General features: G+C 42.5%; 1 protein-coding gene across 1 annotated transcript; it reads right to left on the reverse strand.

The window, feature by feature from the left end:
• Window positions 1-13,239: 13,239 nt before the first annotated feature.
• LOC122681735 (60S ribosomal protein L39-like) lies at window positions 13,240-13,601 on the reverse strand. The gene has a single exon (XM_043884169.1). It carries the CDS (start codon window positions 13,549-13,551, stop codon window positions 13,396-13,398), a length of 156 nt encoding a protein of 51 aa, XP_043740104.1. The 5' UTR covers window positions 13,552-13,601; the 3' UTR covers window positions 13,240-13,395.
• Window positions 13,602-72,089: the final 58,488 nt, after the last annotated feature.

Below are 72,089 nucleotides of genomic sequence, written 5' to 3' on the forward strand. Positions count from 1 at the left end.
TAAGTGCACGTGTGTGTGTGCACATCGGCCTTTCCAAAGGGAGTTTACTCTAGAGAAGAGTCTGGGGCCAGGTACTACTCAGCTTCTGAGTCTGGGGTAAGGGAATGGGTGTGCACTCAGGGCTTCAAATCTGCTCTCTAGAGGGGTGTGTGTCTAAATCAGTGTGTATGTTTCAGGAGGAGCAAGTGGTGTGCACAGCCTTGATTGAGGGGACTTACTCTGTAAGGGAGCACGTGCTTACCTGCTTGCAAAGTGTGTGTGTGTGTGTTTCATGGGCATAAGTGAGGGTGTACGTCAATGCATGTACATGCTGGGCCTTGATGCAGACTGTGTGTGGGGGGGTGCTGCAAGAGGAGACTGTACAGATGCGTGTAAGAAGTGTGTCTGGGAGGGTGTGGATGGGTGCGTGGGGAGAGGCGCGTTTGCATTCAGGGACTGCTGTGTCTGCCAGGTAGAGGCAGAGGCAGCCTGCTGACCACGCGCGGGATTTTCGGTTCAGTGCCGGGCGAGAGCTCCTGGCAGCGGCTGACTGACCTGCAATCACAGAAGGAAGACTATGCCATTGGGCTCTCCCCTGGATCATAAAAGATAATGGTTAGAGCTGGAAGCAGCTTCTCCCGCTGATGTCCACGCCTGATGAGAAACAGAGAGGGAGGTGTGACCTCCCAAGATCACACAGTGAACTCAGGATAAAGCTGGAACTCGGACTTGTACCTGGGTGTGAGATGCCTTCCATAACTCCAATCCACTGCCAGGCCCCTAAGGAGGAGGGAGGGGGTTAACCACAGAGTAATTAATATCAGGCACCAGAGTATTATAAAATTTCATTCCCACTTTAATTAGGGAAAGTTTTTTTTTGAATAGAAGTCTTTGTTGTGTCAATTAGTTGATTGACTATCATTGGTTTCTGGGTTAGGGAAACTTGATCCGAGGTGAATGAATTTGTTTATCAGGGAAAAGGAGCCAGGGGATGGAAAAAGAAATTCAATTAAGTGTCAGCCTGCTGAGTGGCAGGTTGCATTTGATAGGACTTTTAGCTTAATTGCTTGTATTTCATTAAGAGATTTATTTATCAAGAGAATTCTTCATTTTAAAATCTCAGGCGGTGTCTGAGTGGCTTCTGGCTACCTTTTCTGCCTTGATTGAGGATGCTGAAATGTGAAACCTGGCACCTCAGAGAGATTCTTTTTTCTACTAAGATCCTGCCTTCTCCTGACTCCTAGGACTGGCAGTCCCTCTCACCCTTCCTGTCCCAAAGTTATACCCAAAGTTTGGCAAGTGTCTGCATGTCTCTGGGGAGAAAAGTCCATATTTCTCTTTAGATTCCCAAAGAGATCTGAGTCCCATAGAAAGTAATACTCAGCAGGCTGACCACCTTTTGGTTTTTTTTGTTGTTGTTGCTGCTGTTTCCACCCCCAGAAACGGGTTGGATTTCATGCAGATTTGTAAAATTGTATGTGAAGGCAGTGCTAAATATTGCTAATAACTAAATATTCCTCTGCACTAACAAAAGTGACTTTCAAAATAAGTATCCTCGAAAATCATTCCTACAAGATTTAATTAGCTAATTTACTTTTAAAATTTATTTTTCAAATTTTTGACTGTGCTGAGTCTTTGTTGCTTTGTGTGGGCTTTCTCTGGTTGTGGCTAGCGGGGCCTAGCCTTCACTATGGTGCACAGACTTCTCACTGGGGTGACTTCTCATCGTGGAGCATAGGCTCCAGGCACACAGGCTTCAGTAGTTGCAACGTGTGGCCTCAGTAGTTGTGGCGCATGGGTTTAGCTGCTCCGAGGCATCCCTCCCAGACCAGGGATCGAACCTGTGTTCCCCGCATTGGCAGGTGGATTCCTATCCCTTGAGCCACCAGGGAAGTCCCAAGATTTAATTTAATTGGACAAACGGTTGCTACTTTAAAAAAAAAAAAAAAGTCATATAACCTCAAAAATGGATGCATTCTAAATCATATGGGTCTTGATGTCGTAGAATAAACTGTGTGTAATGTGACTTATTTGAGCTATTCTTCTTTGAATGCTTCTTGATCCTTCTCATGAGAATTTCCCAATGTATAATTTATAACAGTTGTAGGGAATGTTCACTTTGTTTTATAAATGAGAAAACTGAAGCTCAGAGAGGGCAAGAGGTTTTTCCAAGGATACACAGCCAACCAGGAGCAGAACTAGGATCAATGCCTGTTCCCCCAGCGTCTTTTCCAACAATCTGGCTCTCTGTGGGGCCTCTGGAATTGCTGACCTTAGGGTCTATAGGGGGCAGTTCAGCTTCTTTTCCTTTTGATAGATAAAGGCAGGCGAGCGGAATGGTTAGGACTGCCATCATCGCCTGTACCTAAATCTTGGATCTGCTATTTACTATGTGAGCTTAAGCAAGTGCCTCTCTGGTGATTTCCCTGGTGGCTCAGTCGGTAAAGAGTCTATCTGCAATGTGGGAAACCTGGGTCTCTGGGTCGGGAAGATCCCCTGGAGAAGGAAATGACAACCCACTCCAGTATTCTTGCCTGGAGAATCCCATGGACAGAGGAGACCGGTGGGCTACAGTCCATGGGGTCGCAAAGAGTCATACATGACTGAGTGACTCACTTTCCCTTTCAAGCAAGTGCCTCAACCTCTCCAGTAGTTGAGGGATAGTCGGATTATCTGTTTTCCTGGGTTGTTGGGAGGACTCCATGCAATGTGCTTAGACTGTACCCAGTACATAGCAAATGCTTAATAAATATCAGTTGTAATTATTATTGTGCTTTTCAAGTAAGATTTTACTGGGAAATAGGTTTCCAATTCTTAAAAATAATTGAGGACCATTGTTTTGCACTGCATTAACTCCACTCCCACCCTCATTCTGGAAGAGGAAATAATTTGCTCCAGGAGATGAGTGTCCTGAGGAATGCTCCTCAGGCATTGCTCTTGCTGGTGTTCCCTGGTACCAGAATATTTTTATTTTCTTCTCTATGGTAAATATTTATTTGTGGTTCTCCCTCTCCCTTCCTTCTTACCTTCTTTCTTTCTTTTTTAAAAAGTCTTTGTTTATATTATTTGCTGCATCAGATCTTAGTAGCGAGGTCTTCTGTTGTGACTCGCGGGCTCTCTAGTTGTGGTGCTCAGGCTTAGTCGTCCCAAACGTGTGGGATCTTTGTTCCCTGACCTACATCCCCTGCATTGCAAGGCAGCTGTGTAACAACTGTACCACCACGGAGTCCCCCTTCCTGCCTTCTTCATTACTTCCTCCCTTATTTCTCTTCCTTCCATCCATCCACTCCAGTACAAGAACTGTCTTCTACAGACTTGTAAATGCCAGTTTTGAACCTCTCTTTCCAACTCTGGATTCAGGGTTGTCATGTTGGTGGCCAAGGTGTCAATATTCACACTATGGAAATTGGGGAACTTGTCAAAGGGCTTTTTTGGAATCTTACTTTTTTTGAATAGCTATTTCCCAACATACCATCACTTCCATCCACCCCTCCTTCAATCATCCATCTCTTTGTACGTGCAAACCTCCACCCACCAAACCATCACCCATTGAACTGTCTACTCATCCAACATTTATTAAACACTTGAGGTGGGCTGGGCCCTATATAAGATCTACAGGGAGGGCAGAATTGGCCAGAGCCTGCTCCCTGCCCTTTAGGAATTGACAATTTAGTGGAACAGACACCTTACATCTGTCTCACATTCAAGGACTGTCTGGACATCATTTGATTTGATGATCATGGTCAGCATTGTTACCTCAGTGAAACAATTGAGGAGATTAAGGCTCAGAGAGGTTAAGTGAATTGCCTGAGGTCACACAGCTGGCTGTACATTCATTTGTTTACCCGTCTGACAAGGCATGATCTTCAGCTTGCTGAGCTGCTCAAATCTAGCGAGAATGTCAAGGTGAAAACAGATTTTCAAATCTGTCCTTCAGAAATAAGCCTTCTTTTAAAAAAAATAAGTAAAAAGAAAAAAAAAGGGGGGAAAGAATAGGGAAAGTTATTTTTCCATCTTGCTTAGAGGGGGACAGTTTTGAATTTATTTTTTCAGATTGAACAATCGTTCCTCAAATGGATAGTGATAGGTGATCTAAAAAATAATCTTTAAAAACGTCGCTGAGTTGGGCATTTCCTCCGGGTGACATAACTCACTGTGACAGAATGCATTTAAATTCGTGGAAAAGAAATTGAAAGGAGTGGAGGGTGTTGGTGCGAACTGCCTGTTTCTTAACCCTCTGCGTTCACCACCCTCGCCCCTCTCTTCCGTCGCCCAGAGGCCTGTGGGCACTGCCGTTCTCCCCTGCTACCTACATGCTAGCCACATGTCTAGGACATATCAAGCACTGACAGCACTTCTGTGGATCGCAGGTTCCAGGATCTAGCCAGGGATGTGCCTCCTGGGGCTGGGAAAGAGGCTGTGGATTTCCTGACGGGCCAAAGAAAGGGGTGCTTGGACGTTTTTGGAAGATGATGCTCTCACACTTTCTGGATTCTTATCTGTTCCCTTTGCATTTCTCTCTCTTTTAACCCCTTTGTTTTTCTAATTCCCCCAAATGGCCACCACAGTAACAAGGAGTGGGCTTTGCCTTGGCAATGTGAGGCCAGACGAGGCTCAGGGACCCGGATCAACTTAATGCACAGTGTCCATGGAATCCACGTCACAAGTCCTCCTGGTTTGGTGGGTGGCCTCCCCCCAGGTGGCAGAGCTCCAGGGCCATGCTAGGGTTCCTGGCAAGAGTTTTGATGGACAGCATGGTGTTCAACACTTTATAGTCTCTTTTGTGCAATATTTTCATTGCACTTCCCAAGGCATTTTTTTTCCTGTTTTTTCTTTTTGCTATCTGCAAGCTGATTTCTGTTTTTCTGCATCCTGTTTGTCGATACAGCTCTGGAAAAAGAAGAAAGCAGGTGCCACCTTGAGAAAGAAGAGGCGGATCTGGTGTAAGGAAGGGTCTTAAATCAGCTTTCTAGAACCAGAGCCTGAGATGGGGTTTCTTATGAGAGTGATTTATTGCAGAGTGCTCTTACAGAGGCACAGGGGAACATGAGAAATAAGCCAGCTTCAGCCTGATCCCACAAGAAGCTCTGAGCGTGAATTGTGTCACCAGGGTTGGTCCCACTAGAGACTCGAGGGCTGGCATTTGTGCCTCCGTGCCATCAGTCAAGGGCCACTCAAATGTCACTGGTTGGCTGGGGAGAGTAACCTCCTAGGGGAGGCAGATCCTGCCGAAGGCAAGAGTCCAGGGAAGGGGATAGTAGTATCCTAGCAGTCAGTTCTCCCAGGATCTGGGGCTTGGGACCACTCATCTGGTAAAAGGGTTCAGCTTGGGAACCAACAGCATCAGTGCAGGCAGAGTCCCAGTGAGACAGGAACAGGAAGTGGAGAGGCAGTTCCACTTCCTGCCCTGATGGATTATGGGGGGGAGACGGGAAACAAGAGGACAAGTAACCAATGAGGTGCTGTGTGTCAGGACCCATCTTCTTTGGCTTAGAGATAGACAGAATGGACCCTGAGCCCTCCTTCAGGAGGTCCCTGCTTGGCTTCCCGTTTGGGCTGCCAGGAGGAGAGAGCTGTGTAGGAGGCCCCCAAAGAGTGAGGCTGGCAGTGAGGTGAGGTCAGGCAGAGAGGAGGCTCCAGCCATGTGGATTCAAGCCAAGAACCTGTCACCAGGACAGCTGTGGTAAGAGGTCAGAGGATCTTACAGTAAAGGCTTGAGGGCAGCATGGCGATGCTGCTATGCTGGTAAGAGTTGAAGGGAGGGGTGGAGATATTCAGAGAAAACCCCCGCCTGATGCCTGCTGGAGAATAGATCACAGACTTAGTGAATCCCGGGGGAATGTCTAGGATTAGGACCTGATGGAGATAGCAAATGGTCCACCTACCAGTCCTTTGTGCTCACTTTCCCATAGTGTGGAATTGTTGCTAGGAGGTGGCTGACCAGACAAGGACTGTATTTCCCAGTTAAGCTTGCATCTATGTTTGGCCACATGACAAGTCCTCAAAACATACGTGAAAATGGTGTGTGTCCTTTCTGGGCAGTAGCTTTTAAGAAGTGGGTGGGACTTCCCTCTGTTATTCTAGGGGCTAGAAAAAGATTCTATGGTCTGAGAGGTTGGCAGAGACAAAGATGAGAGGAGCCTAAGACCTTGAATCACATGGAGGAAAGCTGTCCATAGAGGACAGTGGTGCCTATTTGTGTCTTGTGGAGATGCCTGATTGGGCATCTAATAAATGTCAGGGCAACGTGAGCTTCTATAACAAATAAATCCCCAAATTCCACTGGCTTAACACAACAGATTCTACCCCCCCGCCCCCATTGCTCACATAACAGTTCAGTGAGACAATTCCTAGCCTATGGGCAGCTTTCTTCCATGTGATGATTCAAGGACTTAAGCTTCTCCCATCTTTGGCTCTGCCAAACCCCTATGTCTCTCAATGATCAGGTTAATATATTCGTTGAATAAATGTTTATGAAGTACCTACAACATGTCCTTCACCAGTGAGCAAAAACTCACCCCATGGCTGTTGATCTTCCTTTTTCCCCGGGTCAGCCCCATTGCTCAAGGGCTCATGCCCAAGTGGCCATGGCAAGAGGCATGCACCCAACACTCAGACTTCCTGGGCTGCCCCCATTGCTCCATGCCCAGTGTTCCATCAGGGCTTGTCTATTCAAAGTCATTAATGAGGAACATGACTACATCGAGGGGACCTGATAGTTGATTGGTTAATTGACCTCATTTGCTATGGAGGGGAAGGGTTCTGTTCTTATCACAATAGACACTGGATTTCCATTTCCATCAGGTTCTGGCAGCATCACCATCCACAAATTGTAAACTCTTGTCTTCTAGTGCCCAGCAGCCTCTCCAGATGGTCCTTCTTCACTGTGCCCTGCATACTACCTACCTTCAGCTGGAACTTGAAAGTAGGTAGGGGGAGAGGTGGAGAGACTCACCACCTGGCTACTTTTGTATGAAGGGAAAGGAGTCGTTGATTGTCACAGCAGCTGCTGCCTAGAGCTTCTGTGTGATTGGTCCACAGTTTCTCCCAAGGGTGGTTTCTGTTATTTCTCATGATCTTAGATATTCGGTAACACGCTGAGTGCCGGAGAGGCCGAATCTATCTCCTGTTGAAACAAGAACTTGGGCACAAGGCGAACGCTCTTGAAGGCTGTTTTCTCCTCTGCTGTTGCCAAGGGTTCCTTTCTGAGTTCATCTTCATTTGGGCCACTGAGAGGGAAGAATGAAGTTATAAAAAGACTTGCTTCCAAAGCATATCATTAAGGCACCTTTTTGTTCACTGACTTCTTCTGCTAGGTTTTAAATAGTGGTCTTTGCAACATTTGGGGGACTTGCACCTGAGCTCAGAGAGAGGCCCCAGGCACCCTTGTGGCTCTGAAACACTCTAGGAAACCCTCTCACACACCTTAACAGGTGGGTCAGCTGAGATCCATAGATGTGTGATGGGGTTTTGGATAAAGAGGGAAGCCAACAGTTGGCCACTTGGGGAGTGGGGACAGATGCATTGGGCAGGGTTGTTGGTCACACCCTGGGGGATTTCTCTCAAACTGGAAAGATGTTTGGTTGGTAGGGAGCCAAAAGTCAACAAATCAATTCTGATTGCCCAGACAACAGAAATTCTTCATTTTGCCATGTAAATAAGATAACACTTATTCTGATCATTTATTTTAAATGTGAGTTCTAGTTTGCTAGTGCAGAGCTGTCAGGGAGAGATGACATTGTTTGTCAGGTCACGAAGTCTCAAAGAGCTAGATGGGATTGCAGGAAGGGCTGGATCAAGAGGACATCCTGAGAGAACTGTGTCGTCGAATCTGCGCATCTCCAGGAAGTCACTTTCTAAGCCTCAGTTTGTTCTTTTGTAGATAGAAGTATTGGATTAGAATTTCAGGGGTTCCAAACTGTCAGAGGCATTTCTAGGGAAGCATTTTTCTGTGTATCAGCCCAGACTTGCTGAAGTAGAATCTAATCCTTCTGGCACTGGCATTCTGCAATGCTGGGTTTTATGATTATGTAGCTTCTCTTGGGCTTAGGTGAGAAAAGTAGCCAGATTGTATACAGGCTTTCTTTGGGTTCCTGGACCCAATTCCAACATGTGTGGGAGAGTCACCCCTCACTTCCAACAAGCAATTTTTGGACACCAGCAGTGTCCAAGAATTCAACTCAGTCCTCACACTATCTGGCCAGAGATCACATCAGATTCCACAGCCTAAGGGTCCAGTCCTATAAGACTGCCCCTCCCACCTCCAGCTTACCAATTGCAAGTCCAGGTTGTGATCTGTGCTTCTGACTGACTGGGTATAAATCAGAGGTTCCCACGACCCTTGGGTGTGATTCATTTGCTAGAGCAACTCATAGAACACAGAGAAAACATTTTCCTTACTAGATTACTGGTTTGTTATAAAAGGATGCAACTCAGAAACAGCCAGATGGAAGAGATGCACAGGGCAGGGTGTGGGGAAATGGCCGCAGAGCTCCTGTGCTGTCTCCACATGCACTGTCCCCAAATCTCCACGTGTTCACCAACCCACAGGCTCTCTGAGCCCTATCTTTTTGGTTCTTTATGGCGGCTTCCTTATATAGGCAAGATGGGTTAAATGACTGGCCACTGGCTGTTGGTCTTTATCTCCAGTCCCTCTGAGCTCCTTGGAGGTTGGGAGGTGGAACCGATCACATGGCTGGCTCCAGGTACAACCAGTCCAGGATTCTTACATGCTTTCCAGAAATTACTTCATTAACGTAACAAAACAGACACCTTTATCACTCTCAGTACTTAGGAAATTCCAAGGGTTTGGAGAGCTATGAGTTAGGAACTGTCAACAAAGACCAAATATGGGTGAGAAGTATGGGTCATCTGAATGACCAAGTATGCATTTTTTCTTATAAATCACAGGCCTTTAATGAGCTTTGCTTTTCTCTTAGATGAGAGCCAGTGGAGGGTTTTGAGTGAGGAGTGGTGTGATTTGACTTAGGCTACTATGAAAGTTTCCTTCTGGCTGCTATATTGAGGATAATCTGGAAGATGGTAAAGGTAGAGGCAGGGCAAACAAAGAGGCTGTCACAATGGTCCAGGTAAGGAATGATGGTGGTTTGAACCAGGGAGTATGTGCAGAGATGAAACACTGTAAAACAGTCAGTATAAAATACTGACCAGCTTAAACTGCTTAGCCTCCTTAAGTATCAGTAGGTTGTTGATTAATCAAGCCTTGAGTTATTTTATAGAGACAGCACTATGCATGTGCAAGAAAGAAATCCATGTCTCCACAATGACTCCAGAACCAAGAATCTTCAGTCTATGGAACTCAAAAAATAGAAATGTTGCTGCAGGACCCCTTAAGAAGTGAGAAATCAAAAAAAAAAAAAAAAAAAAAGAAGTGAGAAATCTGTCAATAAGGAAAACCTGGCTTCCAGCAGCTAGAGTAGCTTGTATGGACAGGTTTGAGACTAGCCAGTCAGCTTCCAAGTTTGAAATTTTCCTAACATCTTAAATTTTACCCCAATCCTGGATTGAGGAGTCAGATTCTAGAGCCTTGCCTTCTATCTTTTTTGCTGGTTAGCTTTGCAAATAAAGCACTTTCTTTTCTCAAAAGTCAATGCCAAAGTATTGGTTTCTGTGTATGTCGGGCAGCTAGCCCTTTGCCCCGTAAGAGAGGCAGTGATGAGGGATTGAAAACTGAATCTGTTTTGAAGGTTAATGTCCCCAGATCTGATGTATATAAAAGAAAGATGTCAGGGACATCAAGGTCTTAGGTCTGAGCAACGGGAGGGGTAGAGTTATCTCTTCCTGAGATGGAGGAACAACTTTGGGGCGCAGAGGGGCAGTTTGAATCAGGACTTTGGTTTTGAATGTGGTGCACTTGAAACATCAGTTAGATACCCAAGTAGAGATGGTGGTGGTGGTGGGGATTGTTGAATATCCAACTGGAATTCAGGGGTGAGCGCTAGGTTGGAGGTATAAGCATGAAACTCAGGTGTACATGAACCTTTTTAAGGCTTTTGAAAATAATTGTCAAATTCCTTTTCAGGAAGTTTCATAAATTCATACTCTCTCAAGAGGATATGGAAATTCCCCAAGGCTGGGTATTACCTTAAAAAAATACATACCAATTTGATAAGTGAAAGATGGCATCTAATGTGCAATATGGATTTCCAGAGAGACGAACTTCTTGATGTTTTTTGGCCATTTCTTTTTCATCTCCTATGAACTGCTTGGTCTTGTCCTTTTGTCCATTTAAAAAATTAGAAGGATGTGTCCTTTTCATATTGATTTAGAAGAAATCTTAGATATTATGTTCTTTTATGTGACAAATAGTTTTTCTGAATTTTAATTTTGTAGTGCTTCCTGATATATAAAAGATTGACATTTTAATATAGTCAAGTGTATCAATCTTTTCCTTTTTGAGTCCTAACTTTTGCTTCTTTCTCCTCTTTCTTAGAAAGCCATTTGTCTCCTAACATAAGAAAATATTAATCTGTATTTTATTCTAGTTTTTTATGGTTTAATTAAAATAATAACTCTCTGGTTCATGAAATTTATTTTGACACGTGGTGCGAGGCCTTGAATTTTTTCCTGGCCCCAAATTGATAATGAGTTGTTCTTGCATCATTTATTGAGCATTCCACAACATTTCTCATTAATTTAAATGCCACTTTAATCGATACTAAATTCTTGCATAGAGTAAGGCCTGTTTCTAGCTTTTAATTTTTTCATAGTGATGTCTATTCTATACTGTTTTAATTATTATAATTTTATAACCCATTTAATATCTGGTAGATAAAATCCATTATTTATTTATATTTTTGAAAATTTCTTTATTATTCAACCTCTTTTTATTTTTCTATTCAAACTTTATACTAATATTTTTAAGTTCCAGAAAGTTTCCAGCCAAGTTTTAATTGCAGTTCCATTAAGCTTCTGTATTACTTTGAGCAGAATCAATAGATTTGTAATATTGCTTTCCTATCCTTGAATCTGATGTGCTCCCTAATCATGAATAGATCTTCTTTTATGTCCGTGATACAATTTGATTGCTCTTTTAAATACTAATGCATATATCTTAATGGCTTCCCTGGTGGCTCAGTGGTAAAGAATCTGCCTGCCAATGCAGATCTCCCTGTTTGATCCCTGGGTTGGGAAGATCCCCTGGAGTAGGAAATGGCTACCCACTCCAGTACCCTTGCCTGGGAAATCCCATGGACAGAGGAGCCTGGTGGGCTACACTCCATGGAGTCTCAGAGTCAGATACTACTTAGTGACTAAACAATAGCAACATATATCTTAATAATTTTATTCTTAGGTTAAAAAAAATACAAACCTCAAAAATCACTTCCCATTTCCCCTCCCCAGTCTAATCTATTTTCTGTCACAGTAGTTCTCAACGAAGAGTGATTTTGTTCCCAAGGGGACAGTTGGCAGTCTGGAGATATTTTTAGTTGTCACAGAGGGGAACGGCTTCTAGTGGGGAGAGGCCAGGGATGCTGGTAAACATCCTACAATGTCCGGGACAGCCCCCACTGTAAAGAATCATCTGATCCCAAGTGTCACTAGTGCTGTAGTAGAGAAACTCTGATCTGTCTATAATGTGCAAAGAGTCTTTTCCCAATGGGTCTTTCCTACTGGACTAATGGAATTTCCATCAGTACCAGATGTGAATGAAGTGTCAAAAGGGGTTCCCTGTCCTCTGGGTATCTACTCTGTGTCCTGAGTTGAGCAGCCCCCCATGAGAGGCTGCACCCCTGGCCTGCATGGCGGCCAAGAGCACTGAGGTGTGTGGTCCTCAACCATGGCTCAGACTGCCACATATCTGTTGGAGAGACCGCGTGTTCTAATGCAGGCCAATCGGCCAGTCTTTGGAGGGAGACCAAAGAAGGCTTGCAAGGCAGCCCATGGTTCCTTTTTTCTGGCCGTGCCCCAGGGCACAGGATCTTAATTCCCTGACCAGGATGGAACCTGTGCCCCCTGCATTGGAAGCCCAGCGTCTTAATCACTGCACCTCTGGGGAAGTCCCCTGTGATTCCTTTTAAATAAACTTCAAGAACTGATAAAAGTCACCATTGGTAACAAATCAGGGATGTGGTTGCTGGGGGTGGTAGGGCCACAAGGGAACTTTCTGGGGATTATTTCTGGCACACTGGGTCTGGTTCTCAGATGAAGAGTGTTTCCCCCACTCTTTCCCTTTTTATTCCTTAAAAAAAATGTACACCCATAGCTGAAGTCCCTGGCCTCCACCGTCTCATTTACCTTTCTTTCTCCCCAGAGGCAACTAGCATCCCAAAGTTGGGAGGAATCTTTCACATTCATATTTTTGTATTTTCTAAACAGCATAGTTTGTAGTGTGTTTTTAAACATTAAGGAACCACACTGTGTATATCATCCTGCATTTTCTTTTTCACTTAATATTTTTATATTTACTTATTTCATTTTAACTGCTACATAATATTCTACTGCGTGTGTACACTTCTGTTAATCCCATCTCCTATTATTAGACATTTAGGTGCTTTCCAATTGTTCTTCAGGACAATGCTTCAGTGAACATCATTACTTGTGCCTGTATATTTATTTTGTAGTCCATCTGAATATTGTTTTTCAGTTGGCCCTCTTGAGTTCTTTAGAAAGACAATATTATCATGGACTAAAAATGATACTTATCTTTCTCCTCTATAGTTATGATTCATATCTATTTCTTGTCCTTTTATATTGCTTAGCAATTTCAGAACAATAATAAATAGCCCTGGGAACGGTAGCCATCCTTGTTTAGTTCTCAGCGTTAATGAGATAATTAATTCAGTTTCACTGTTAAGGATGACTTGGGCTTTTGGTTTGAGATAGATTTTTTTGTCATATTGAGGTATCATCTCTTTTTTTTTAATTTATTTTTTTATCATCTCTTTTATCTGAGTTTATTAGGGATTAATATCATGAATAATTGCATTTAATAAGCTAATTTCAATATTATGATTTGCTTTTTCTAATTTGAATTATTGTACAATAGTAATAAACTTCTAATATTGAAACAACCTTGCCATTTTTGTGATGTACTATTCTTCTAATTTATTGTAAGATTACCTATATTTTGTACAGTATTTTTGCATATGCAATATATTAAGTGTCATTAGCCTGCTATTTTCTCGACTGTCTTTTAAGTTACGGTTACTGAGTTTTTTTCCTAAACATGTATTATTGATGTATAATTCACACACAGTAAAATGCACAGTTCTGAAGAATACAACTTTTTTTTTTTTTCCAATGTAACGTATCATATTTATTACTGGTCTCAGACTGATAGTGAGGAAATAAGAAACATCAGGAGCCAAGCATTACAGTAGTGATGTTCTCACTGTGATACGGCTGCTTAAATAAGTGATCTTAACATGTGTGCCACTTTTTATGTGAGGCTTCTTATAGACCCAGCTTGGTTCTTCTCCAATGTCTTCTCTTGGAGTTGTACCTAATTTTATTGCCAGTTTTCATTTGAATCCATTGAGGAATGGGACGATTCTGCTTTTGCTTCTTGGCCAGGAATCGCTTGATCCTGAAAGTCTTGTGAGAAGACATGGTGCGGACAGAACTCAACCGCACATAGGATGGCGGAGAAGAGAAAAGAGTGAAGAATACAACTTAATGAATTTTGGCAAATATACACAGCCCAGTAACCATCACTCAGATCAAGGTAGAGAGTCTTCTCATGGCCCCAGAAAGTTCTGCTGTGGCTCCTCTAGGTATTCCTCCATCCCTGCCCCCAGCAAACACTTCTCTAATTTTTATCACCAGATATTAGTTTTGTTCATCCTTGAACTTCATATAAATGGGGTCATAGTTTATACGCTGTGTCTGGCTGCTTTCATTCAACATAATGTTTTTTCAGATTCATCCAAAACATCATGTCAATAGTCTTGCAAGCTTTGGGAACTATTTTGGAACTAATAAGACTTCCATGTTTTTTCATACACTGAAAGGATTTATCTTACAGGGAAATTATTTGTTCCGTGGAAGGTTGAAGTAATGCACCCACGAAATCGGCTGAAGTTGGAAAGCATTTTTGAAGGCAATTCTTTGACAACTTTATAATTTTTCCTTTGTTATTGCTCTGTTGAGGTAGTCTAATTTTTCTGATAGTCTAACATTTTGCTATAATCCATTATAATACATAATCTATTTCATTGAGGGTTCCCCCCCCCCCCCACTGAGGTTTTGAGAGTATTAGCATATAATTATGCATAGAGTCCTCTAACAATTTTAAATCATTAGTCTCCCTTTTTGCATTTATAATATTTGTTTTTGCTGCCTCTTAATAGAAACAAGGCTATTTCATGAACCAATTCTAATATTTATCTACTAATACTACTGCTTTTCTGACTATTAAGATTATTAATCAATGAAGCTTGCTTTAACTGTATTTTCCAGATTACTTTCAGTTATTTTAAATTTTATAAAAAACCAAATCACTTAAATGAATTTTTATTTTGTCTACTTTTATGCTTTTCTGATTAACCATAAAGACATTTAAGGTTATGAATTTGCCTGTGAATCAGCTTTGTCTCATTCCATAAGATTTTCTATGTGATTTACTCTTTCTTGTTGTTTTTAAATATTTTGTTTGCAGTTTTGATTTCCTCTTTAATGCAAACATTATCCAGGAAAACACTTAAAGATACCTAGGTGATCGAGTTTTTTGGTTTGTGTGCTAGGGAAGAAATATTTATTATTTTGAATTCCTCATTGCCATCTAGGGAGGAGGATGGTTTGGCTTTTCTGGTTTGTGTGCTGGGGAAGAAATATTTATTACTATTTTGGATATTTTACTGCCTTCAAGGGAGGAGGATGGTTCCTGTCTTTTCAGGGTTCTCTGCCTAGTACAGAGATAAAGAAAAGTGATCTTATCAAAAGATAAGAAAACTAGAGAAACAGACTAAGAGTTCCAGTGTCCAAATAATAGGAGTTCAAGAATGAGAAAACACAGAAAGTGAAAGGGAAGGCATCATAAAAGAAATAATTCAAGAAAAACTTCTAGAATTTAAGAATGTAGAATTGTAAATTGATAGGATCCCTCAGATGCTCAATAAAATAGACCTACATCTTTGAAAAGTTAGCTTTTTCAAGGATGGTGCAGCTGAAGTTTCTGGTTGATATGGAAGATAAGTGATTTCATGTTATTGGTTTCATGTTGAGAAATAGATATTATGAAAGAATTTTGTAGATCAGAATGAAGCTCAGAGAGGTTAAATGAACTCTCCAAGTTCATAGAGTTTGCAGGTAGCAGAGTTGGGATTTAAAGAGTTTTCTGATTCTCTTGGTCTGTCTCTTGCAGTCACCTCAAGGTCACAGGTTGACTGAAGAAGGTCACAAGATGGCTGAAGAAAGAGAAAGCATAAAAAACAAAGGACAGAAAAGGTCTTGTGCCAGTCGAGCCTGCCCTGCCTTTAGTGACATTTCATTGAAGTTCAACCAGCAATTTCTTCTTACCTATCATTTGCTAGATGACATTATGTGGCCATTCCTCTTGGCAAAGGAAACTAAAAAATATAACATTTTAATTTGGTACATTGCTCCTCTGAAACCAAAGTTCTGGTAGGAAGAGAGAAGGATATTTGAGTAGGCAACCAGGAGTGAAGAGAGAAAGAGATTTGAGTAGGCAACCCTGGAAGCCAGAGCAGAAGCAGCCATTTATCCCTTCCTTTGGGTACCTAGGGACTTCCCTGGTGGCTCAGACGGTAAAGTGTCTGCCTACAGTGTGGGAGACCCGGGTTCAATCCCTGGGTCAGGAAGATCTCCTGGAGAAGGGAATGGCAACCCACTCCAGTATTCTTGCCTGGAAAATCCCATGGATGAAGGAGCCTGGGAGGCTGCAGTTCATGGGGTCGCAAAGAGTCAGACACGACTGAGCGACTTCACTCACTTTTGTACCTAGAAGTTCCTTACATGAGTGAATGAGGGTTTTTTCCTTCTTGACTTTGGATGATGTGTGATATTTTCATGGACTTGAATTAAATTTTCAATATAGTTCATGTATTTAATATTTAAATACCACAGGTTGGCTGGTTTTTTCCTGTGCTCATGACAAGATTATTATGATGGTCCTAAATCCTGTTCAGATTTAATCTCAGTTGTTCTGCTAATAACACAAAGTGATAGCATTTAATGTTCTAAATACCCTGAAAGTGGTTCTATCTTTCTAGCTTCTAGTGGTTCTTTTTTCTAGGTTCTACTTTTCTACCTTTTCTTTCCTGCTGTCTCCCCCTGGGCTACTTCCTCTTTTCCCTTCCCCCACTTCCCATTCTCCTCCTCCACCAATTCAGCTGCTATCACCTCTTCCTGAAACTTCAGCTCGTAGAATGTCAGGTTGGAATCCCCATCCCCTTTTCCCTAACACTCACAGACAAAGAATGATCTGGCCACAAAAAAATGACCACAAGGCTTCACATCTAAAGTATGGTTGTTGAAGTGACAGGAAACTAACTTTAACAGTAGATGTTAAAGTTGGGTATAGTATGTTCATCTGAAAAAAAATGACATCTATCAAAATTCTCAGTTTATAAACAATTCTAAAATAGTAAGAGCAAAAAAAGTGAAAGATACATATCTTTCTGATCTCCATGGCTAATGCTCAATCCATCTTCTTCCAAAATATCTTGTAACAACTGCAATTTATGTAATGCAAGCATACATGTAATATATCATTTGGTTCCCCAATACCTTTATGATGTGGGGAGTAATTCACATTTATCCAGGACCTGACATTTTCTAACATGCTTAGATTACTTCATTTGATGCTTATATTCCCAGGGCTCAGTTCAGTTCAGTTCAGTTGCTCAGTCGTGTCTGACTCTTTGTGACCCCATGAATCGCAGCACTCCAGGCCTGCCTGTCCATCACCAACTCCCAGAGTTTACCCAGACTCATGTCCATCGAGTCGGTGATGCCATCCAGCCATCTCATCCTCTGTCATCCCCTTCTCCTCCTGTCCCCAATCCCTCCCAGCATCAGGGTCTTTTCCAATGAGTCAACTCTTCGCATCAGGTGGCCGAAGTACTGGAATTTCAGCTTCAGCATCAGTCCTTCCAATGAACACCCAGAACTGATCTCCTTTAGGATGGATTGGTTGGATCTCCTTGCAGTCCAAGGGACTCTCAAGAGTCTTCTCCAACACCACAGTTCAAAAGTATCATTTTTTCGGCGCTCAGCTTTCTTCACAGTCTAACTCTCACATCCATACATGACCACTGGAAAAACTATAGCCTTGGCTAGACGGACCTTTGTTGGCAAAGTAATGTCTCCACTTTTTAATATGCCATCTAGGTTGGTCATAACTTCCCTTCCAAGCCATAAGCGTCTTTTAATTTCATGGCTGCAATCACCATCTGCAGTGATTTTGGAGCCCCCCAAAATAAAATCTGACACTGTTTCCCCATCTATTTCCCATGAAGTGATGGGACCAGATGCCATGATCTTAGTTTTCTGAATACTCCCTTTGCAATTCACGCTTCAATAAAGTTCAAGCTACTTTCGGTTTGAACACAATGTCCTGTTCTCCCTAAGCCTTGTAATTCAGCTTGTGCATGCCTGTTTCTCCTTCAAAATCCAGTTCAGACCCAAGAAAGGCCTTGGTTCCATTGCAGGAAGAGAGAGATGAGTGTAGACACCAAGGTCCCTGAAAGGATCCCAGCTAAAGGACAAAGCACAACCTCAAATATGTCACAGACACAGTGTTATCTGCTGGCCTGGGTTTTTTCAAACTCCCTTGCTTCAGGGAAGAAAAGAAAGTCCTCCTCTAGCCAAATGCATTTCCTTTTCACATTTTCAAGTTGGAAGTGGATACACATTAAATTGCTCATTGCCCATCTTTATTAGTCAATCCTCCATTTGTGGCAGATGTCAAGTCATTTGTCTTGTGATGCAAGAGGCTCATGGGGGTGATGATGGTGGCTGGGTGCTGTCCCCACAGCAATGTCCCAAGGCTCCAGAGTCTGGACAGTCTGAGGCTGTCTTGCTGGCCTAGGGTTTTAGGAAAGATTCAGTGTGCTTGGCTGGACCTGAAACTTTCTGCAGTTAAGTCTGGTTGAGTGGGAGGGGAACTTGGGTGATCTTCAAGCTTTGGAGACCCCCAAACACAAGATGTATACATAGGACCTGTTTCTGGAACCTCTTCTGCACATGCCCGGGGTTGTCCCCTCTGTCAGACCAAGAAATTGTTGGCATATATGGGCCACGTGTACTGCCTCTCATTCCTACAAAGCCTAGTCTGATGCCTGCAGCACGGAGGGCCATTGCAGATGTCGGTGAAATTGAAACCACTGTCAATTCCCCCCTCTTTTCATTGCCTGCTGCCCCAGTTACCAAGCCATTGCTCCATAGCCTGTCATGTGACTGTCTACAAAAACAGATAAAGAATCCCAGGTGACTTTGTGGGTTGAAAAGGTTTCAAAGATCCGGCTTTAGAAGCTCAAGCAAAACTTTTACCCTGTGTTGATGGGATAAAGCATTCTGTCAGCAAGCCTGGGCTTGCTTAGGACTGGGGGCAGGGGAGGAGGGAGGGCAACGTTGTCACTTTAATTGCATTGGCATAAATATTTGATATTCAATAAATTAGATCTGGAGCAAGGAAAACATTCTTGCAAATGGATTTTTTACCTGGAGCCCAGCCCCATTAGCTGAGGAGTGGAGGGCAGCCTGCCCCAGGGTCGGTAATTAACTCAAGTGGAGCAGAACTAAGCATTTTTGACAGCCTTCCTGGTCTGGAATTAACTGTCATCTCGGAGGGAGAAAGAAACTGCACTGTCACATTATAGTTTACAAGAGGCTCAGAGTGCTGCCAACCAACTGAGTTTGGTGTGTCTCTCCCTCATGGCCTGAAATGCTTTTTTTTATCATTAAAGACAAGCTTAAAAGCAACTAATGATGTATTTTATATCCACGTACCTGAATCACAGATTTCACCCAAAAAGAAGACATTAGTATGGTAATTCAATTTTTTTTTTTTTTTTTACCTTTTGTCAGTTGTAATGAAACAAGATACATCAGATGCTGTTCGAAGTCACAACACTCTGATATTTGAAGATAGTACAAACTGGATTTTTTTTCTCCTTTCCGTATCAGGACTTGCCTATAATGAGCAATAGCTTAGCCACTGTCTCTCTATGCTATCTCCCTCAGCCCCCACCCAGTGCAGATGAAAATAGCAATTGCTTCTTAGAAAAGGCAAAACCATTGGAGCCTGAAGCTCCTCCTAGAAGTCACTGCTTGTCTTCCTGTTCAGTGGAAACCGATATAGTGGAAATTGGTGTTGTGCTGGGCCTTGACTTGGCAGTGTTGTGTGCAAGCATTTTTTTTTTTTTAAATAAGGTTGGGGAACTTTTAGCCAGACTGAGTGTGCAGGTGTATGTAAGCAGTGCACTGTGATGGGCAGCTGGCTTCAGAGAGGAGAGGCTGAGAGAAGTGTTTGTGTGTGTACATTTGTGTATGTCAGAAGTGGTGGGTTGTGTTGAGTATGCACAGATTATATATATCTGCTCAGATTTTCTGCCTTCTTCAAAGCAGTGTTACCACAAGTCACTGTCCTTATCACTGAACCCAACACTGTTGCCCTTCTGTCCTACATTCAGTGGGAGCCTGGACCTCTTCATCTTCTGTCTTTCTGCCATCGTATTTACTCTCTGCTTCCATCTGGCCTCATTCCCTGCAGAGTTAGATTTGATGATGGGATCATGTCTCTCCCTTGCTTGAAAATCTCTCCAACTTTCTTCTTAATGCCCCAGCAGGGGTCCTCAACCTTGACTTCTCATTAAAAGCCGAGGGACCCAGACAGGCCGGACCAGAGTTCGCAAAGTTGGAGAACAGGCAATTAGGATGCTCTATTGGGTTGACAGCCGCTGGCTTACAGCATCAAGCCCTACAATCTTAACCTAATACCTTAGCCTCCCTTATTAGTTTCTAGCAGATTTTTTGGTTGTTGTTGAGTCTTCAGTGTTTTCCATGTATATGATTATGCCATCTGCAAGAAGATACCATTTTACTTGTTCCTTTCCAATTTGGATATCTTCCCCCCCATTTACTTACTTATTGTTTTCATTTTTTAAAACTGAATTATAGTTAATTTACAATGTTGTGTTAATTTCTGCTGTACTGCAAAGTCACTCAATTATACCTATATATACATTTTTTAATATTATTTTCCATTATGGTTTATCCTAGGATATTGAATATAGCTCCCTGTGCTATACAGTAGGATATTGTTGTTTATCCATTCTATATGTAAACGTTTGCATCTACTGACCCCAAACTCCCAGGCCATCTCTCTCCCATTGCCTTCCCTTTGGCAACCACAAGTCTGTTCTCTATGTTATGAGTCTGTTTCATAGAGAGGTTTGTTTGTGCCATATTTTAGATTACATATAAATGATATCATATGGTATTTGTCTTTCTCACTTCACTTACCATGATAATCTCTAGTTGCATCCATGTTACTGCAAATGGCATTATTTCTTTCTTTTTTATGGCTTAGTAATCAATTTGGGTATCTTTTATTTCTTTTTCTTTCCTAATTGCTCTGGCTAGGACTTCTAGTACAGGCACGCCTCAGAGATGTTGCAGGTTTGGTTCCAGACCCACTGTAATAAACTGAATATTGCAATAAAAATCACACAAACTTTTTGGTTCCCAGTGCATATAAAAGTTATATTTACACTATACTGTAATCTATTAAGTGTGCATTATGTCTAAAAAGACACTGTATGCCTTAATTAAAAAATACTTTATTGCTAAAAAATTCTAACCATCATCTGAGCCTTCAGTGACTTGTAATCTTTTTGCAATGGTAAGAACAAAGATCAGTGATCACAGATCACCATAAAAAATATAAAACTAATGAAAAAGTTGTGAGAATTGCCAAAATGTGACACAGAGACATAAGTAAGCAATTGCCAAAATGTGATGCAGAGACATTTTTCCATTGGAAAAATGGTGCTTATACCCTTGCTTGATGCAGGGTTGCCACAAACCTTTAATTTTTAAAAATTTGTAACATATGCAAAGCACAATAAAGTGAAGCACAAAAAAACAAAGTGTGCTTATATTATGTTAACCAGAAGTGGGTATTCTTGTCTTTTTCCTGATTTTAAGAGGAAGAGTTTTCAGTTTCTCATCACTAACTGATTTTAGCTTTCTGCCCCCTTTTCCTCTGCACCTTCTGGGATTCACATAATTCACATGTATTTTTTTCTTGATGGTGTTCTATAAGTCATGAAGGTGTTCATGCTTTCTTATTCTTTTTCCTTTTTGCTTCACTGATTGGCTAATTTCAAATGATGTGTCTTTGAGTTCACTGATTCTTTCTTCTGCTTGGCTGAGTCTGCTGTTGAAGCTCTCTATCAAATTCCTTGGTTCAGTCATTGTATTTGTTTGTTTGTTTTAATGGTTTTTATTTGTCAAATGTCTCATTTTTCTCATGTATTGTTTTCCTGATTTTGTTTAGTTGTGTATCTGTGGTCTCTTGTAGCTCCCTGAACTTCTTTAAGGTTGTAATTTATAAACTTCTTGTCAGGAAATTCATAGATCTCTATTTTTTTAGCATCAGCCACTAGAGCTTTATGTTGTTCCTTTGGTGGTGTTTTGTTTTCTTGATTCTCCCTTTATCTTAAAATCTGTTTCCATCAAAGAAGCAGTTCCCTCCTCCAGTCTTTACTGACTGTTTCAGGAGAGAAAGACCTTCACCAGTCAGCCCAGCTAGAGATTTTGGGGGCCTCTTCAGCTTTTCCTAGGATAGATCTGTCCTACTTTTTTTGTTCTCTTTTTAAGGGAGAAGTCTCAAGATATTTTTGCCTTTTCTCAGTCCTGCAAAGTCAGGATGGGTGCTAAGAGCTTCCCATTTATTTTTCCCAGGGCAGTGCCCTGAAGTGTTCAAGGTTGTATTCTTCCTATCAATCCTGCAGAGTTGAGCTGCAGCCAGTATCAGAATGCTGTGCATGGGGATGTGTGTGTGACATCTGCACAGGCTTGTGTGTGCCATTTGGGGGAGTGTGTGTGCACACTGTCTTTGGAGACTTGCATATCTTGTTGCAGGCACATGTTGGAGTGCTGCTGGTGTGCACTGGTGAGCTGGGGGTAGCTGGAGGTGAGGCGTCCTGTGGGGTTCATGGGTAGGCCTTGTACGAGAGTCTGCAAGCCAGTCAGTGGCATCTGTTGCTGGTTTTTGAGGTACATGCAGTAGTTGCTTGGAGCCCCTGTCCATTTGCTCTTCTCCTATCTTCCTCCAGACTATTCAGCCATGTTGATCCTCTCAGTGATATGAGTGGGGTGAAGGAGAAGGAGAAGTATACAACATCCTGCAAGGCTGAGAAACTGTACACTCATTCTGCTCTTACCTTCTCCTGTGGGAGAAATTGTTGGCTGAGGGGGCTCTTTCTTGGCACTAAGTTGGGCCACTTTGGGGGAAAGGTAACATGGGTAAAGTGAAACTGTACTTCTTAACCTTTTCAAGGCATCTTTTCTTGGATTTTTGTTTTTGTTTGCTTAACAGGGTGCTAGAACCTCTCCAATGGACTCCCAGTTTCCACTGAAGTACTCACATCTGTGGATGGCTGTCAAAATCAATGTTTCTGGGGAGTATGAGGATTGGAATCACCCATTTCACCACCTTGCTGACATCTCTTCAAGCTTCTCCTTTAATTCTGAAATGTGGCTTCCTTTGGTTCTTTAAATATATTTAAAAGAGCTGATTTTAAGGCTTTGTCTAGTATGTCTAACATCTATGTTTTCTCAGGGGGCACTTTCTATTGACTTTGGGCGGGGGGGCGCTGCTCTGGGTCTTAGTTGCAACATGCAGAATCTAGTTCCCTGACCAGGGATCGAACCTGAGCCCCCTGCATTGGGAGCCTGGAGTCTTAACCACTGGACACTAGATAAGTTCCTAATGACTCTTTTCTTTTCTTGTATATTGATCACATTTTTTTTGTTTCTCTGCATGTCTTATTTTTTTTTTTTTATTGATGTAGATTGAGCATTCTAAATAGCATAATGTGACAATTCTGGACACTGTAGTCTCCTTTCTTCCTAGGGTTTGTTGTTTTTACTGTTGGTTATTATTGTTGTGTTTATTTGCTTAGGGCCTTCCTGCACTCATTACATAAAGTCTGTACTTTTTGATGTTTCTGACCACTTACTTTTTGATGTTTCTAGCTTAGTAATCAGTATTGATTGGACAGAGATTTCCTTAAATGCCTGGAACCAATGTCTCCCAGGCTTTGCCAAGCGGCTCTATATGTATGTTGGAGTACACTTCCAGAACTCAGCCTAGCCGACAGCAACTCTGGCTTAGTCTTCACTTGCTGCTTGCAGGGACCTTCAAGGTTAGCAGAGGTGATAGCTTAGGGCTTTTTAATGTCTTTCCTGGTCATACACAGAGCTCTAAGCTGGTGTGTGGCTTTCTTTTCCACTCTCTAAGGAATCTTTCTCTGCTAAACTTGTTTGCCTAAACTGTTATCTCTTCCTCAGGAGCTACAATGTTGAATAATTGCTGCTTATTGCTTTTAACAAAAGCCACACCCCCATCCCCAGGGTTGAAAAGACTTTGCATTGGGTGAGCTCTGAACCAGGTCAGATAAAGAGGAACCTTAGGAGTAGGGTTTTCCAGAGAACTGCCCGACAGGTCAAATGATGATTTTTCTGAGAATGGAACTTTGAAAACCTCCAACCCTGTTCTGACTATACCAGTGGCTGCTGGGCTGTTAGTTTTCCCTGTGATTATGGGCTGTTACTTTTCAAGGCTATTGTGGGCTGAAGAGCAGGAAATGGGACTGGGGCAAGTTAAAATGGCGCAAAGCTCACTGTTCTTATCAAGATTGTTTTTCTTGGAAAAAACAAAAAAACAAAAAACACCTCCCAGGTTGCAGCAAGCTTTTGGTTAATTTCTAGAGTTCTGAAGTGGTTGATTCTGACAATTTTTGCCAGTGTTCTGTTACTTTTACAGAGGAGAGGATTTTTGGAGATTCTTACTGTGCCACTTTTTTGATGATGTCGCCGCTATAAAGATACATTTAGTCTTTTCTTGGGCTATCTCTTATAAAATTGTAATGTAACTGTTAATAGTCTTCTTCTAAATACCACCATGGATAGGCTGTAGTTGAATAAAGTCGAGTTTATTGACTCAGCGCAACAGGAGAGGCCATACATCCTGGGGAATGAATGGTGAGGCACCTCTTAAGAGGTGTTACAAAGCTCTGATAGAATTCGGGGGTCGTGTCAGGTGATTTTGAGATGATTTCAAGGCAACAAAGCTTTTCTCTGAATTGCATGCTTATGGGAAGTGGAGGTAATTCTATGACTGGATATTTTTAATAAATACTATTTAGAAAGTGGGAGGAATGAAGGGAGATTAAAGCTGTTACTGATAAGGAAGCTGCAATCACCCTCATTGTGCTCTGATGGGGAATGTAGTAGGCTAAAGAATGACTGCCAAAGGCAGCAGATCCTAATCCCTGGAATCTGAAATTCCTTATGTGGAAAAGTTCTTGATATGAAAAAACCGATTCGGTTAAGGACCTTGAGTTGGTTGTGTGTGTGTATGTTTAGTTGTGTCCAGCTCTTTGTGGCCTCACAAACTGTAGCCCACCAGGCTTCTCTGCCCACCAGGCTCGTCCTCTGTCCATGGAATTTTCCAGGCAAGAATACTGGAGTAGATTGCCATTTCCGACTCCAGGGGATCTTTCCCAGCCAGAGATCAAACCCTTGTCTCTTGCATCTCCTGCGTTGGCAGGCACGTTCTTTACCACTAGTGCCACCTGGAGTTTCACCTACCGTGGCTCAGACTGTAAAGAATCTGCCTGCAATGTGGGAGACCCGGTTTGATCCCTGGGTCAGGAAGATTCCCTGGAGAAGAGAATGACTATCCATTACAGTATTCTTGCCTGGAGAATCCCATGGACAGAGAAGCCTGGCAGGCTGCAGTCCATGGGGTCGCAGAGAGTTGGATATGACTGAGCAACTAACACTAGGGCTACCAGGGAAGCCCGTTGAGATGGGGCCCTAAATATAATCACAAACGTCTGTGTAATAGACAGGCAAAGGTCACACACACCTTCCATCGGTCTGTCTGTCTCTGCATCTGTTCCAGCCCCTACCCACCCCCCACAACCCCCATGAGAGGGTGATGTGGAGGTAGAGCTGAGAGAGATCTGAAGATGCTGGCATTGAAGATCAAAGTGATGTGGCCATAAGCCAAGGAATGCTGGCAGCCATCAGAAGTGGGATTCTCTCCTAGCACCTCCAGAGGGAGCAAAGCATTGCCTACACCTTGATGTTGGTCCAGTGAGACTTATTTCTGCCTCCTGGCCTCAAGAACTGCAAGAGTATAAATTTTTGTTGTTTTAAGCCATTCGTTTGTGGTGATCTGTTATAGTAACTTTAGGAAGTGAACACACAGGATGTTTGGATGCAGTCCTTTTGCCAAAGTGCATAAGTTGCAAGTTGAATTGTGTCCTCTACAGATTCATATGTTAAAGTTCTAACTCCAGTATTTCAAAATATAACCGTATTTAGAGACTGCATGATTATAGGTGTAATTAGTTAAGATGGGGTCAGGAGAGTGGGCCCCTAATCTGACAGGTGTCCTCACAGAAAGGGAAAATTTGGACAGAGAGAGCAAATACAGGGCGAGCACCTGGTAAAGATTAGAGTTATGCTGACACAAGTGAAGGAACTTTGCTGCCACAAGTCTCCAGGCACTAGGAGATGGGCCTGGAACAGATCCTTGCCTTGCACCTCCAGAGTCAGCACGGCTCTGCAGGTGCCGTGATCACAGTCTTCCAGCCTCCAGAGCTGTGAGACAATAACTTTCTGTTATTTAATCTGCCCAGTTTGTGGCCCTTCTTGTGGCATCCCCAGGAAATGAATACAGTTCAGATATGATTACGGAGTGGTCTTGCTTTCTCATCTTGCTTGATTATGGTCACAATGGCCTTATCTGATGTAGGTGTTCTGTGAAATTCTTTATGTTCAACAGGAAAAGACCAGGACTCTCTTCAAGCGGCGGGCCACCTCTCCCAGATGCCTTCTTTTCTTTTTTTAACCATAAGGTCTAAACTCATCTGATAAATGTTCACTTGATTTTGTCTTTAAAGGTTTTAACTAATTTTTTTAAAATTGGGATATAGTTGCTTTACAAAGTTTTGTTGATTTCTGCTGGTACAGTGAAGTGAATCAGCCATATATTTATGCGTATATCCCCACCCTCTTGCACCTCTCTCCCACTGTACCCCATTCCCACCCATCTAGGTCACCAGAGAGCATCCTTTTTTAAAAAAAAATTTAAGAGGTGGGACGGGGTTGGAGGAGGGTTAAAGAGGGAGGGGACACATGTGTACCTATAGCTGACTCATTCTGATGTATGACAGAGGCCAGTGCAATACTGTGAATCAATTTTCCTTCAATTAAAAATAAATAAGTTTTGGGGAAAAATTTTACCTCTTCAATGCACTTGGCATTTATTTTGGAGTAGGGGATGGGGCCAGAGGTGTGTGGTCTCAAGTAGAGGCCACAAGGATAGATTTGAGATGTAGTTTGAAGGCTGAACTTGCTGGGGTCTGTGTAGACCTAGTCATCTACAAAGCTGATTTCCACTGATTTCTTCAAGCTGGTTTGTATATAGAAATAACCTCAAAACAGTCCTTCAGTGCATTTAGGGGGTCATTTGTTTCTCTTCTTCCTTGTTATTTTTGATGGAAGGAAAGGATACAACATGTCTTTTGTTCGAACATGCCACGGCTGTGAGCACCTTCTCAAGACAGTCATTAATTCAGAGGGTAAATTCATCAGGAAAAAACCCTCCCAGAGCCCCCACGTGCCCCGGGCATCTTCTCCATCTATTTGGATAAGTGCAGCTCAGGATCAATTATGGATGAGGCTCTATGGGAAATGAGTAAGTGGGCTGTTGCCGACTTTGAAAAATTAATGGGAGCTGATTAATACAAGAGTACACTCTCTCTTCCTCGACTCAGGGAGGCTCAGGTCTCTGCGGAAGCCCCAGGTGGGGGCAGCACCCCCGGGTCTGTGTGAGGTCAGGTTTGGTTCACAGAACTGTGCTTCAAAATTATCTACCCCTTTGACAGACGAGGATACCGAGGTCCATCAAAGATAAGCAATTTACCCAAATAGCGAAGAAGGAAAGACAATAGTCAAGTCTTTTAAAAATAAGATTTTTTTTTTTTTTTTGGCTATGCTGTGCAACTTGTAGGATCTTAGTTCCTTGACCAGGGATTGAACCCAGGCCATGGCAATGAGAGCCCAGAATCCTAACCATTAGGCAACCATGGAATGTCCTTCCTTTTTAAGGCTGAATAATATTCCATTGCATGTATTGCGTATTGTTTATTCATTCATCCACTGACAGACATTTGGTCTGTTTTCCCTCTTTGGCTATTATGAGTAATGCTGCTGTGACCATGGATGCACATAGGTCTCTTTGAGACCCTGCTTTCAGTTCTTTTGTGTATAGACCCAGAAGTAGAATTGCTGACCAAATAGTAATTTCATGTTTACTTTTCTTAAGGAGCCACCATATTGTTTTCCACGGCTGTAGTCTTACATTCCCACATGCAATTGCATAGGGGTACCAATTTCTCCACATCCATGCCAACACTTGTTTTTACTTGGAGGTTTTTTTTTTCTTTAATGATAGCTGTCCTAATGGTGATTAAATAATTTTTAAATATAAACTATATTTATCCCAACAAAAATTGGTAAGAAGAGAGTCACTGTTTTATATTTTTCAAATTTTTTTGATGTCTGACTTAATAGGCAGCTGAATTCTCAGATCTGCTTCTGTATTTCATCTGTGGTCCCATCACATGCCACTCAGCCTCTGGAAAACTCCACAGTCTGCTGATGAGAGGAGAGGGAGAAAGGCAAGTGATATGGTCATGTTATTAGCAAAATAGTTTTGACTTTGCAGACCTCAGCTTTAATTATCAACTCAAGGTCAATCTTGGTTTTTATCTCTTCTTCCTCCTGTGTGCTCCCCAACATCATTTTGAAGCAAATCAATAACCATCAATTGTTACTGGTATTGTTATTAGTTGCTTTCCGCATTGCCTTCTCAGTCCTCACTTCAAATCGGTTTTATTAGCATGTATGAGTATGGTTGTTTATTTGAGGGAACCAGGCCTCTGAGATGTTAGGAAATTTTCCCAGGTTCATGTCTCTGGAAGCTGATGACAGCCAGGATGGTGCCCAGGTCAGATCTCTATTACACAGTCTCCTAAATTTGACTTCAGACCGTGAGAGCTGCTGGGGCTGTGGCCTGTTTCTTTTTTCCACTGGGACTTTGGGGGAAGGCACTGGTTTTCTTCCCTGCCTCCATCTCTCATATGTGGGTGCTCTTTCAGTAGATCTTTAAGAAGTCCTCTTGTACCTTGTACCTTGTTGGACAGAGGGCTGAGTTGGTTGCTGCTGTGTGAAGCAATTATGAGTAATTTCTTTGTGAATGAGCTGAGAAAGCATTTGCACTCCCCATTCTGAGGCCCAGCCCTGGAAGAGGAGGAAAAACAGCAGAAGAACCGAGGCTGGTGGGGTTTGGTATGGTCTGCTCCAAGGGATCTTCTCTGGGTTGGGAAGACCCCCTGGAGTAGGAAATGGCAACCCACTCCAGCATTCTTGCCAGGAAAATCCCATGGACAGAGGAGCCTGGTGGCTATGGTCCATAAGGTCACAAAGAGTCAGACGTGACAGAGTTCACACATGGCCTCACAGTGGCAGCTCCAGTTGGAGCCAGGAACACCTCCACTCACTACAGAATCATGACATCCAGAGATGATGAGGCTCCAAGGTCATATAATCCTGACCGCCTCCAGGAACTCATCTCTGACATAGCTTATTCAAAGGCTGCCTGGCCTTTCTTGTATACCTGTCATGACAGGGAACTCACTGCCTACCTCAGTAGACAACCAGCCCACGGATGGCACTCTTATTGTTAGTTAGAAAGCTCTGCTCACATTGAGTGACCTGCCAGGAACAACCCAATTTATGCTGTAATGGGAACAACCAGATGGGGAGTTGAGATTCCTGGGCATAAGATTAGGGTAACTGTCTGTAAACCATCCCCTCCAGGATTTTGATTTCTTTCTTGTGAAGATTGCTGCTCTGGTTCCTTTTCCCACTAATATTCTTTTTTTTTTTTTTTTAAGATTTATTTATTTTTTGGCTGTGATGGGTCTTTTTTGCTGCACACAGGTTTCTCTAGTTGTGGAGAGCGAGGGTTATTCTTTAATGTGGTTCATAGGCTTCTCATTGCAGTGACTTCTCGATGCAGAGCACAGGCCCTAGGCGTGTGGGCTTCAGTAGTCGCAGCATTTGGGCTCAGTAGTTGCAGCTCACACGCTCTAGGCCACTGGCTCAGTAGTCATGGCACAAGGGCTCTGTGGCATGTGGGATCTTCATGGACCAGGGAGTGAACCAGTGTCCTCTGCATTGCAAGCTGGATTCTTAACCACTGGGCCACCAGGGAAGCCCAAACATTCTTATTTGTTTCTTATTTGGTTTCCTTTCCTCCAAGAGCCACCTTCGAGGACTTTGAGAAGTGAGATCCTCTTTGACTGTGGGCATTGCCATTTGTCTTGGTGCATGATCTCGGCTGCTCATCCAGCCATCACCTCTTGAGACATCCCCATCTGCCCCAGCCCTCTCTGAGGAAATGCACCCCGACACAGACCTCCAGGAGTTCCCGAAGCAGTCCTGAATTCCACAGATCCTGCCGCAGCCCAAATCCCCATAGCTGCTTCACCCACCTCCTGTGACAATCCCCAGCCCCTACACCAACATAAGCTGTCCTCTGACTTTACAAAGATTTTGTAATTGCACAGCCATGAGACTTTCCCTGCCTTTGCCAATATCCCATTGATTTTCAAATAGGTGGACTTTCTGGCAGGAAGAAGAGGGAAAAAATAAAGTGGAAGAAATCCCTAAACAGGTAATTGGGGCTCAAGTTGCCTCTTTGGTTTGGAAAGGGTGTGGATGTGGGTAATCCTGCCCTGGTCTGAGAGTCATTCCAGGCTGGCAGACTGGACAGCCCATCTCCATGGCAACTGTTGTTATTGGTAACTGAATGAGCATCTCCAACAACAGCCTCTGGAGCTGCTGATGGTTTTCCCTTCTAGATGAAAGTAAAAGGAGCCAGGGTCTTTGCTGATTGACTATAAGTGCTGGCTCTTTGCCCCCATTTTGGGATCATCAGTTGATATTGGGCAAGGTGAAGCCACTCTTTAATTATCTCTCTAGCCTCTGTGGCCTAAGAGGTGTGACAAGCTGACTTAACATGTATTTTCCAGCTTCTCTATGAGAAGCTTAGAAACCTGCTCAAGAGCATCCAGCTAGCAAGGTCCAGAACTTGAAACCTGACTTGTCTGATTCTGAAAGCCATGACTGTGATTGCATGGCTGTTGCACCTCTGTCCTTTAACTCTGAGGTCAGGTGTCAACTTTGTCAGACTTCCCTTGTGACACCATTGGTTTAACTCTTTGTGAGAACAGGTAGCATCTCATGGTGATTCATGGGCCACCATGAGGGTCCTTCTAGATGCTGTCTCACTTGGTTATCCTGCAATGGAATCAGTGGGACCTCAAGTTGCTATCTTCCTAGAATTGTAGGGAAGCAGAGGGTCGCTGAATTCACAAGCCCATGTGCGGGAAGCACAGTGAGGCCCATCAATACTAAACATTAGAGTTTGGAACACAGAAAGGTTTATTATAGATTCATACAAGGAGATGGGTGACTTATGCCCTAAGAACCCCAAAGTTACTGAAAGCTTTCAGCAAGTCTCTTTAAAGGCAAAAGGTGAGGGATGGGCATGGTTGGTTGTTGCAGACTTCTTGGTGTCAGATCTTTTGTTTTTGAGGTCTGGTCATGGTCAGGTAATGATGTTGCCATAAATCTCTACCAGATAAATGTTATTCTCTGTCCTGACAAGAAAGGGCAAAATCCCAAGGCACAACTTTCACCCTCCAAGGTCCGAGTCCTGGCTAAGAGGATTGCAGATCTCAGTTGGCAGCTCCTTCAGGGCCAGGTTCCCACACCCTGCCCAGCTGTCTTCCCTGAGAGAGCCAGGCATCCAACCCAACTGACCCTCAGTCTCCTCAGGCAGCCCAATTAGAAGGCCAGGTCTCACAGACCGCAACTCATACAGATGGCCACTGCTAATAGGTTGCAGAGATAGGGATGGGGGAGAGGTTCACCTCCTCAAGGCCTGGGCCAAGGCTAGTGGAGGGCCTTAGTGAGGGCTCTAGAGCCCTGCAGGACGTAGTCCCCAGTCTGCTCCTGGGCCTTCCAGCTCACCTGCTGGCTTAAGGCTGGGTAAGCTGGAGGGCCTCTAGGAGAAGGCCTGAATCTGCCTCTTACCTCACTCTCTACCTGACGACCACCACAACACCCACCCGTGCCTCAATCACTTCCCCAGTGGTCCCTCACTAGTGGGCAGGGCCCACTGCGGTGCTGACCAATAACTGAGCAGAACAACTAACAGTCACTCATTGACAGCCGTTGCTTGTGGGTGGGGCCTACTGAGGCACGGAGCAATGGCTGAGCGAGACCTGTTGCCTAGTAACAGTGTTGCATGCGGAGTGATGAGGCACAGCAATGGCTGCCTGCTAAGGGCGTGCTCATCCTGCTTTGTTACAAGGGCACTTGCTCACCCAAGCTGCCTGCTCTCCCCATCATACTCCCTCTTCTTCCCCGAAAGTGATGTACAATGAGGTAGAAATGAGATTCGGAGCACGGTTATACAGGACCTTTGGGCTCTGCATTCAGTTTTATCATCTTTATCTCTCTGAGTTCTGTTGTTTTACAGAACACCTCAGGCCCACTTCCATGGTTGCTCTTCCTAGATGAACTTTAGAATCGCTTTTGCCAGGACTTGGGAACTAATCCCATTGAGATTTTGAGTAGAGCTGTACAATCCCCATAATTGGTGAAGGCCCTGTAATACGGAAGTGAGGAAGAACTCAGAGTTTGGCATCTGACCATCCGTGTTCACATTCTAGTATCCCTTCTTAGGAAGGACCCTCATCTTTCTTGATCTCTCAGTGGCCTCTGACAGAACTGACCACTCTCTCGATCTTGAAAATTGCCCTCCCATGACTTCTCTAACCCCAATTTTCTCTGGTTTTGCTCTTGTGTTTCTGGCTGTTTCTTCACTGTTCCCTTTACTCTTCCTCCTCTACTTGACCTCTAAAAGTTGGAGAGGTTCAAGGCTTGGTCCAAGGTGACATCATCCACTATGGCCATGGCTTCAGTTCTTACCTTTCATTCTTTATTTTACGACTGAGTCATATTCCATTGTGTATATGTACACCACATCTTCACCCATCCATCTGTTGATGGACATTTAGGAGGTATCCATGTCGTGGCTATTGTAAATAGTACTGCTGTGAGCATTGGGGTGAGTGTATCTTTTCAAATTAGTTTTCTGCAGACATATATCCAGAGGTGGGACTGCTGGATCATATGGCAACTTTATTTTAGTTCTTTAAACAATCTCCATACTGTTTTCCATAGTGGCTGCACCAATTTTAAGATGATTTGATCATCATGAGGCCACCGTGCTGTGCGAAAGCCCAAACCATGATATGTCAAACATATCAGGGCTTTGGTTGACAGTCACAGAAGAGCCCAGCCTTTGGTCATTCCAGCCTAGGAGTCAGTGAGTGATGAAGTTTCTAGATGGTTCTAGATCCCCTCAACTTCAGCCACTTAATCACCCTTAGCCATTCATGTCTTCCCAGCTGAGGTCCCAGACACTGAAGAACAGAGACAAGCCATCCTTGTGGTTCCGTATTTGAATTTCTGATGCACAGAAAGCATAAGAATAATAAAATGGCAGTTGTCTAGGCAGGTTTATTATATAGCAGTAGAAAACTGGACCAGCATTTAGGTCTTACAGACTTCAAGGCCTGCAGGTCTTTACCTCCAGCTGACACTCCATACATCGTCTCATCTCAGGGTCTGGATGTTCTTTTAGTTTTCTCCCTGCTCAGCTGGCCACCACTGACTCATCTTTCAATCTCAGCTCCAGCATCACTTTTGGTGGACACTTTTCCAACCACACAGAGAAGGTCAGGCCCACCATGGACTGCAATCACATGACAAATGTCTTAGTGACCTTTGGATCTTTTTTTATTAGTTCTTCTGCACTGGACTGTGAGATCCATAAAGGCAGGGCCCATTCCTGGATCTCCAGCTCCTGGTAGACTTCCTGGCACACAGTAGGAATGCAGTGAATAATGGGTGAATGGAAGGATGGATAAAGCTAGTATTATCATTGATACTGTTTGGTGGAATTATTTGAGAAGTATAATAGCTTCTGCTGTTGATTCCAAATTACAAGGGCTTTCTTGATGACATTTTTTACTGTGACCAGGGAACAGACAGGAAGGAAAGGTCTTGGGCTGTGTGGGTTTCAGGTAGGAGGAGAGTCTTAGGGCACGGCAGGGTAGGGTGGTCAGGTAGGGTGCACACCGCATGTATGGCCTCTGTACAGGGGCCTTTGGACCTAATTGTCTAAACTCAGCCATGCTGAGTGGAGGAAAAGCCCATGCTCGACTTGATGGAGAGCTTCGATAGGGTTCACTCACCCTCTCTGTGTCCCACTTTTATACAGGTGTTGCACAAGAGCCCAGCAAAAGTCAGTTCTGGCTTTATGGATCTGCAGTAAAGATAGTCTAGAGACCAGGCAAAGTGGCTCATAAATGACTCTATGATCCAGGTGAAGTCAGTAGGGAGGGTTGCAGTTTGTAATTAAAAAAGAATTAACCAATTATATCCTCAGTGCATTCAGTTCCTAATCCCCTTTGAAAAGGATCTTTAGGCATCTAATTGACATATTTTAAGAGACATATTGGCTAGTTAGACATCAATTGACATCCTTATTAAATATCAATTAACACATTCCCTGACTTGATATTTAATTAGCTTGCTGTAGCTATTCTTTTAAAAGTCAATTAAATGCTTGGAATATTCTTACAAGTTGACTCCACTGATAGCGATTATGTATGAATTCCTGTCATAAGTGGTTTTTAGTTAATTGCAGGGCAAGCTGATTCTGAATATAGATTATCAGGCCTTTCAATAAGAATTTAAAAATCAATCATTAGGTATCTAATGAACCCTCTTCTCATTGCTGTTGTGAATAAAAGGCACGTCTGGCTCTGGGACTGTAGGCTCTTGTGCTTTCATTTGATTGTGAAAATGCTGGGTCAAACAGTCCACACCCCTGCCTCTACGTAAAACCATTCTTTATTTTTTGTTTTTTTAAATTGTGATAAAATACACACAGCATGAAATTTACCACCTTAACCATTTTAACTGTACATTTCAAAAGAGTTAAGTACATTCACACTGTTGTGCAACCAATCTTCAGAACTCTTTTCATCCTGCAAAACTGAAACTACTTGTTAAACAACAATTCCCCACTCCCCCCTCCTCCTAGCTGTAGCAACCACCATCCTACTCCGTCTCTGTGAATTTGACTACTTCAGGTACCTCATGTAAAGGTTTTGTCTTTACATGACAAAGACATAGAGCATTTGTCTTTTTTGGCTGGTTTATTTCACTTAGCATAATGTTCTCCAGGTTTGTCCATGTGTAGCAAGAGTCAGAATTCCATTCCTTTTTAAGGCTGAGTAATATTCACATATGGGCTTCCCATGCTGGCGGCTTGGTCTGGGGAGACGAAGGTCAGAAGGTGAGCGTCAAGGACAGACCCGGGTGTATTGGGTGGAGGAAAGCGACACCTGTGAAGGCCGGCTTCTGGGTCTTTGGAGACTCTCTCTAGGCTGGGGGCGAGGAGTATGGAGAGGTTTTCTCCCAGGTGATAAGAACACTGGGGCCTCCAAGAGTGAAGTGATTTGCCCAAGTTCTCTTCAGTAGCACGCATGCCCAGACGTTCAGTCGTGTCTGACTCTTGCGACCTCATAGACTGTAGCCGGCCAGGCTCCCTCCAGTTGGGGACGAACTCTGATGGCACTAGTGGTGAAGAACACGCTTGCCAATACAAGGGATGTAAGAGATGTGGATTCAGTTCCTGGGTCAGAAAGAGCCCCTGGAGGAGGATACCACTCCATTATTCTTGCCTGGAGAATCCCATAGACAGGAACCTCGTGGGCCACAGTCCACAGGGTTGCAAAGAGTCAGACACGACTGGAGTGACTAGCACACACACATAGTAACTAAACAGCAGCAACAACGCAGCTAGAAGATCGTTTGACCACTTGGGAAGGGAGCTGCACTGAGGAATATTTCAGGTTCCCAAGCAGCTCATGCCCACGGTCTTTGCATTGACTGATTTTTTTTTTTTTTTCTGTCTGAAAGACTTCTCCCACGTGCCTTCTCATCCTTCAGGTGTTAGCTTTAATGTCACCTCCCAGAGAAGGGTCTTCCTTGATTACTCGTTCAAGGTAGGCTGCTGCTTCTCCTATCCTGCTAGTCTCTGTTTCAGAGACCTATTTGATTCCTTCATAGCATTTTTCACAGTTTGTAATTATTTAGTTTGTTTACTTAATTAATGCCTGTATATCCAGGTAGAGACAAAGTTGTATTGCTTACCGTCTGTATCCCCAATGCCTGGGACATAGTAGGTCCTCCGTAAGCATTTCTTGGATGGATGGATGGATAAATGGATGGGTGAATGAATAGATAGATGGGTGGGTAGGTGTGTAGATGGGTGGGTAGACAGATTACTTCCCAGGGTTTCAGAGTCAAGCTTCTCCTCTGTGTGTTCAGGAAATAAATGTATGAGTATTCTCTTCAGAGAGCTTATCTATGTGTCATCTTCAGTTTCTGTGGACAAGAATTATGGCTTATTTTGGGGGAGTCACTGTGGTGAACTCATTAGGAGATAATTAGAAGATTTTATGTTTTACACCCCAGAATTAACCACATGAACTTTGATGAAAAGGAAAATCAAGAACTGGGTGAATCCACTTGAATATAATTTCACACACCCTTTTAGCATATAGGCAGCTAATAAAAATGGTTATCATTCAAATCCAAATCCTCTCTGAAGGGTCCTCCCTGGATGTACCACGAGTTACAGCCAGCTTTTTTCAGAGTGTGGTCCAAAGAACCCTGAAGAGAGGTTTAGTCTGAGCTTTATTAGAGTGTAGACTCTGGACCCCGTCCTGGACCCATTGAACCTTGGCAGTGAGCCCTGAATGGGGTATTTCTTTTTTAAGCCTTTTATTTTATATTGGAGTAGAGCTGATTAACAATGTTGGGATAGTTTCAGGTGGATAGCAAAGAGATTCAGTCATACATGTGCATGTATTCATTCTCCCCCAGACTCTCCTTCAAGATGGGGTAGTTTTGAAACACTCTGAGATGATCCTGGTTCCGGTACTGTTCATCTCTTCCAGAGAGTGTCAGTTCTAGGGCACCTGGGGGACCACCTACTGCAGACTCTAACCGGTGATGAAACTGAGGCTCAGAGAGGGACAGTGACTCACCTGAAGTCACACAGCAAAGCTGTGACAGAGTTCAGACTAGAACCTGCTCTTCCTTCTGCTAGATCTATAGCTTCTTCTTAATAAGCGTGAGAGAGAATGGAACTTAGGGTCAAAATAATCACAGTGACCCCAACCTTAAGTTTATATTTGATTGTTAGTCTCAATTTTCTACAAATAATGTTTATCAAAAATTAATATTCTTTAAAATAGTCTGGGCTACCTCATGCCTTTTTATTTAAACCTTTTTTGAAACAGAACATCAATCCCTTTCAGATGATAATTAATTAAGACACTTGATGGTCCCTAGAGGTAGCCAGACACCCACAGAAACTTGGTAATCAGTTCAGAATACTGAGAGACGCAGTCTGCATTTCAGAATTCTCCTGACTCAAGGATTGCCAATGGGGACAAGATGGGGAGGGACTGGAGAGGGACTAGTGTGGGCCCGGAGAGCTGCCATGCCTCAGGCAGCCGCAGGGACCTCTTCATATATGTGGGCGTCTTAGCCTCCCAACACTGTAAGAGGGGTGGAATTATCTCCATTTTACAAATTGAGGCCACTGGGAGTCTCAGACTCCCAGTCTCAGACTGAGGCAAGTCTTCAGCACAGTGACATTTCAGGGGGTGTTAAGTCTGTATCACAGAAATAATCACATTCCCACCTGAAGTCAAGGTGGGGATTTGTCGTGTGTGTGTGTATGTGTGTGTGTCTGACCCTTTGCAACTCCATGGACTGTAGCCCACCTGGCTCCTCTGTCCATATACTGTCTTAAAAACATGCTTTGCCTGTGGTTTGACCAGTCCTTGACCAGCATGGCTGGGTGGAATGGAATGTGTTTATCCTGGGATGAACCACGGGAGAGGATGAGGAAGGGTCTGTAGAGTCAGGGCCTGGGATTGGACAGAGGCCAAGCTGCAGAGGACCTCTCTCATGGTGAATAGCTATTGTCTGTTTTGAATTATTTATAAATAACCTCCCCAGGAAGATCCCTTGGAGAAGGGATAGGCTACCCACACCTGTATTCTGGCCTGGAGAATTCCATGGACTGTATGGTCCATGGGGTGGCAGAGTCAGACACAGCTGAGCGACTTTCACTTTCCCTATTAGAAAAGACCCTGATGCTGGAAGGGATTGAGGGCAGGAGGAGAAGGGGACGACAGAGGATGAGATGGTTGAATGGCATCACTGATTCGATATGGACATGAGTTTCGGTAAACTCCAGGAGTTGGTGATGGACAGAGAGGCCTGATGTGCTGCAGTTCATGGGGTCGCAAAGAGTCGGACACGACTGAGTGATTGAACTGAACTGAACTGAACCCTGCTACACTGTTGGTGGGAATGTAATTGGTGCAACCATTGTGGAAAACAGTCTGGAGGTTTCTTACCATATGATCCAGCAATCGCAATCCTGGGCATATATCCAAAAAAGATGTAAACTCTAATTGAAAAAAGATATGTGTACACCAATCAATGTTCACAGCAGCACCATTTACAATAGCCATGACGTGGAGACCACCTAAATGTCCATCAGCAGATGAGTGGATAAAAAGATGTGGCATATATATATATACATATATACATATATATATATAGTGGTATTACCCAGCCATAAAAGGAAATATTGCCATCTGAAGCAACATGCATGGACATGGGGATCATCATACTAAGTGTAGTAATTCAGGTAGAGAAAGACAAATACTATATGATATCACTTATATGTGAAATCTAAAAAAAAAAAAGAACACAAATCAACTTATTTATGAAACAGAAACAGGCTCATAGACATAGAAAACAGTTATGGTTACCAAAGGGGAAAGGGAGAGAAGTATGGGATTAATTATTGTACATAAAGCAGATCAGCAACAAGGATTTACTGTATAGCGCAGGAACTATATTTAATGCCCTATAATAACCTAGAATAGAAAAGAATCTAAACCTGTACGCCTGAAACTAACACAATATTGTAAATCAACTATAGTTGAATAAAATAAATTTAAAAATTAAAATATTGCTAATTATTTGAAAAAGAAAAAAGCACAAACCTCCCTTTACATCCATCGAGGCCTTCACTGGGTACTACACGCGGTCACTATTAGCTGCTTGTTCATTTGTTCATTCAACAAATATTTCTTGAGCACCTGTTATGTGCTAGGCACTGTCTCAGACACTGGGGAAGCAACAGTGAACAAGCCAAAGCCTTGTGGGTGGCACAGACAATAAACCAGCAAGCAAATGAATGACTCACGACTGTGACCCATACAATGAAGGTGACCAGTGTTGCCGAGGTTCGGGCGTCAAGGAGGCAGTCTTCTTCCGATGGGGCGGCCAGGGCAGGCCTCCCTGAGGCATGGAGGTTGCAGGCTGAGAACTGAAGGAGGGGGTGGAAGGAGTCAGCTGTTTGAAGATGGAGAGGAAGAGTGGTCCAGGTGTGTGCTAAGGTTCAGAGGTGAGAAAAAGCTTATTGTTTGTGGAGCCCAGAAGAGGCTTAGCTTCCTGTCTTGTGGGGTGGGAAAGTGAGGCTGTGGAGGGAGTGGCAACTAGGTCTGGGCCAGGTCAGCAGGACCAGAACCCGAGCGCATTTCAGCCCTGGGCAAGGAAAAGCGGGGCTGCTGTCAGAGGGGCCAGAGCAGAAAAGAGACACAAAGTGACATATGCCATACAAGAGCCCTCTGCCCCAGAGTAGACTGGAGGGGGGCCAGGCTGGCGGCAGGGAGCCAGGTGAGAGATGCTGGCGGCTTGGTCTGGGGAGACCAAGGTCAGAAGGTGAGCGTCAAGGACAGACCCAGGTGTATTTGGTGGAGGAAAGGGACACCTATGAAGGCCGGCTTCTGGGTCTTTGGAGACTCTCTCTAGGCTGGGGATGAGGGGTATGGAGAAGATTTCTCCCAGGTGATAAGAACACTGGGGCCTCCAAGAGTGAAGTGATTTGCCCAAGTTCTCTTCAGTAGCATGCATGCCCAGATGTTCAGTCATGTCCAACTCTTGCGACTTCATAGACTGTAGCCGGCCAGGCTTCCTCCAGTTGGGGATAAATTCTGATGACAGGAAGGTGGAGGCCTTCCTGGAGAAGGTGAGGGAAACATAAGACCAAAGACAAGCCAGTAGGGATGTGAGAGATGCAAGTGAAGGTGGAGAGTGGTAGCAGGTGAGTAGTAGGTGAAAGAGACCCTCCAGGCGAGAGGTTGGAGGGGTACTAGGATAGATCAGAAATGAGCTGGGGTGGTGGGTAGGAGACCTGGCATGTGTCCCCACTTCTAGCCCAAGTGACCGTCACAACCCCTCTGTAGGGTCCTTCTCTGTGACTGAGCCTTGAGGGAGTACCTATCAGCATTCCCCATTCATGGCCAAAATAATCTCTCCAACCCTCTATTTCATTTATTTTTATATGCTTGCTTGCTAAGTCGCTTAAGTCATGTCTGACTCTTTGCAACTCTGTGGACTGAAGCCCACCAGGCTCCTCTGTCCACGGGATTCTCCAAGCAAGAATACTGGAGTGGATAGCCACTCTCTTCTCTAGGGGATCTTCCTGACCCAGGGATTGAACCCAGGTCTCCTGCATTGCAGGCGGATTCTTTATCATTTGAGCCACCAGGGAAGCTGATGTTAAAAAGTAGTTAATTATTTAAATCAGCATACTATTAAGGATTGTATTACAAAGTTCACATTTAATACAGTTGTTATATAGAGAGACATTTCTTATCTTGCTCCTTTAAAAAGATATACACAAAATTGATTTCTTTTGGATTAATTATGTAACAAACTACACAGTTTGCTCACAAATACATCTTTCAATGATGTACTATATTTGATTTGGGGGAACAAATGCATATTAAAATGTAGACTGACATTTAATCATGTGTTCATCATCGACGCAGAGAGAAATGGCTTCCATAGCCTGATGTTAGGGAGCTTTGCGTTTTGTGGCTAAAATGAAAGCCACCAGCTTACTAGTTCATTTTGAGGTTTTTGTTTCAAATTGACTAAATAGGAGAGACGGCTTTGGGCTGGTGTTGGTGAGACCTTCTCAAGGAACACATTGTGGGTTCCTTTTTTGCCTCCAATAAGTGAAAATTCAAGTCAGTTGTACTCATCCCTGAATTTTCCCTCTTGGTGGTTGGTTTTTGAGGGGCCTGAAGCCTACAGATGTGCTTTATAAGGAGTGTGATCAGATGCAACCAATGGGAGTTACCACGAGGCACACAAGTGACTTATCATCAAGGCAACAATGCTCATTCACTTGTGTCTCAAATTCAGAGTCCCCAGGCTTCCTGTCCTTAACCAATATTCTGTTGTGGGTATAAATGAAACAGAGCATGAGTAAGAATGTGAGCAACTTGAACTGTCAGACAGCCAAGATCCTACAAACAAATGTTAATTGACAACGTGGTAATGCTCACAAGATGCCTGTAATGGTGAATGGAGTGTGTTGGGGTTGGCCAAAATGTTCATTCTAACTTTTCTGTACCATCTTACAGAAAAACCCGAACGAACTTTTTGGCTAACCCAATACTAAATACCCAGTAAAGGTTAGCTGTGGGGGTGATGATTAATGCTCTGAAGGTGAGGAGAGTGGTGCTGAATGTGTATAATAGAGGGTTTGGTCCAGGGAGGGAGGACTCTTGAGCTGAACTCCAGTGTGACCGTGAGCAAATTGATGAACCTTTCAGTGTTTCAGGTTCCACCCGGAACATGAAGATGATTAAGGTGCCTGCCTCATCGGTTTGTTGTGAGGTTTACATGCATAAGACTTGCAATGTCCTTAGAATGTTCTGAATACACGGTAAGAGCTAAAAGTCTACTTTAAAAAAAAAAAATCATCATCCTCATTTATCATCATATTGTTATAGAGTCAAAGCAGGCTTCCCAGAGGAAATGACTTTGAGCTGAGCTATGAAAGATGAGTCAGTGGTAGCTAGGCAACAACGGGGACAAGCATCCCAGGCCGAAGGAACAAAAAGTCCGATGTTCGAAAAAGCCCTATGCCGGGAAGGAGTGGGGTGTGCTGGGAAGCTGAACAAAGCTGGAGCAGCTGCAGTAGAGTGATCGAGGGGGAGCGTGGTGAGAGAAAAGGCTTGAGAGACCGGCTGGGGCCAGAGCAAGCAGAGCCGGGAGCCTTTCCCAGGGCTTCTGGTCTTTAGCCTGAGGGAGTGCCCACAAAAGGCTTTAAACTGGGGAGCGTCCAAATCTGATTTGTAGTTGTGGTTTGAATAGCGCCTTCTACTGGCTTCGGGGAGAATGAGTGGGACCAGCTGATGGCGGGCTTAGATGGGGTGAAGCTGATAGTGGTGGAGGGAGGGTATCCATTGTGTACACTCATCTCAGCCTTGCATGCCTTCCACTCCAGCCACCCAGCGTGGAGGGGCAGAAAAGGGGCAGACCTGATCCTGCCCTCCTGCCTGTGAGCCCAGCTTCTAACCGATGCTCCCCCAGCAATGATCTTGGGCCAGCAGGTTAGGTAAGAGGGTGGGCCGGGCACTTCCAGCCTGGCCTGTGTGCACGCATCACCTCTCCAAGGAACCTGGGGGTGGGGGTTATGCTGGGGCTGCGGTGCAGTCAGTGGGGACCTTGACACCTTCCACAGCAGAGAGGTGTGGGATAAAGCCAACACCCTGCATCTCTTGGTTCTACCTTTAGCTGCTGAGGCCAGACTTCCCTGCCAGTGGGTAGCTGATCCAGATCCCAGGCCCTCTCATCAGTGAAGGCATCTCTGCCAGCAGACCTCTGTGTCTTCAAGGCAGAAAAAGAACTAATGAGTCAACCAGGAAAATGGGTAGAGGCCCATTAACTTGGACTCAACTGTTGCTGAAAGCCTCTGTCACCAATGTTTGCTTTAACTGTCACATGGTTCCAGGATGAGGCCTGGTTGGAGTCACCTGAACTTGCCCTTCCCTCCACCTCACAGCCAGGGATTCACTGTCTCATTCATTCAACAAACAATTATTGAGCACCTACTATGTGCCAGGCACTGTTCTAGGCTCAAAGGAGAAATCAGCAAACCAAATAGACAAAACTTTCTACATTCCATCTCAGGGAGACCGACTAAACCATAAAAATAAAAAAGAAGCAAATGAAATGTGTTAGAAGATGGAAAGTACTATGGAAAAAATAGAGGTGGATAAGAGGAATTGGGAATCTTGGAAGATTAAGCCAACAAGACTTCCTAATGAATTGGAGTGGAATGTGAGAGGAAAAGAGGAGTCTGGAGTGACCCCCAGGTTTTGGCATGAGCAATTGAAGTACAGAGTTGCCGACACTTGAGTAAGGGTGTGGGTGGAGCGGGGTTGGGAGACGACCAGGAGACCAGTTTGGACATCTGGGGGTTGAAAGACCTCCTAGACATTCAAGTGGAGATGCTGAGAGTGAGCTGGGTTTGTGGAGCTTGAGTTGGGGAGTGAGGCCTAGGCTGGAGTTGCTGGCATGAGGGGATATAAAGCCATGGCCTGGATGGTCACCAGGGGCTAAGCCTCGGGGTTGTGGGGAGAAGAGAAGGATCACGGAAGAGGCAGACAGGAGTGGCCACTAAGGTCGGAGGACAAGTAGGAGAAACATGATGCAATGGGTCTAGTGAGTCAGGTTTAGGAACGAGGGGGTCATCCGTGGCCTTGTGGGAGGAGCCTGGCTGCCGTAATTCTCCAGGTCTGGGTGACTTACTTTTTACCTTCATGGCAGGCTGAATGACAGCCCCCAGATATGTGAGGTCCTAACCCCTGGAACCTTTTGTTACCTAACAGTGGGAAATGGTCTTTGCATTTGTGATTAAGGATTTTGAGACTGGAAGACTACACTGGATTATCTGGCTGTCTTTGTAATAGAGGCAGAGGGAGATGTGGCCCAGAGATGACAGTGTGACCACGGAGGCAAGCTCGGAAGGGTACAGCGCAAGTCAAGGAATGCGGGCAGCCCCCTAAAGCCAGAAAAGGCAAGGATCAGATTCTGTCCTAGAACCTCCAGGAGAAGTGTCCCCTTGCTGACATCCTGGTTTCAGATGTCTGGCCTCCAGACCTGTGAGAGAATGAACGTCTGCTGCCTTACACCGCTGAGTTTGTGGCATTTTGTTACAGCAGCGACAGGAAACGAATACACACCATCTGGCCTCAGATAGCTCTGCCCGTAACTTAGTCGTCATCATCATCGAACAATTGTAACAGCCCCAGCACCAGACTGCCTTCTGCCTGCCCCACAGCCTTGCCCTCCACACACAGTCTGATGGGTAATTCCTTCCTGAATTCCCTCAGTACAGAGCCCATATTTAATAGCCTGAAGCACAGGGCTTTTCCTGGCATGGTCCCTGAGTACTTCTCCACTCTCATTTCTCACCACTTGGCCCTATCTCTTTTGCTCCAGCTGTATCAACCTCCCTGCAGTTTTCAACTGTTACATGTTCTCTCAAACTTCTGAGCCTTTGCACATGCTATCTCCTTTGCCTGGGACACTGTTCCTCCCCCCAGATATCTACATGGCTTGTTTTCTCATTGACTTCAGGTCTTTGCTCCAAAGAACTTCCTTGATGATAGATTTCAAAGCACATCCCCCTCTTCACCTTCACATTTCTGATTCCCTTGCCCTACCATGTTTTGCCCCCCATGGTACTTATCACTGCCTCTGTACTTAACTTATTTGCTCATTGTCTGTTGCCCCTGATTAGAATTAAATTTCACAGGAACAGGGAATTTAAACTGGGTGGCTTAAACAATAAACATTTACTTCTCACAGTTCTGGAGGCGCCGGCACTCAGAGTCAATGTCTGCTGAGAACTCTGAGCTCTTCATCCGCTTATAAGTGCCCCAATCCCATCTTGGGGTTCTACCCCATGACCTCCTCCAAAGCTAATCACCTCCCAAAGGTCCCACTTCCAAACACCATCACACTGGAGATTAGGCTTCAACATATGCATCTGGGGGGATACAAGCATTCAGTCCACAGCAGGAGGATTTGGGGGTGATCTGGAAGGTCTCCTGGGATTTTCAGCCCCTTGTAATCCTTGAGATCAAAGATTCTTCTCCTTTCTGAGCCATGGATCTCTTCACTGAGCAAATCTTTTGAATGCATAAGATACATTAGATTACAAAGGATTCTAATTATTTTGAACTGCAGTTATCAAAATATTAAAAGAAGACATTTTGATATAGTAATAAATTTGTTTCTTTATTAATGAACTAAATACCAAGAGCTAGGGACGGGTCTAATTAGTACCATAATTTTGAAGCGGTGATGAGCATAAGTCACCTTTCAAGATAGCAGCAGCAACAGCAATGTGATATGAAAATATCTGTGATTTCTCTTGGTGACAAACACTCACAGGCACTGCAAACACTGTGGTCTGTCATTGGTCTTCACAAGGGAAGGAAACGGTGAATTTCAGTAAGAGGTGAGTAAAGAGAAAGACAATTTTTTTTTTTTTAACATCCAAACCAGCCCTCTCCATTAAGATCCCGTCATTAATGGAATTAGAGGTGAGCTGGGAAGAGCTTGGACCCCATGATTTTTCAGTGTGGAGAGATGCTTCTGACAAGTGTACCCCTCTGGCTAAAATGGGGGCTCCCGGGGGCAGCCTCTTCAACAGGCAAACCTGGTCACTGTGTTGGGCCTGCCCCTTCCTCCCTTCAACCCCTGGGAGTCACAAACCGTCCATTCTCAGGAAGACCAAATATAAACATTTCGAGATTATCTCGAGAACAAGATATTTGTTTACTTTAGAAATTGCAGACATGGCAAAGCCCTCAAGCCCACAACTGCAATTAATAAAAATTTAGGTCAATCTTTCCTGGGGCGAAGCTACATCTCGATTTTAGAGGCAAGACCAGTGTTTTTCTTGTTTTGTGTTCAGGTAACATTACGTTGTTTATCTGTTCTGAGTCATAGATATTTGTATTGCTTTTTTCCCCTTCAGTTATACAAGGATTACATGCTCATTGTAAAAAATTCCAAACACTGCAGAAAGTGAAATTTCCCCCATTGTAACCTGTTCCCCAGAGAATCACTGATAACGGGGCAGAATGCATCATGGGTGCCTTTTGTCATCACGTGTGTGCTTCCTCACATTACCACTCATTTAATTCTTTTTTTTCCAAATAGTGTTCTATGAAAATTGTTCTATAACTTGTGCTTTTCACCTAAGATACCACAAGTGTTATTTGCCTATATGTCTGTCTCCTTAACTGGAATTTTGGGTTTAGAGGGGGAAGATATCTATGTTTTAGTGAAAGTGAAAGTTATTCAGTCGTGTCCGACTCTTTGTGACCCCATGGACCATATAGTCTATGGAATTCTCCAGGCCAGAATACTGGAGTGGCTAACCTTCCCTTCTCCAGGGGATCTTCCCAACCCAGGGATGGAGCCCAGGTCTCCCGCTTTGCAGGTGGATTCTTTACCAGCTGAGCCACAAGGGAAGCCCAAGAATACTGGAGTGGGTAGCCATTCTATGCTTTACCAATCTTTATAAATCTAAACCCTAGCCAAATAAATTGTACATAATAGGATTCAACAAATATTTGCTGAGCTAATAACCAAATGAATGACTAAGCGAACTTTTTTCAAAACTACGTCATAAACACCTTTTGGTGTTTATCCATCGACGGATATTTCTTTGTTACAGGGTAGCTGAGAATTACATTGTGTGGATGTGATTAACTTTCAATAACCACTACTGGTACTTGAACTTGGGCTGCTTCCAACGTTTTAAGCTTATATCTATTCTGCACTGAATATCCTTGTAACATATATATTTTTGCTTACTTCTTTATGCATTTTTTTAGACTCAGAGACAGGTTTATTTTGATAGGTATTGCCAAATTTCCCTTTCTCTAGGTTGTACCAACTTTTTTTTTTTTTTGGTTGTACCAACTTATAATCCTATCACCAGAGAATCTGTTTTTCTGTTCCATCACTGAGTATTTAAAAAAATAATATACTTTGAATTTTCAAGCTAATAGAAAACTTGCTAGAGAACTCCAAAGAACTCCCATAGACCCCCTCACCCAGATTCTCAAATTAACATTTTTATCACATCTGTGGTCTCTTTCTCCATGATTCTTTTTCTGAATCCTTGGAGGGCAAGCAGCAGACATAACATCCCTCATCTCTAAACACTTGCAGTGCATATTTCCCCAAACCAAGTTCATTCTGCTACACAACCCCCATGCAACCCTCCAAATCAACAACATTGCTACAGGCACCACCATCCGATCCACAGAATCAGTTGTGCCGACTTTGTGCCTTTTCTCTTCTTGTCCAGGATGTTCTCTAAGAATATGTATTGCATTCAGTTCTTAGGCACCTTGAGTTTCCTCCCATCTAGAGCAGTTCCTCCATGTCCCCCTGTCTTTTGAGTTCTCAACAGTGCTAAGGGGTACGAGTCTTAACATTCTGTAGGATGACCCTCAATCCAAAGCTGCCTAAACTCCCTTCATTCCATGTTCAGGCCATGCTTCCTGGGCAGAAGGACCACAGAAATTACGCTGTGGTCAATGAGTGCACCATGGGGCTCCCCTGGTGGCCCAGTGGTTAAGATTCCGTGCTTCCAAAGCAGGGGACGTGGGTTTGATCCCTGATTGGGTAACTAAGATCCCACAAGCTGAGTGGTGTGGCAAAAAAAAAAAATATCAGTGCCCCATATCAGGAGGCACGTGGCAGTGCTTCATCCCACCTGGAGTTGTTAAACTTGGTCCCCTGGTCACATTGGCGCTTGCCAGCTTTCTCTACCTAAACTCACAATCCCCTTTTGTAATGGATCTGTATGTTGTGGGTAGGCTCTCTGAGATTATGTCAATATCCTGTTCCTTGTCAAATCTCCATGGATTATTCCTGATGGATCGACCACCTCTGTGCCTGTTGCCAAATGGAGATTTTCTATTCCCATCACTCCATCTACATGTATTAGTTGGCTTTCTATTGTAAGGAAAAACTTTTCCCCTTCTTTTTATTTGTATCACCAAGAGTTCATGGATTCTTATTTTATAATCAATTTCTATCATTGTTTATTTTCATGCTCATCATGTCCAGCAGGAGCCCCTTCAAGGACAAAGTATCTCCTGTGGCCTTTTTGACATGCCTCCATGTTTCACTGATCATTTCCTTATTTCTTGGCACAATGAGAATCTCTAGGTTCATCTTCTCTTGTATTTTCCCGGCCTCAGCCTTGGAATCAGCCATTTATTTGATTAGTTTTTATTCATTTCGGTGGAGGATGGTAATAATACTTAAAAACCAAGATATGCATGCTCAGTGTGCTTATTGCTGTTAGGATGTCATTGCTTCTGTCTATCTATTGCTTGGTTATCTTGGAGTTGGTGATGAACAGGGAAGCCTGGCATGCTGCAGTCCATGGGGTCACAAGGAGTCAGACAGGACTGAGCAATTGAACTGAACTGAACTGACCTATCTCTACTTATCTGTGTATGTATCATCTATCTTTGGATCCGTTTACCTTTGTGTAACTATATACACATATAGTCATTTATAAATTATTTCTAATGTATTTCTATGTATGTTACAGAACCATGAGTTTATATCCATACCTCTAATTCCAATCCAACATCTCAAGGTTCTTTACAGGCTTCCCCTTTTATGTTTGTAAATATCTTCTTAGGCAGTGAAAATCTTGGCTCTTGTTATCCTCAACACTTTTCTTTATTTCTTTAATTGATTTGCTTATTTGCTTAATGTCACCTACCTCCCAACCTTGCCTTCTGTCTTCTTTGCCCACCAGCTCAGCATCCCCGTTGTCATCCTGCAGCTTTGGCTGCTGTGACTGCCAGCTCATGTCTCCAGGCTAACCCGCAAGCCTCCCTTACCACTCAGCTTCCTCGGTCATCCGGCCCACAGGCCCCAGGACCTTAGCACGACCACCCTCCCTGCCATGCCCTTGGCCACTGACTAGTGCCTCCGTCCTTTTACTGCACCCCCCTTAGTATTTTCAGTTACTAAATTTTGCCAATCGTAGAGTTTCAAAGAGCTGTCAATGTAGTAATTTGCATTCTTTAATCATCAGTGAGGCTGAGTATCTTTTTATGTTATTTCTTACTTGAAAGGCTTACTCATTTATTTTGCTCATTTTCTATGAAGTTCAGCTATTTTCTTATTGATATGAAAGACTTCTTTGTACAGTAGAGACCTTGGCTCTTCTGTGTATATACTACAGTTTGTCTTTTGATTTTGTTTATGGTGCTCATTACCATTTTAAAATGTTATATGATAAAATTAACCTTTTTTAGGGTGTCCTATTCCTCAATTTTGGTGTATTTTCCTAGCATTTTAATTATTTAAAAATATGTAAACCATTGATCTCTGGAATATATTTTGGTATTAGGAGGGTAGCTGGGTTTTTACCCCCCAAAGAGGCAACCAATTATCCCACCATCTGTTTACTGTATAAACCATAATCTTCTCACTCACTTAAAATGCTGCCATTATTATAAATTAAACTTCAATATATTTTTGGCTCCAAATTGGATTCTCCATTCTGTTTCACTGATTTGTCTATTGCCTTAGGCAACCTATCTCATTATTGATTACTGTAGTTTTATAGTACATTTTAATACCTGGTAAGGAAAATTCCCCTTTATTGTTTTTTTCTTTTAAAGGATTTTCACAGCTCTGTACATTTGTTTTTCTTGGCAAAACTTAGAATTATCATGTTAAGATCACAAAGGGTATTTTTGAGTTTTTAATTTGGATTGTGTTGAATTTTATATGATTTGGGGAAGAATTTATATATTTTGATGTTAGGTTCTACTTAGAAAAAGGTATCTATTATTATTCATGCAAATCTTTTTTATATTTTATGTACCTATGTGTGTTTTCTTTTCTTCTGCGTTAAAGATTCTGCCTGTTTCCAGTTATGTTCATTCCTAAGTATTTTCTTGTTTTTGTTACTATTGAGAAGTGAGTCTTTTATTCCATAGTATTTTCTGACTAGTTTTTACTTGTATATGTGAGTATGCTGACAGGAAATAGCAGCCCCTGATGTATCTAAACACATGGGCTTTGGAATGGGACTACCTGAATTTCCATCCTAGCTCTGTTATTCACAAGCCGTGTGACTGTGAGCAGGTAACCTTGCCTCTCTGAGCCTCAGCTTCCTCATTTTTAACATAAGGATAAAAATGGTACCTTAAAAATGGTACCTATTTGATGGCAATGTCCCCAGCAAATCCTTGACAAATATTTGCTATTGCTATTATTATTGTTATTTAGCTATTGTTATTATTTACAGTTTTGTAATGAGTTGTTTTCCTGAGCTAAGTTGTGGGGTACCCAGGAATGCTTTCATGGGGAATGTGGCAGAATGATGGACTCTGATTAGTGGGATGGAAGGCTGAGAGTCATAATAATTTGGGTCTTAAAATTATTTTGTGGCCATTGACTGTTGAAATCTGAGGGCGTATCAGTTAACATTTGTTTGAAATGTAACTGTTTAAGCCTATGAATTTTCTTCTCATTATGGCTTGAGCTGTTTGCATTGATTTCTTCTTTGAGGCAAAAGTGGTTGAAGATAGAAAATGTCTCAATTTCTGTTTTCTTTTGCCTTTACTATTACTGTACACTTTTATTGCATCAAGGCCAGTGTTGGTGACCTGTGATATATCTACTTTTAGAATTTTTAGGTTTTCTTTGTGGCTTAGCGTATGGCAAACTTTTACAAATAATCGCATTGGCACCCAAAGAAGAGTAATATTCTCTGCACCCCATGTACAGAGTGTAAATATACCATATATACTCATATTTGATCAATTTTTTTAAGTTTTTAATTTAATTTGCTTATTTTATTTTTGGCTGCCCTGGTTCTTCGTTGCTTTGTATGGGCTTTCTCTAGCTGCCGTGAGCGGGGGGCTACTCTGCTGCAGTGAACGGGCTTCTCATTGCAGTGGCTTCTCTTGTTGTGGAGTACAGGCTATAGGCACATGAGCTCCAATATTTGCAGCACATGGGCTTGGTAGTTGTGGCTGGTCGGCTTAGTTGCTTCATGGTATGTGGACTCTTCCCAGACCAGGGATTGAACCCGAGCATGGGCAGGTAGATTCTTAACCACTGCACCACCAGGGGAAGTCCATAATCAATTTTATTAATCATATTATTAAGATCATTTATATCTTTACTTATTCAACTTAACTGTCAAAAATCAAAAGAGGGGAGTTCCCAACTCTTATATTTCTATTGATTCCACATTGTATTTGTATCTATAATTTTTGCTTCATATATTTTGATGCTACATTATCTGGAACATAAAATGTCATGACAGATATTCTAATGTTTTCTAGCCTTTATAGTTATGGGCAATGCTTTTCTTTTCATTCAATAATTTTTGTTTTCAATTCAACCTTTTCTGATATTCATAACATGGATTGTGGTTTCTTTTTTTCAAGTTTAAGGCATATGATGTAATCACTTGATATATGTGTATATTGCAATACTACTACTACAATAAGGTTAGTTAACACAGTCATCACTTCACATAGCTATAATTTTTTATATCTGGTGAGAACTTTAAAAGTTGACTTGATTGTGGTTTCTTTTAGTTTGCATTTGCCTGGCACATCCTAGAAAATCATTTTACTTTCAACTTCTGTTCAGTCCTTCTCCTGGCCTCCCACTTTCTCTGGAGGATTGATATTTCCTCCCCAACCCAATTTAGTTATGATCTGAGAGGGCGCAGTGGTAAAGAATCTGCCTGCCAATGCAAACGGCACAGGAGCCATGGGTTTGATCTCTGGGTTGGGAAAATCCCCTAGAGGAGGAAATGGCAACCCACTCCAGTATTCTTACCTGGAAAATCCAATGGACAGAGGAGCCTGGTGGGCTTCGGTCCATAGTGTCACAAAGAGTTGGACACAACTGAATATGCATGCATGGCGTGGCTGTCTGGGTTTTATTGCCAAAACTGTTTAAAGAGAAATGTTGGTGGATCTTACAGTCCTTGAGTATGTATGGATAAAGTATTTGTTGGGTATAACATTCTTAAGTCACACTTGTGTTCCCTCAAAACTTTGCAGATGTTACTTTGGTCTTTGGACGTCAAACCTTAGTGTGGCGACCCAGAGGAATTAGGTAGAGAGGGAGGTGGGAGGGGGGATCGGGATGGGGAATACATGTAAATCCATGGCTGATTCATGTCAGTGTATGACAAAAACCACTACAATATTGTAAAGTAATTAGCTTCCAACTAATAAAATTAAATGGAAAAAAAAAAAAAACCCTTAGTGTGGAGAAATTGAAGGTATTCTGATATTCTTCCTCTTGCTAATAATTTGGTATTCCTGGGTGGGTGTTTATATAATTGCCTCTTAAATCCTTTAAGTTGAACATCTTGAATGTCTAGATTTTCATATACACTTTCAGTCTTCATATTCACTTCTCCCTTTTTATATGATGGATTGTTTTCATGATGTATGTGTTTTGTTCTCTTCTTTAAGGCGACTCATCTTTATGTTGACCTCCATTGTCTGTCATCCATAACAATTATCTTCTCTAAGTTGTTCCTAACTCTGTGTTTCTTTTGCATTTTGTATGGTTTTCTTTTCTTTTCTTTTTTTTAGGTAGACTATCTTTAACATTCCCAAGTTATTTTTCTGCTGTGTCAGTTCTGTCCTTATGGTTTCTTATCTGTTTAGTAGCAGCATCGTGGTATTATTCTGATCCATAATGTCTTACCTTGGCTCTGCAGTTCTTCTAATCTTACTTTGTTATCATCTTATTTTCAGTTTCTTCGGGATTGTGATACATTTGTGGTCTTCTTTTTTTTCTGTTTCCTAGTCCATGTCTTTTTTCAAACCAGAGTCTGTTTTTAACATGATCTATCCTTTCCTTTCCTTTCCTGCTACGTTTTGAAAATTTCTATAGTTTTAATGTTATTTTGTTGTTATTGCTGTGGTTATTTCAACTTATTTATCTTTGAACTGGAGAGTTCTATCATGTCTATTATTTGCCTAGATCCAGAATAGCTGAAGTCTTCCATATTTCCTTCTCTGTTTACCTGGGTTTTCTCTGTACCCATCACATCTTGAATTTCAAGGCTGCTTTTCTGGTGCCTAGAAGGTGACAAAGGAGGAGCTGGGGACTTGGGCAGCAGTTACAAGTGAAACTTTTGTGACTTTCTCCATATAGCACATGGAGAGCTTAAAGCTATGCAGGAGAGTCACTCGGCGCGGTTAGGGACACATCCAGTCAGGGACAGTGGGGAGGGGGGACACTTTTAGTTTCAGATGGTGCCAGCAGTTTCAGAGACAGTCCACCTTTGGAGACCATGTCTTGGCCATCAGAACAATCAGTTTCAGACCATGGGTCCAGTCATGCTCTTCCCCGTTCCTATGAGATTGAATTTTAAAGATCCCAGCTCCTCCCGCTACTGATAGGGAGGGACAGAGGCCAAGTGGGTCATCCTTTGCATTCCACATCTTTCCTGGGCTGCCTTGCTCACAGGAAGTGTTGTTTTCTCTCTTCATTCTGCAAAACCTCTATTTGTTGTCAGACCGTTTGTCCTGATGTTCGTCCCCTTAAAAGAGTTTTGCTTCCCTCTCAGCTAGAGGCAGGGATCCTAGGCTTGTCTGCATTTGGCCAGCTCACTCTTTTCTGGGGTAAGGAGGGTGGTCTTCCAGACTTGTGATTCTCACCTAGAAGTGATATTGGCCCTTCCTCCCAGGAAACATTCAGCAAAATCTAGGGATACTTTTGGTTGGCACAGTTTGGGAGGGACAGACCAAAGTGTTAGTCGCTCAATCATGCCCGATTCTTTGCGATCCCATGGACTGCAGCCCACCAGGCTCCTCTGTCCATAGGATTTTCCAGGCAAGGATACTGGAGTGGGTTGCCATTTCCTTTCCAGGGGATCTTCCCGACCCAGGGGTTGAACCCAGGTCTCCTACACTGCAGGCAGATTCTTTACCGACTAAGCTACCAGGGATCAAACCTGGGACAGACCAAGGATGCTATTAAGCATTCCACACCACCAAGAAAAGCAAACAATTCTCTTGTCCCATGTTTTCATCATGTGAGATTGAAAAGCCTGCTCTAGACCGACATTCCCTGGCCTCTTTCTTGGACAGTGCATTCTCCTGGTCCCCACCCCACCAAACTGGATGATATCATGAGGTTCTTCTGAATGTCACCCATTCAACCTTTTCATCATTGCAGGGGTAATCAACATATCTGTTCTTAAGTCCTATTTTTCCTGTTTCCAAATCGGTCCTATTTTTTTATTTTTCAGGAAGACAGTTTTCAAAATTCAACCCAGGGGGTTGCAGTCCATTCCTAGCTTCAGAATTCCTGGCTAATTCTTGGTCATTTAAAATGTCTTCTTTCCTACTGTATAGACAGGGGACTCTGCTCAATGTTATGTGGCAGCCTGGATGGGAGGGGAGCCTGGGAGAGAATGAATACGTGCCAATGTATGGCTGAGTCCCTTTGCTGTCCACCTGAAAATATCACAACGTTGTTATTTGGCTATACTCCAATATGAAACAAAAAGCTTAAAAGATAAAATGTATTCTTGCTCATTCTATTCAGTTGGCAGCAAGGGATGTTTAGTAAGCCCATGTTGACTATTCCATCTTCCTTGAATGTTTCAGATAATTTTAAAGAAAACCTTACAAATAATTCAGTTATTTGATTTCCTATGCCTACTGGGGGGTACATTTTCAAATCACTATTTCCTGTGCATCATCTCATTTAATCCTCCAGCAGCCTATTGAAGTAAACATGATTATACCCATGTTTTAGTGGGTTTTACTTGTCTGTGGCTAGAGAGCCAATGTGGCTTAGATCTGCTTGACTTGAAATTTTCTGTCCTTTCCGCTACACTGCAATCTTTATCAACAAATGAAATAATAACCTCCTTGTCTGCTGGCAAGTATGTTGATCAAGGAAATTGGATTCTGACAAGACATTTTCCACCGTATCTATTCTACCTACGGGCATGTTTAATTGAACTTAACTGGAACAACTACCCAGGGTTTTCACATTTTTGTTATTTCTTTTTCTATCTCATTGTTGGGCAACTGTAAACATTCACCATTATTATGTTATTAGAAATGCAATGGTATGTGAGTGTGGTTTTCTCCCCTGCCTGTTGGAAGTGGAAGGAATCTCACCAAAGTATTGTCTCACTTTGGGTTGGAATTTTCCACCTGGACCCCTTTGAGAAGTCATCCTAGACTCTGAGAAGAAAGTCTAACCACAATAAGGCTCATTTTTGGAAGGATCACTAACTCCCTAGCGTGCCCTTCTTTCCATAAGTCTATAACGAGAAGTTCAGTTGTCTCAGGACTCCTTTATTGGAGGACAGAGATATTTCAAGCCAATCCCAGCCCTCCATTTCCTGCCAGCAGCTGCTTTTCCTGTGAAGGCTCCTTACCTCTGTGCCCGACCCCAGCACGGCAACCGGTGACTTGTCCAGGATTCTTCAGTCTTCCTCAGTTTCACCATCCAATTAGTTATTCTGTCCTTCTCTGCCCCCCACAGAGCTCAATCATACATCCCCCAGTCTCGCTGGACCCCTTTCCTTGTAGAGGAAGAAAAAGGAGAGAAGGAAAGGTAAGAGGAAGGAAACAGAGTTCCTTCTCTTTGTTGTCGGCATATTCTAAGGAATTTAATATCACACAGATTGGGTCAAATCCAACTTAGCTTTGTGTCCTTGGCAAAACAACACATCCCATTTCTGAGCTTGTTTTCTCATCCCTCAAATGGGGGTAACGATACGGATTTTGAACATTAAATGGCACAGTGGACCTGGCACACAGGGATATATTTTCGCCAGCCTGCCTGTCCTCTCTTCCTTCCTCTTTCTTTTCTTGCCTCATGGAGAGTCTGTCTACCGAGCTGTATTTTTCCAACCAGACAAATGTGTCCCCCACCCCCGCGCTCCAAGTGTGTGCGCTGTTTGGGAGGGTGGCCATGAGACAAGACTGTGAGTGGCAAACACGTCAGCTCCTCCAGCTTCCGTTGCTGGCCTACAAATGTCACCTTCATCCAAACAGCGATTTCAGGGCAGACTTCTTTTCTGATGTGTTGGTGCTTCTTAAAATTAAATGGTGAGAACATTGAGATGTCAGAGAACGTGATGAACTCATGGCAGGAGAGAGCTTCCCCAGCCCCCAAAACTCTTGGATTAGACCCTGTGAGGACGGCTTGGTCCACTGCTCCCCCAAAACAACGGGTGTCCCACTTGCCCCGAGGTCCCAAAGTTTGGGGGACAGACCCTCAAGGCTGCCCTGAGTTTGTGGCAACTCTTCCCTCTGGACACTTCCATGTAGAAGTGGGAGACCTTCACACCTGCCAGTCAACATCTCACTTTCTTTTAAAGATCAACTTGCTGAGGTATAATTTACATGTGAGAACATGCACCCATTCTAGGTGTCCAGTTCAAGGAGCCTTGACCGAGGCCCCCATTCATGTAACTACCATCACAATCAAGACAGAACATTTCTGTCACCTCAATCATTTTTTTGTTAATTTAAAGATATTACAACCATCCAGAAAAATACAGAGTTTAGTTTTACAAAATAGCACGAATTTGCCACCAAGGTTTAGCAAGGGTTACTGTTTTGCTGTATTTGCTTTGGTTTGTTCTATTTCTCACTCTCTCTCTTCCTCTCCCTTCATCTACTCTCCCTTTTTAAAGAAATGGAATAAAATTATTTTGAAGAAATTAAACGTTGTAGATACACCTGGAGACTTCCTCATTCCAGTCCCCAAAGGTAACCGCAGTCACTTCTTGTTTTGTTTAGTCTGTTCAGCCCTGTCCGACTCTCTGTGACCCCATATAGACTGTAGCCCGCCAGGCTCCTCAGTCCATGAGACTCTCCAGGCAAGAATACTGGGGTGGGTTGCCGTTTCCTTCTCCAGGGGATCTTCCTGATCCAGGGATCCAGTCCGCGTCTCCTGTGTCTCTGGCATTAGCAGGCAGATTCTTTACCACTGAGCAACTAGAGAAGGTCAACCACTGTTACTAACTGTATTTAAAGGTAACAAGCTCTCCCCAAGTTTTAAAACTCATTGCACTGTATATGATCACAGATAATATACTACACTGTTCTGGGGACTTCTGATATTTACATAAAATAGTGTCACAATGTATGTGCATAATGTGTACAACTTATTTTTACTCAGCATGTGCTTTTAAGATCCATTTACCTTTCTATTAGTAGATGTAGTTCATTTGCCTTAACATGGTGTTATAGCATAAGAATGGTTTTAAATTTCCTTATCCAGTACCCTACTGACAGGCAATGAGTTTGCTTCCTTCTTTTCTTCCTGTTTATATTAATGCTGGAGTGATTATCCTCGAGCCCACGTTTCAGAGCTACTCTAGGTGTTTTCCTAAAAGTGGGAGGATTGGATCATAGGGTCATAGGATCCCAGGACAGACACATCTCCAACTTTACTGGGTTTTGCCAAATCTCCAAGGTGAGAGTACCAACACCCTCACCCAGAATGTATGAGAGGTACTGTTTATCCCACCTCCTCCACAACATTTGGTCTTGTCAGATCACTCTCCTCAAACTGGTTTTATGAGATGGTCTATCAGTTGTTTTAATTTGTATTTCCTGGGTCATCCAGCTTCCTGGCTGGCGCTGGTGGTGAACAACCCATCTGCCAATTCAGGAGACACAAGAGACATGTGGTTTGATCCCTTTGCGGGGGAAGATCCCCTGGAGAAGGAAATGGCAACCCACTCCAGTGTTCTTGCCTGGGAAATCCCATGGACAGAGGAGCCTGGCGGGCCAAGTCCATGGGTTTGAAAAGAGTCCAACACAACTGAAGCGACTTAGCACACAAGCACCATCATCAGTGACGCTGAGTGTATTTTCATTTATGTATTAGCCTTTCAAGTTTCTTCTGAGAATGCCTGTGGATGCCTGACTGTTTCTATTTCCTCTACAAACTAAAAGACAAGGTCCACAGTTGAGGTGGTGGAGATTGGAGATTTGAGAGGAGAGGAGATGAAGAGTGTGAGTTATCTTCCTTTGGGTTGCTCAAAAGCAGTATCTGAGACAAGAATCCCAGAGCATGTGGTTTATTTGGAAGGTGATCCCAAGATACACAGGCAGGGCATCGAGGCAGAGAAGGAGAGGAAGCCAGTAAGAGGTGCATGGTCAAGCCCCTGGCCACAGCGGGCAACTGAAGGTCCATCCCAGTGGGGAATTCTGGGATCCACCCATGAGGAGAGAAAGCTGGGGTATCTACATGCCAGCCTGGGTGGTATTAGCTTGAAGGCTGCTCCTGGTTGGGGATTCCTTTAGGTCCCCAGAACTTAGACAGATGCAGGGGTGGGGAGAGAGCTCTGGCCACCAGGGAAAGCCCTTAGGCAATATGCAGATGATGGCAGCTAGAAGTTGGGTCAGCACTGGTATGGTTAGGGTCCAGGGGTCAGAATGAATTTACCAGCAACAGACTCTGAGCAGTACCATAAAGGGTCTCTTGGGGCGAATGGTGGTGGTTTAAAAGAAGCCCCAGAACGTGACAAGGGCTCAGAGGACCTGGGCCATCACCAGCGCTCTGGCTTATAGATGAGGAACTGAAGTCCCCAGAGGAAAAGAGGAAAAGAAACTTTTCCAAAATCATAAAGTACTCTTAGCATGTCAAGGTGGCAAGTTGAGTTCCCTTGGGACCTTGTACAAAAGAAAAAGGGATTTAAAACATTTTTATTTTATGAAAGTAAGACACAATTATTAGAGAAAATTCAGAAAAGATAGCTGGAAGGAAAATTAAGAATCATATCTATAACCCAGAGACAACTACTGTCAACCACTTGGTCTATATCTTTCTAGTCTTTTTTTCTAGACATATTCATATCATAGCCATATGCTGGGTTTTTGTTTTTTTTTTTTGCCAAATTTCAAACACATTATACATTCAGAAACTACTGTCCTGTAACGTGATTTTTTTCATGTTACAGTGTATCATGTATATCTTCATTATCATTGAACATTCTTCTACATCAGTGTTAAAGTGCTTCCCAATATTCCTCTGTTTAACATTTAAGTTGTTTGCATTTTTTCATTATTATAAACACCACTGCAGTAAATTTCCCAGAAACTAACTCTGAGCATGACCATGCTTATTTCCTAAGAATAAATTCCTAGGAATAGAAAAACAAGGGTAACATCTTTTAAGGCTTCACTACATATTGTCAATTTGATAAACTTTGCTAACTTTAGAAACTGTACCCAACTACTCAGGTCAAAATTCTTGAGTCATTCTACATACAGTAATTTTGTATTTTATGGTAGAATTTCTGTAGAGTCCCTGGAATTGGGTTTGCTGAATAAAAGGGTATAGTTATTTGCCACATTGATAGACATTGTCGATTACCTTCTAAAAGTGTTTACTGCAACCAAATTGTTCTTATCCCCCAAAATATTATTTTTCTTTTTCTTAATTTTTTTAAACTATCAGATAGTTTAATAAAGTAGTAGTTTTTTTTTTTTTTTCCATTTAGATCAGGAATAGTTTTTAAAGTTAGTTTTTAGGTATCTTTTACTTTTTTGCTTACATGAATGTAATTTTTTAAATCTGCCATATTTTCTAATTGATCATTGTTGAAAATCTAGGAAAACTATTGATTTCAGTGTATTTATTTTTAAACCACCAGCTTTCACTGAGATGATGATTATTTCTAACAGGTTTTTAATTGATTTTCTTGTTTTTTTCCCCTACATAGAAAATTATATAATGTGCAAATATTGATCATTTTGCTTTTATTCTAATATCTAAGCTTCTTCTGCCTAGTGACACTGATAGCACCTCGGAAGAGAGTGCAGAAAGGGTAGTAATAGCAGTCTATTTTGTTTTTCTCATGATTTAAGGGGAATGTTCCTGAATGTCCTCCCATTGATTGTGAGGCTAACAGTCATTTGTCGTCAGTGTGAAATTCCGGGGGAGGGGGAGTTAGTTCATGCTATGAAAATATCCCTCTTATTATTTTATGAAACATTGCTCTCAAAGATAGATACTGTTTTTTAAAAATGATTTTTAGGCATTTATTGAGATTACTCTTTTTCTTTTTATATGGATAGTCTATCAAATTTAGAGCAATCATTGCTTAACCTCACACTTTTTTCCTGTTAACATTTTTAATCTCATCTCACATGGTCTCTTATTTGCTTTATTTTATTTAGTGTGTTTGCAGGTACATTCAGAATTGGGTTTATAGTGGCCCAGTTCATGCTTTGTCCCCTTTTTTACACTTGAGTCTGCATACTTTGTAAAAATAATTTAATTTTAACTTCATTATGCATTGGAATTATTTAAATGGCAAGAGACTGCTATCGTATTTGAATGTTTGAGAGAGTTCTACTTTGATGCTAACACTGCTGCTCTGCCTTTTTCTTGTTTGTTTGCAATTTCTAGAACATCTTTGCTTTTCCTCTTACTCATAATCTTTTTGAATCATTTTGTTTTACTTAAATGTTTTGTAGACATTCTGGAATTGTGCTTTATGTTTTAATTCAAGTTTTTTTTAAAAAAATATGTGTTTATCCCATTTTCATTTATTGCCATAATAATTCCTGTTGTTTCAAAGTGTTGTTAAGATTTTGTGTTTTTTGTGCTGTGATTCACGGCAGCATTATTTGCTTTGTGTCTTTTGCTGTATTGCTTATAATTTTAAAAGTAATTAACGATCATATAGATTCCATGCTTTGGATCTATTAAACAGTTAACCCTATATTCTGTAATTCATCAGTTTTAGAAGACCTGGTCTTTCAGTTCTCTCTATAAGAGTAAGAAAATATACATTTTTACTTCCTTTTATTTTTTTCCTCAGTCAATCTCAACTCCAGATCTAAACTACCAGATTTATTTATCTATGTATCCTGAATTTTTGTTCCATTGTATTATGTGCATGCTAAGTTGCTTCAGTTGTGTCTGACTTTTTGTGAGTCTATGGACTGTAGCGCAACAGGCTCCTCTGTCCATGGGATTTCCCAGTCAAGAATACTGGAGTGGCTTGCCATTTCCTTCTCCAGGGGATCTTCCCGACCCAGAGATGGAATGCACGTCTCTTACATCACTTGCATTGGCAAACGGTTTCTTACCACTAGTGATTCCAGTGTATTATAATGAAATTATTATTAATTCTTGTATCATATGCCTTTCTCTGTCAAGGAATTGAATATCTTCATTCTGTTTTATATTTCTCATAGCTATTAAGTCAATTCCATATTTGGGATTTGAGGCTCACCGCAACCCTTCCATGACACAACTTTCTTATTCAAAAATATTTATTTATTCAAGTAGTTCTTAAGGAAGAGTTTTAAAGTAAACTCTTCCTCAGATTGTCCAATGTTTCATAACATCTTGTCTGTTTCTTTAACAGGTAACAGGCATCTTGTCCGGGCTTAGAATTCTGGGACCAAGTTCCTTTTATTCTTTCAAACTTTTTTTGTCTTCTGGCAGCAAACTGAATGGCAGAAAAGTCAAGGTTCTATTTCTTCTCTATGGATATTTACATAAATTTCTATTTATATGTAAAATGAAATAATGATATCAGAATTTGCCTTGCTATTGTCTTTTTCTTTTTCCTCTCTTTGGTGGGTTGCTCCCGGCTTCAATCTGAAGTCCTTTTCATATTAGGAAAGATTTCTTCTTTTATGTTTCAAATGTTTTTTTCTGAAACAGTTTATTCAGGTCTCTTCTTTAAGAATACCAATTACCATATATGGGATCTCTGTTGTTTTTCCTATTTGGGTTTTCTTATTCTCCTGTTTTTCACCTCTACGTTCTGTATTATTTTCCTCACATAATCCCACAATCTTGTTGATTTGGGTTCCTTCAATGATGAGTTTGCTTTTCATTGCTTCTTATGCCATTTTTTAAAATGTTGCAAAATCATTGTTCATTTTCTTAATATTTTTCTTAGTATTGCCCATTCTTTTGTTAACCTGATCTGTTGTTATAGGACCTCATTTTTCGTCCTTTTTCTTCAAGAGTGTTTGATTTTCCCCCATTCTGTTGAAAATTGATTCACCCAAAATTTTCATATGGGTTCAGTTTTCAGAAACATACTCTTCACATCTCTATACTGCTGTGTTTGTCTCATTCTCTTTTGTGGTGAAGTTTTTGCTTATGTCTCCTTTTTCACCTTTGACTATGATTCTATTTAGGATTTTTATTTGTCTCAGACTAACATGGCCAACTGAGAACAGAAGAATTGATGCTTTTGAACTGTGGTGTTGGAGGAGACTCTTGAGAGTCCTTTGGACTGCAAGGAGATCCAACCAGCCCATCCTGAAGGAAATCAGTCCTGAATATTCACTGGAAGGACTGATGCTGAAGCTGAAACTCCAATACTTTGGCCACCTGATGTGAAGAACTGACTCATTGGAAAAGACCCTGATGCTGGGAAAGATTGAAGGCAGGAGGAGAAAGGGATGACAGAGGACGAGATGGTTGGATGGCATCACCTACTAAGTAATCTCCGGGAGTTGGTGATGGACAGGAAAGCCTGGCGTGCCGCAGTCCATGGGGTTGCAAAGAGTCGGACACAACAGAGTGACTGAACTGAACTGAACTGAACATGGCCAAATTTTCCTTGGTGATTCCCCACACCTCACACTCCATCCTTATGTATTTGAGTGGCTTTGGAACCACCTTACAAGTACAATCTAAGTGTCTACATATTTGGATGCAATTAGAGAAAAATTAAGAGGGATACAAAGCCAACAGAATCAATCAATTACTTCGAGGTAGGAGTAGAGGGAAAGAAGAACTCAATTTTGTTCTTTAAAAGTCTCTTTTTAAAAATAGGCAAACGTTATGAATGGCAAATAAAATTTGCTTGTAAAAAGATGCTTGAGTTCACTGATATCTATTGAAATGCAAATTAAAACAACACTGAAACATTATCTCTTGAAAAAAACATTAAAATTCTATAATATCTAGCTTGGTAAAAATAGGCGGGAAGATGCACTATTACAAGAAATTTTTTTAAAGGCAATTTTAAAGCTGTGTCATGTAACTGAAAATGCTATTTCAGGCATTTAAAACCCAGACTGAAATGGGGCTGTGGATAGAGTGGGTGAATTTAGTCCTAGTATATTTTGCTTTCAACGAAAAAATAATTCATATACTCTTAAGAATACTATGAACAAATTCAAGATCAGACTTAATTTTGCATTAAGGTTGCTTTCAGTTTTTCTGGACTGTGATATTTCACCTACAAGGCTGATATCTCTCCACTGCTTTATCATATACCAAATGCATCAACATTGGGAAATAGATACATACAAAGTCTAAGGGCTACAAGATGACCTTTGAGCCCTAGTTGGTGGCTCTTGTCCTCAAATTCTACCCTGGAGAAACTGTAGAAACTTAGATTTGAGGAATTAACAAAGAAATGTGGGAAATTGCCTGGCAGCCCAGTGGTTAGATCTGTGCTTTTCTACTGCAGGATTTGATCCCTGGTCAGAGTGGCCAAAGAAGCAAAAGCAAAAAAACTGTCGAAAATCCTTGAGGAGTCTGAAGTTTGCCAGGTTGCCTTGAGCTGGTGTGTGTGTGTGTGTGTGTGTGTGTGTGTGTGGTGTGAGTGTATGTTCATAGTGTATATGTGTAGTGTGGCGCGTTATGTGGGTGATATGTATATGTGTGGTGTATATGTGTGTGTTGCGTTTGGGGTGTGTGTGTGTGCACACTCATGTGTGTTGATGGGTAGGGGATAAGGCAAGTAGAGGCAATGGTGGGAAGATGGCTTAGAGCAGTGATTCTCAATCCTGGCTGCACATTAAATATTATCCAAGGAAGCCTCTAAAAATATTCACACCAGATAACAATAGAAGAATGTTGTTCTTAGGAGGTTCATGCTGAAGTCTTAGAGATGAAAAGTTATGATGTCTGCAAGTTACTTTCAAATGGTTCAGCAAAATAAAACAAAACACTCTGTGCTCTCATGAAGTGGGGAGAGAAAGAGACAGAGAGCGAAAGCAAATGTGGTAACATTTGGTGAATCAGGTGAAGATCACACTCGTGTTCATTATACTATTTTTTTCAACTATTTTATAGGTTTGAATTTTTTTCCCCTAAAATACAGTGTTGAGAAAATCAATGTGCATCCCCAGACCTCTGGAGATGTGTATTGTAAATTCCCAGGTATTCTGATTTTATCAGTGTGTGATGAGCTGGCACTTTTAAGAACCAGGATAAAAACCCGTTGTTGGGATGAAGGAAAGCTTTTTAAAAGTCCTGCCTTTGCTGCTCCTGAAATGCCATGATACCACCTTTGATGGTCACTTCACCATAGAAACTGGAAGCAACAGCCCAGACCTCCAGTGTCCGTGGAGTAAACACAGAACAGACAGGTGCTCTGCTGGCATCATGGAATCATGAACTCATAACCCCCAAAATAACAAGACAGGGAGTGCCTTTCTTAGGGAAGAAAGATAGGAAACTAAATGCATCCCACCTGATACAGAATTATTGAGACAGATGGATCAGAATTTAAAATAAGCATTATAAAAAGACTCAAAGAAATAAAGGAAGATGGAAAGACTGTGAAGAAAAACTAAGAAATTGTTTAAAAGAAGCGATATTAAGCATGAAAAACAGAATAGCTGAAGGAAAGAATATAAGAGATGTGATGGATCAAGCAACAATTGACAGAACCTCAAGGAGATGTTGATAATTCATTATTTGTCATTAGATATTTTATCATATTCTGCTCTGAAATGGACAGATTAAGCAGGCTAAAAATAATCAGAAATATTAAAAAAAATCTTCTATTTGCTCCCAGTGTTTTGAAATTTCACAATGATATCCTTTCAGTGGCCCCAATTTTTTTGGCACATGGGACAAGTTTCGTGGAAGACAATTTTTCTACGAATCAGGGTGGAGGGCATGATTCAAGTGCACTGCATTTATTGTGCACTTTATTTCTTTTTAAAATTTCTAATCTAACGTCACTGTTGATCTGACAGGAGGTACTGGTCCATGGCCTGGAGGTTGGGGACCCCCGCTTTAGTCCATTTTTTGGTGCATCTTTCTAGATAGTTATGGACTTTTTCAATCTGGAAATTGAGGTCCTTCTCTTTAGGGGGAATTGCTATTATTTTGTTACTGACATACAGTAATATTCTGATTTATAATGAGAAACATGCATTTAGTCTTTGACCCCTTTCCTGGCACAGAGCTACTAACACCCTTCAAATTTCCAGTGAGAAGACTGTTTTGTTATGTTAATGAGGTCACTTTTGGATAGCCCTTAGGTAACCTAAGGGTGGAGGCTGGTTGCCAGGGGAAACAACCACGTCATTAGAGGGTTAGAACTTTCAGTACCCAACCTCCAAAGTTGGGGAGAGGGGCTGGAGGGTGAATAGATCACCAGTGGCAGATGGTAATGAAGCCTCCAAGAAACCCCCAAAGGACCTGGTTCAGAGAGTGTCCAGATTGGTGAACACAAGGAGATGCGGAGTTGGTGTCTGTCCTGGAGAGGGCTCGCAAGCCCGGTGCCTTCCTCCACACCTTGCCCCGCACATCGTTTCCATCTGGCAGTTCCTGAGTTCTATCCTTTCTATAATAAATCAGTAATCTAGTAAATAAATTATTTCTCTGGGTCCTATGAGCCACTCCAGCAAATTGCTGAAACCTGAGGAAGGGGTGATTGGAATCTGATTTCTAGCCAGTGGGGTCAGAAGCACAGGTGACAAGCTGGACCTGTGATTGGCCTGGGTGAGGGAGTCACATAGGATTGAACCGTTTACCCGTGGAATCTGATGCCTCATCCAGGTAGATGGTGTCAGAATCGAGCTGAATTGTAGGACTCCCAGCTGGGGTCTGAGAATTGCTTTTTGGCGTGGGGACCTTCTCCCACATTGAAATTGCTACCAGAACCCATTTATGTATTCTCCTATGCTCCTCTGGAACTCCTCTTATTTGGATCATTTCTTACCTTTCTTGCCAATTTTCTATATCTTTGTCTTTTTGGTCCACTTTCTGGGAGATTTCCTCATCTATATCTTCCAACCCTGCTGCTGATTTAAAAAAAAAAAATTTCTCCTATCTTATTTTTAACTTTAAGAGCACTACCTTCTTGTTCTCAGAATGTTGCTTTGCTCAAAAATAGAATCCTGTTCCCGTTTCATGCTTGCAATCCTTCATACCTTTGAGGAAATGAATACTTATTAAAAAGAAGTCTTCTTCCTGAATCATATCTCTTTTTTGAAATCCCTTTGTATTGGTTTTTGTTGCTGCTGTAACAAATTAACATGACACAAATTTATTGTCTTACCATTCTGTAGGAAAAAAAAAAAAGTTCAATATGAGATGGTTAGATAGCATCACCAACTCAATGGACATGAATTCGAGCAAACTCCAGGAGATAATGGAGGACAGAGGAGCCTGGCGTGCTGCAGTCCATGAGGCTGCAAAGAGTCAGACCTGACTGGGCGACGGAACAACAACGGATTTCACTGGGTTACAATCACAGGACTGTGTTCCTTTCTGGAGACTCCATTTTCTAGGCTTTCGCAGCTTTTAGAGGCCACCACATTCCTTACAGCCCCATTTTTCATCTGCAAAGCCAGAAACTCACAACCCTCTGACTCTCTAGTTGTCACATCTCTCTCTGACCATAGCCAGGAAATGTCCTCAGCTTTCAAGGATGCATGTCATTAGATTGGGTTCATCCGGATAATCCAGGATAATCTCATCTCAACGTCAGTTGATGATCAAACTTACTTGCCTTTGCAGCCATGTAACATATTTAACATATTTACAGATTCTGGGGATTCGGACATGGACATTTTGAGGGGGTCATTATCCTGCCTGCCATTTTTAAAAAAACAAGTTTGAGTTCTGATTTTCACATTAGAGGTTTTCTCAGATATCTGGTAGGCCTTAGTTATCTGAGCATATTTAATAATGGGGGACTAAGGAATGTATCAGAAGCTCTGAAAGCATGAGCCAAGCTTGTTGATTGTGAAACTCCCTGTGAGTGATTTGACTGGCCATGCATACGTGCCCACCAGTCACTTCAGTTGTGTCTGACTCTCTGCGGCCCCATGGACTGTAGCCCCCCAGGCTCCTCTGTCCATGGGAATCTCCAGGCAAGAATACTGGAGTAGGTTGCCATGACCTCCTCCAGGGGATCTTCCTGACCCAGGGATCAAACCTGAGTCTCCAGCCTTGTGGGCGGATTCTTTCCTGCTGAGCCACTGAGGAAGCCCCTTCACTGGACGTATCCGTGGGCAAACCCAGTGTTAGTAGCTTCGGGGCTTTCCTGCTGCCCTGCTCTGGTCCCCAGAAAAAACTTTCCCAGTGGCCTGCCTGGAGGAAGAGGGCCTGGCCTTCACACTCTGAAGATGAGTCAGGGAGGAGCCGGGGTTCCAAGACTCAGGGTGTGAGTGCTGACTTGGTTCTTTGTTTCCTTCAGTGATGCTTGGTGTCCTTTGCGCAGAGACTAGACCTTCAGTCCTCCGTCTGGGTACTAAGAGTCGGGGAGGGGAAGGAGCAGGGATGTTGGACTGTCTCTCCAACAGACTTTCAACCCACCATCCAGCTTCTACTTGAATCTTCTCTGCCTCTAGAGATTGCTGATAACGATTGCTGATTATTTTGGCAAGGTGGAAGGGGGTTTATATAAATTGAGTTGGTTCTTGGATTTACCCCTGCTGTCTTAGAACTCAGCTTTCTTAGTTCTCAATTAAATATGTTTCACTTGTTTCATCTTTCAAAATTTTGTTGTTGCTTTTCCTCCTATTGGTCCTTTTTAATCTGTGCTTTATTTGTTGTTGCTAAATCCCCTTTTGTTGCTTTCATGGAATTTTTAAAGAGAGCAGAGCGTAATGCTTGGGTTCAATTCATCAATTCATCATCTTTAACTGGAAATTGGTACATTTTTCTATATTTGTTGTACCTACTGGGCAACGTGGAGATGGGGAAGTGCCCTGGCCCACCGTGGGGGGGTGGGGGGAAACGTCTTCTGATTCTCATTTTTTCCCCCTTTTTGGGAGTGGATCAATCAGATCGAAGAGATGTCAAGCTAAAGAAAAAGCTCATAACTGTAAGCTTTCTATGTTGAAGACTAACCTTATTTGTTGATGATGTTGGTCTATGTTTGTGAGAATAGTCTCAAGATGACTGTCCCCATCGTCTGTCCCCATGATTCTGCCTTTACCTTGATAACATCTGGCGAGTGTGTGTGTGTGTGTGTGCGCACACACGCACATGTATGTGCATACACTCCTCATTCTTTAGAATGCTGTACCCTCAGCAGTAGTCGGGCTCTGGCTCAGAGAAATGTGATAGGAGCTTTGCTCTCATAGGGCTCCATTACCATGACTTCAGAATGCTGTTTATGTAGGGACCTGGTCTCAGATTTTCTCAGGACTCACCTAGGTCTTTCTCTTCATGCCTCCTATGTGAGATAGCGCCATAACTTTGCATTAGTTTTACAGCCGTGTGTGCATGTGTGCTAAGTCACTAAGTCCGACTCCTTGTGACTCTATGGACCACAGCCCACCAGGCTCCTCTGTCCATGGGATTCTCCAGGCAAGAATACTAGAGTGGATTGCTATGCCCTCCTTCAGGGGATCTTCCCAACCTAGGGATCCAACCCAAGTCTCTTACATCTCCTGCCCTGGTGGGTTCTTTACCGCTAGCACCACTTGGGAAGCCCCTCAACAGTCAGGTTGCCATTTCCTCTTCCAGGGGATCTTCCCCACCCAGGAATTAAAACCAGATCTCTTGCATTGCAAGTGGATTCTTTACCATATGAGTCATCAGGGAAGCCCTTTACAGCCATAGGAACATCCAATACCATACATGCTCAAATACAGGGCAAACCAGAATATAACACATATCTCCATCCATTTTCCAATTTAGAATAGCCTCCAGATTCTTAGTCATCTTAAATATTAAAAAAAAAAACCTTTAGGGCATAGTGGAAACAGGTGTTTACTTACAAAATTTTTTGGAATAATTACACACATTTAAAACTATATATTACAAAAATAATTTTATTTATTGCTTTTTCCCATTTGTTTTTAACAAAATTTATTTATTTATTTAGTTTTGGCTGCCCTAGGTCTCCACTGCTGCCGTTCTCTAGTTGTGATGAGCAGGGGCTACTCGTCATTGTGGTGGTTTCTCTGGTTGCCGAGCATGGGCTCTAGAGCACATGGGCTTCAGTAGTTTAAGCTTACAGGTTTAGTTGCCCTGAGGCGTGTGAGATCTTCCCAGCGGGCATCAAACCCATATCCCCTGCTTTGGTAGGCAGATTCTCAACCACTGGACCACCAGGGAAGTCTTGCCACTCATATTTTAAGGAGCAGTTTTGTTCAAGGTCTTCACTAGCATCTCGAGCATCAGTATTCTTGTCATCTGAAGGGCCATTTTGGGGGGAATCGTCTTAACAGTTTTCCACACCACATTATTTCTGTTTAAGGCATTTGAGATACATTAATGTTTGAATCTATATTTTTGCTTTCACAGAAACCTGTATCCCAAGCCACAATAATGCATTATGTCAGGACAGGTTTGGGTTGTTTAATTTGTCCTGGTGGTGTTTGTGCATGACTTCCACAGACAACCATTTCCTGTATTGATTTTAAAGCGAGCTTTAAGAGGCTTGTTTACAAAGACATCGGACGCCTGCAATTGTGAGGTGATACCTCCAGCAATAATTACTAAATCTGTGTCAAATTTCCTTGCCTTCCTTATTTACTGACTCTGTCAGGTGCCATCTCTAATCATCCCAAACCAGCATTGATTGAGGTCACTTCAGGTCGTTGTTTCTACCCCACACAGGATTTTGTTCGAAACAAAGAAATTGAGAGTGAATTCCCATAATATGAGAAATTTTGTAAGGACTAAAATTTAGGGCAATTCTTTTCTGAGAGTTAATTTTTAGAAATATGTAATACTTAGAGTAAATTCCGTACTGAATTGATCTTATTGCTAATTACCAGCCCTCTTTCATCATGATCTCCTTATTTCTGGTTCTACACTTTGATCCAACAATCAGCAGGCTTTGAGTACAGTTGTTTTTAAATATCATTTACACACTGATGATTTTCAGTTTTATACCTTCTGACATCTCCCTTGATCTCAGCTTATATATTCACCTGGCAACCTAACACTTCCAACTGATGTCTAGTAGTCATCTCCAATGTAAACCATCCAAAGCAGAATACCGAAGTACTGATTGATCCCCTCACTCCCTACTTTAGAATCTGTTTCTCCTTCGTGCGTGCATGCTCAGTCACTCACTTGTGTCCGACTCTTTGCAACTCCATGGACTGTAGCCCGCCACGGTCCTCTGTCCATGAAATTTTCCAGGCAACAATACTGGAGTAGATTGCCATTTCCTTCTCATTTCCAGGGGTTCTTCCTGACCCAGGGATCAAACCCACATCTCTCGCAGTTCCTGCATTGGCAAGCAGATTCTTTACGGCTGAACCACCTCACTCCTCTTTATTTCAGTTAATGACTTCATGCATTTTTCTGCTCAGGTCCAAACAGCAAAAAGTTATCCTTTATTCTGTTCTTTCCCTCATCAACCCCCAATTCCCAATTCATCCCAGGTTCTATTAACACTTCCTTCAAAATCCACTCATTCTCATGTCCAAAACTTTTCACGTGCTGTTTCCTCTTTCTGCAACACGTCCCTTTGGACATGCATAGGACTCATTCCATTCAGGTCTCTGAATGAAAGAGATGTTTAGATGTCCTCTTCCCAAAAGCAACCCACTGACATCTTACTTTCAACTTTTCTGTATCCTTCTATTTCAGATTTATCTCTTGTTAAAGAACATATGAGTTTTATACTTTTTAATATAGTTTATCTTTGTATTTATTTTGACACTTTTGACTATTTATATTTAGTGTAATTAAGAATGTATTTAAGTTTGAGTCTACCATTTTACTGTGTAATTTCTATTTTCCTCTATCCTTTATTTTTTTCTGTTGAAGTTTGTGTTTATGTGGCCTCTTCTTTTGTCATCTTAGTAATTATGCATACTTTTACTATTCCTTTAAAGGCTACCATAGAGACTACAACAAGTGTCCTTGACTGATAAAAGTCCAACATTAATGTGAGTTTTTATCTTCTTCCCAGTCAATGCAAAGGTCTTAGAACACTTTAGCAGTGTTTACCTCTTCCCAACCTGGTTGTGAGAATTAAATGGAATAGGGTATGTAGTGATAGGGACCAAATTTTGCTCAATCTTTGTCTCCTCTTATTGAGGGAGAGGTTTCCTATCCTGTCTTCACCCTTTGGTTCTATGGGCTGTAATCATTGCAGTTTTCTTCCCTGGACCAGAGCTGGAGAATGGAGCCCATTGGGCCAATCAGAAGTCTTCCTAGGAGTTTTCAAATTGGAGTTAAAGGAAGAGATGTAGCATCTTTCAGATGGCAGAGTGTGGAAGGTGTGAGGCAGGAAGTTGGTGGTGTGCAGGTGGCCCAGGAAGTCAGCGTGTAAGAATGAAGCCTAGAGAGCTCTCTGGAGGCATTTCTCTTTGGTTTCCGGTTATTTCTGCAGCAGCTGTAGCTCCTTCCATATTAAACAAACACACACATCACTTAATCTATGTTGCCCAAGCTAGATTACCATAGATTTCTGACTCATGTCTAAAGTCACCTAATTCAGTGATCAGACACCGAAGGACCCTCAGATGAGGTCATTTTCCTCCTTCATCCTTTCCTCTCTTCAGAGCCTTAATCACTCCAGTTTTATATCATTGTCTTCTCTGTATTCTTATTTTCCCATCAGATCTGAGGTTGTGTGCAGAGAAATAGTCATTCGACTTGGTCTTCCTGGTGAGCTATCTTGGGGTTCAGTCCATGTTTGAGAGTGTGTTGATTAACTCACAAGGCTCAGGCAACAACAGTTGAGCATCAGAGTCCTTGGTAAGGGAGCGAGGGTACTTAGAAAACTCCAGTATGGTTGCCAGGACTTCTGCCAACTCTCAAGGAGGGCAAAATTTGGACTTCTGTGAATTTCAATGGCTAACCTACCTTCCTTTCCACTCAGTTCCACCAAACCCAAGTTTCTGGAAGTGGGTCCTGAGAATCCGCATATGTTTCAAGCAACTGGGAGATTTTAGCGTGACCAAAACCCAAGAATCTCTGGACTGAGTCTTTTATGAAACTGAGTTAATAGTCTTACTTCTTCAGATTTCTGAGCGGAGCAGTTTGGGAAAAGTTATGACCAAAACAAGCCAGTGGGCTTAGTTTCTTATGCTAATGGTTCCAGAGGCCTCATAATTACAAGACAACACGAGTGTCCGATAATTAGCGTCTGCTGTTCTGTTCCTGGGGGTCAATTGTTCTGCAACAATGGCCAAGCTCAGCCCTGGACAGCCCGCATCCCGCTCAGCTGCTCCCCTCCACATTCCATTCTCATGAGAGAAGAGTCCCGAGTTCTCAGGGCTTTAACCCTCTCCTGCCAGGACCCAAGGACCAGAGCCAAGCTGGGGGAGGTTCACGATCTGATGCTGGGCACCTGAGGGAAACAGAAGAAAGATTCTGAGAAATGATTGAGTGTTTGGAGCAGCCAGCACTTTGCATCTAAGACTGTGTTTCTCACTCTGATCTAACGAAGCATAATTTTGGGGATGGAGGCATAGGAATTCTCCCGGCGACTCTGATTTTACTAGGATTTGGGACAAATTGACTCAATCCTTACCTCTTTCAGG

Source organism: Cervus elaphus, chromosome 23, assembly GCF_910594005.1.
Source record: "Cervus elaphus chromosome 23, mCerEla1.1, whole genome shotgun sequence".
Taxonomy (NCBI): domain Eukaryota; kingdom Metazoa; phylum Chordata; class Mammalia; order Artiodactyla; family Cervidae; genus Cervus; species Cervus elaphus.

Bases quoted from the DNA above. Each gene is read 5' to 3' on its own strand.
- LOC122681735 (XM_043884169.1), bottom strand. From the start codon at position 13,551: ATGTCTTCTCACAAGACTTTCAGGATCAAGCGATTCCTGGCCAAGAAG.